The sequence below is a fragment of the Pinus tabuliformis genome, chromosome 8, assembly GCF_031772625.1.
Source record: "Pinus tabuliformis cultivar Carrire ecotype Pingquan chromosome 8, CPIR1, whole genome shotgun sequence".
NCBI classification, from domain to species: domain Eukaryota; kingdom Viridiplantae; phylum Streptophyta; class Pinopsida; order Pinales; family Pinaceae; genus Pinus; species Pinus tabuliformis.
The window spans coordinates 499,090,204-499,162,292 of NC_142294.1; the positions used below are offsets into that span (position 1 = coordinate 499,090,204).

General features: G+C 39.4%; 1 protein-coding gene and 1 pseudogene across 1 annotated transcript; both read left to right on the top strand.

The window, feature by feature from the left end:
* Positions 1–20,571: 20,571 nt before the first annotated feature.
* Positions 20,572–43,758, top strand: LOC149236268 (phospholipase D delta-like; annotated as a pseudogene).
* A 1,694-nt stretch (positions 43,759–45,452) lies between these two features.
* Positions 45,453–49,148, top strand: LOC149236269 (disease resistance protein RPV1-like). The gene is made up of 4 exons (XM_089368825.1): positions 45,453–46,167; positions 46,272–47,370; positions 47,506–47,847; positions 47,934–49,148. The coding sequence occupies exons 1-4, from the start codon at positions 45,602–45,604 to the stop codon at positions 49,146–49,148; spliced, it is 3,222 nt and encodes a 1,073-aa protein (XP_089224951.1). The 5' UTR covers positions 45,453–45,601.
* The last annotated feature ends 22,941 nt before the right edge of the window (positions 49,149–72,089 follow it).

A 72,089-nucleotide genomic window follows, 5' to 3' on the forward strand; every position in this document is an offset into this window, starting at 1 on the left:
TGATGTTACCAGCACCCATCCTGCAGTTGTTCCAGGTGTATCTACGGTTTTTTGGAGGGACATCCATAAGATCATGCTCCTGCATGATATTTTCCAACTGTATTCTATATGGATCAGGCGTAAAACTACCTCCCCTTTTCTCATTGGCATGGAGGATTAAATTAAAGTCACCTCCTAGAATAATGTTAGTGTTCTCTTCTGCGTCCAAACTATCTTTTAGATCATGCCAACAACTATCCTTATCTCTGCAGTGATTCGGCACATAGATGTTGTAGATGATAATGGCTTACTGATCTGCTTTATTTTCCAGAGTTGTTTTGATCCAGTGTTGATTTATTGTTTCCGAAATACAGTTCCATATACCTTGATTCCAAATTGTTGTTATTCCTCCTGAGGCTCCTCTTGCCTCACTAATGCTTCCTCTATACTGTCTCTACTGCTTAATGACTTTATTCATTTCCTTGTGGTTTTGTTTTGTTTCTTGTAACATAATAATTCCTGGCTTCTCAGAAATGATAAGATCCCTTAGGGCTGCTACCTTAGAGGGGTGCCCAACTCCCCTGATGTTCCAAGATAATGTTTTCATCATTGGATATGTGGTATGCGGGGAGGTTCTCGCCCCCCTTGGTCCTTGTTGATTGCTTTTTTGTCATGCTGCCCCAGGACATAAGTGTCTATGGGTGTCTGCGTTCCCATTGCTATGTCCTTTTCCGTGTTCTCATCCCTATGCTTCTTAGCAGATTTCCTGCCTGGGCCAGGTTTCTTGGAGGGTTCACTAGAACCCCCGTGATCTTTAGATGAGCTTCTGGTGATTATGTTGAGGGGAGGATCAAGAAGAGGCTGAGAGGAAGTAGTAAGAGGCAATGAGGATTCGATAGTGTCTTGGCATTGTCTTTCAGGGAGAGGGGGCTCCTGGGGATCAGGAGGAGAGTGGGGGGATGAGGGGTCTTCTTCCTCCAAAGATTCGAAGGGGTTTGAAGTAGAGGGTAATGGCTGAGTCAAGATGGGAGGGGGGGACAAGGATGCAGCTTGGATTTCTGGGGGAGGCTTTGGTTTTGGGCCAGACTGTTTGGGGTTTTCTTTCTTTTTTTCGACTTGTTCCCATGTGTCTTCACTAGGTTCAGCATTTTCTTTCATTTCATTTTCTTTTACTTTACTACACCTATTAGCAAAATGACCATATTCATGGCATACCTTACATTTGAACGGGATTTGTTCGTAGTCCAGCTGCTGAATATGGGTCCATTGGTCCACTTTGATCTTGATTGCTTCCGGAAGGCCCTTTCCTAAGTTGACTTCAACACAGATCCTTGCACATGCATGCATGTTGTCCTTTGGTTCGCATCTGTCGATGTATTTTCTGATAGCATTCCCAATGGCTTTGACCAATTCATATCCCCAGCAATGAAGAGGGAGATGGGGCAAGCGAACCAAAACCTGGACTGCAATAGGTATATCCATGTCTAGGTTGAAGTCAAGGGACTATCTGTTCAGATAGAGACCTCTCGAATCCATGAAGTAGGGACCATTTCTGAAGATGAGATTCCGGTATTCTTTGGTTTTAAAGAGGAATGTGTAGTAACCCCTTCCACAGAATCTTATCGCGCTTTTTCCTTGAATGTTCGTGTTCCTGTTGCGCTCCACCCATTTCTGTACAGCTCTGGGAGAGGGCCACAGGCCAGTAAATTGTCCAACCAGATCTCTCTCTGCTAGAGAGATCGATACCTTCCTTGGGAGACTAGGGGGAAGGGAGATTTCTGGGATGTTAGCCAGTTTCTTGATGAACTTTGAAGCTGTGGGTTTGTTTCGGATGGTAGCATTTTTAGAAATGAGAGAGGCGAAGATCCCAGCCTGGTCTTCATTGTCTTGCATCTAGGAGGGGTCGATACCAGCCATGGAAAGGCCAGAAGGGAACCAGTCGTAGCACTGGCTGGACGAGGAGGGCAGAGCCCGACTAGGGGGGTGCCGAGGAGGAAGACTGGAGGCCCAACAACAGGGGCTGCCAGGTGGGAGGCCTGCAGAGGGCCGCAGGAGGCGAGGTTGCAGGGGCGTGGGAGCTTCGGTTCAAAATCTCGCGCGTGATCAAAAGGTCAACATTGGAGCTTGTACATTTTTGCGCCTTTTGGTGGTGTGAAATTTCTCCATGTCTCTGTTATCAGGTTATGAAAATTGGGGTGATTCAGCCAAAAGGCTTCAAAGCGAAAGGGCCTGCGAACATTGTCTCCCAGTCTTTGCCAGTGAAGCCTAATAGGCCAATGGTCCGAGCCAGAGAGTGGCAATATAGAGGCCAAGAGATCCCCGCCAAGATGTATTGCATTATCAGAGATCAGGAATCTATCTAACTGAGATGCAATTTGGTGGGCATCTGCACGCTTGTTGTTCCAAGTATAAACTCCATTGTTGAATTCCATATCTATAAGCCTGTTGTTATGAATGTAGTTTTTGAAGTGCGTGCTTTCACAGTCCAGCTTGATCCGTCCTCCTCTTTTTTCCTCCAATATTGTAATCATGTTGAAGTCCCCTCCTGTGATCCAAAGTGGGTGGGATCTTTCTGAGTTGATCTGAGTTAGGGTGTTCAGTGTGTCTACTTTGTTTTTTGCCTCCTGGGGGAAGTAGACATTAGTTAAGTGTCCATGAACATTTGTCCCTATTAAATGAAACTTGGCCTGAATAAAGTGCTTACTGGCATGTATGTTGGTAAGTGTTATAGCTCTATCATCCCAAATGATGGCTAGCCCTCCTGAGGCTCCCATGGCTTCCACCGCCACTTCTTTGCTTCCTGGCCACGCTTTGGCAAGGATCTGATCCAACGTTGTGGAATTACACTTGGTCTCCTGCAAGAAGAGAATTTTAGGCTTTTCCTGTTGTAGCATGTTCTTTATTAATCGTCCCTTCCCCGGGCTGTTGAGCCCTCTGATGTTCCATGAGATGAGCTTCATGATTCACGATTGGGAAGGGGATTATAGTATTTGGTGAGCTTGGAGTATCTTCCAGATTCCACCAGCATCTCCCCTATGCGGATGGTTCTCTGAAGATCGGTTTTCCGTCCTCGTTCCTTGTTGTCTTTGAATATATTTCTTCCATCCCACTGACTACCAATTTGGACGCCTAATGATCTTTGCTTCTATGCTCTTGAGAGAATTACTTCTAAGTTCTCTAGCTGTCGCTCAGGAATTTTGTCATATTCCTTTTTCTTACAAGCTTGTTCAAGTCCCAGTATATCTAGATCTCCGATGTCGAAGCTCTCTGGTTCCTCTTCCATGTGCTGTACTATTTCCTGCTCTGCCTCTAAATCATCTACAATCGTGAGCTGCATCTGAGTGCTATCTACCTCCATACCTTGAGCAGTCCTTTTCTGCATGTTACTGGGAGAGGGCGTTTTGGTGTCCGCGGGTTGCTTAGAAGTGAGGGATTTCTTTGAGCTTGATGGAGCAGAATGGGCGGAAGTCTTAGGAATGGCTTCAGGTTGTTTCTGATTATCTAAAATATGAACCTTCGACTAGAGCAGAATTTCAAAGTTGTTGCTTGTTGAAGGCAAGGAGGTGCTGGTGACAGGTTTTTTGACTGAGGTAGAGGGATTTTTATGGGTCTTTTTGTGATTGGGAACTTTTGTGAACCCATGTGGGTCGGATTTGTCCATTGAAGGGTTGGTCATGGATTTCATATTGGAGGGACAATCTCGGAATAAAAGGCCCAGGGCATGGCATTTTTTACAGTGGAATGGTACATGCTCGTAATCTATTGTTTGTAACCATTCATAATCATCATGGTAGAGGCTTACCGCGTCCGGGAGAGCTTCTCTAAGGTGCATGTATACATAGATCCGCGCATAGGAGGTGTATCGCTTCAACTGTGTCTCCTCTGCCACTTTGATGAATTCGCCTAAACCATTCCCAATGCCTCGCAAAGAGTCTTCGTCCCAATACTCCAGAGGGAGAGAATAAAGGCGCAACCACACCGGGGCTCAACTCAGATCTTCTTTCTCTGGGTTAAAGCATTCGATCCATCCTCTTAGGTATAGCCCTGCTACGTTGAAGAAATATGGTCCTCCATCCAATACCCTGTTTCGGTCCTCCAGACAATTGAAAATGGCAGTAAAGAAGCCCTTAGGCCCTAACTGCAGTGTTATATGACCTTTTGGCTTCCATTTGGATGCGATCCAGCCATGCAAAGCTTTCTCCGTTGGCCAAAGGCCTATGAATTTTCCTATCAAAGAATGATCCCTCATAAACTGGATTTGAGTGTTGATGCGTTGACTTGGGAGCTTGATTTGGGTTTGTCAACTGCTACCGGCTTGCAGGTGTTTGACGTCACTCGTGGTTCTTCATTTGTGTTGTTATTCCTTGGTGTATTTTCATTCTTTGTTGTTGTATCTTCTAGATGGTTCATCTTGACATTTTCAGTCTGTCGCAGGTCGTTTTCTGTATCAGCGGGGGGAGGCATCATGTCCTCCCCCTGAGGGGATTCCATTACGCGATAACTGTTCCTTATTGTGTTGTAGCTGCCTTATGGCTGAAGGTTAATGGTAGAACGGCGCAGTCTGTGAAGTTCTGCGAGTTGTAGAGCAGCGTCAAACCCTAAGCGCTCCGCTCTCCATTTTTTTTTTTACATAAACAGTTATTTTTTATTTAAAATTCAACAAATCAGCTGCCGAGGACTTTAACACTGAAACCTTGTATTTCCTTGTTACAGTCGGCGGGGAAAGAAGATTTTGCTTTTGAATAGTTTGTTGAATGAGTTACACTATGAATGCAGATAGAGGCTTGAAAAAGAACTTGATTTGGTTTCAGAATGGTGCCTTGAAATTCCGCTGCTTTTTCTTTCCATGACGTAGCTCTGCTTCCTAGCTTGCAGAGAGGAGATCCAACGTGTCGGAGTGCCGGATCATCCCAAGAATCACTGCGTTTTCTTTTTGAAATGTCTGGCGGAGTGTTATATAGTGTTCAAGAATGCTAAGAGCGGTAAATTGGCCTTGAAGAGGCCCTCGTGAACTCCCCGACACCTACCCAGACGCAACAGTGAGTTCCAACGACAAACAGAGATCGAAAATGCCACGGTTGCATTCTGAATTTTCCCTTGTGGATGAGTCCGCATTTCCTAACAGCAGCCAGCTCAAAATGGTTCGGTCCCGAAGTCTAGAGAATCTGAATCAGCGAAATTTTCAAAGGAACAGAGGCCCAGACAACTCCAAAATTAAGGATGCTACAATCCGATTCAACATTATTTACTAACAGAGATCTCCTGCTCTTGAGAGAGCCTAGGTTGGCTGCCAAGTCCGCTTGTGAGTTTAACTTCCTCAAAACATGATAGAAGGAGATTTTGTGGAACTCGGGCAACAGTAGTTTGATTTTTTTGAGGATGGGGGCTAATTGCACCTGAGAAGGGATCTTTTGAAAGTTCATAGCCTGCATAATTAGTCTAGAGCCTCCAAAGACTGAGATGGAGAGGAGATTCCTCTTGATAGCCAGATTTAGACCCTGCCATAGAGCAAGAGCCTCTACTCTGTTGTTTGTTTCATGCCCCAGACCCCAAGCAAAGCACAGCTTAGTTGAGCCACCTGGGCTTAAGATAACTCCCCCACCACCCGCCTTTCCTGGGTTACCTTTAGAGGCCCCATCGAAGAATAGGCAGTGATCATCCAAAGCAGATCTCCATTTGATGAATTCCTGTTCTTCCAGACGAATTTCCCAATGAGAAGGGGCTTTAGCAGGAGGAATGGATCTATTCTGATGATTTGGAACAAGCTCTTTTAACCATTGATCTTCCTCGTTGTCCAGAATCATGCCATTTCTTATGGTGGGTTTGGTTTCTAAGGCCTCCCCCAACAGAGCTTTGATCTTAGTGATAATTCTGACCGGGTTACAACTCTCCTCCCTAAATATTCTGTTGTTCCTCTCCAACCACAGTTTCCAGCATGTGAATTTGGGGATCCACATTCAACCAGTCTTGAGAAGGCTTTTTTTTAAGAGATAGAATGGGGATAACTTGGCCCAATTTCTTAGTAGGTCCTGAATATTTCCTGGAAGCTCTATTTTGTCAGGTCCTAACATCAGGACACCCTTCCAAACTTCTTGAGCAAAGGGGCACAATAAGAACAGGTGGTTAGCCATTTCTTCATCCGATGCACAAAGAGGGCACCTGGAGGTGTAATATCCCTCCCCTTAATAATAAATAATAAATAATAAAAATAATACAAAAATAATAATTAATAATAAAAATAATGAATAATAATAAATAAATCACTTAATAATAAATAATAAAAATAATAAATCATAACTGTTAAATAATAAATGATATTAAAAATTATATAAAAAGAAATAAATAATAAAAATAATAAAAATAAAAATAGTAATAACCATATTAAAGCTCTAAATAAGAATAAATAGAAATAAAACAAGAAAACTATCAAAAAGAAGGAAATAAAACAAGAAAGCTAAAAATCAAAAGAAAAGTAAAGAAATAAAACAAGAAAAAAAGTTGCATGCAGACACATGGAGTGTGTGCATGTGGTTCCCCTTCCAATGTTTTGTTCTATTTAATAGATGGTGAGGAGGATGGGAGGTATTCTATCATTCCGAGATTCTATCTTTCATTCTCTTGGGAGAATGGTATACTAAGACTTAGGAGCACTGGCAGTAGTACGTTGATTGAGGCTCGGGGGTGGCCAGTTGTAGCAGAATCCTTGCACAATTGAGCCTACGATTTGGTGGAGAGTCGTCCCCACAACCTTCTTGTCATCTGGCAAACCTTGATCACAGGTAACATAGATATAAAATTATTTGTCAGCATATTTTTCTATTAAGAAATTAATTTTATTTTTTTTACTGTTACAGGAGGGACCTTCCGTTCCACGCTTCCTCAAGTTATCTCTAGTGAGATACTTTTATGCGCCAGAGTCCAGCAAAAGAAGTCAATTTTGGGGAGAGAAGGAAAAGACCAAATAAATTTCCATTGAGTTGGCTCTGGGGGGACGCTAGGGATAGCCATCATACTTTTGTAACCTTCTACTACTGAGTAAGAGCCTGAAAGAGAACTCCACCCTCTTTTGTTCCTAGAAGAGGCCTTTAAGGGAGATTTTCCTTGGAGCAAATCCAACAATAAATTGGCTTCACCATCTAGCCAATGAGGGGGCTCCCCCAAATTCCAACCATCCCATAGAATTTCTACATCATTTGTCCAATTGGAGATGTCCCAAAGAGTTTCCAGATTGCTGGCCGGAAGCCAAGCTCTGATATTTTCTAGTTCTGCCATCTGATTCAAGGGCTGATCTCCAAGAATCGAATCTTCCCAAATTTTTATTTTTTTCCCATTACCTGGGATCCAATAAAGCTTATGACTGAAAAGTTTCAAAGTTGTGAGACAGAGTTTGAAAATTGGTGATCCTTTGGAAATTCTAGGAGGCTGGTCCAAGCACCTCAAATGCTGCCCATGAAAATATTTTTTCCATAGAACTCTCTTGCTCCAACTAGGATTCCCAAAAACAATGTTCCAAAGGAGCTTAGAGCCCAGAGCAAGATTTTTGGCTGCCAGATCCCGCATTTGGAGACCTCCTTCCAAGAATGGCTTCTTAATAGTGTCCCAATTAACTAAATGGAGCCTTCTTTCATTATTTTTCCCTCCCTCCCACAGAAATCTTCTCAGGAGACCATCCACTTTACTAATAAAGGTTTTAGGGGCTAGTAGAATGGAGTTCTGATAAACTGGGAGACTTATGAGAACAGATTTCATAAGGATTACCTTCCCAGCATTATTCAACCATGAGGCTCCCCAAGCTTGTATTCTGAGTTTTAGCTTGTCTAGCAGAGGCATCTAGTGAGCTACCTTAAGATTTGATTTGAAGATTGGGATCCCAAGATACTTAAATGACTCCCAGGTCAGGGTTCTTTCCATTTCTAATAGCCTTGTTATGTCTGTCAAATCTTTGATCGAGTAATTCCAACCATAGATCGTGCTTTTTAGATAGTTAATCTTGCTGCCCGAAACCTCCCTATAAATGTCCAGCTCCTTCTTGAAGGTTCTAGCAGAATTTATGCTAGCTCCTCTAAGCAATAATGTATCATCAACAAACTGGGCATGATTTATGTCTTTAACATTGTGAGCCGTTCTCAGGCCTGGCAGAGTTTGGATCTGTTGACAATAGTCTAGCTGGAAGCTGAGCAACGAAGCTTGAATGGAATAAAGAAGCGGGGACAAAGGGAAACCTTGTCTTAGCCCCCTTGAGGCCTAGAAAAATTCCGTTGAAAGACCATTAACCAGAGGCACTATCCAAGGGGAGACAATGCAGGCTTTCACCCAAGTTATGAGAACTTTTGAGAAGCCAAATTTCTCCATCACAGAAAACAGGAAATCATGTCTCACCCTATCAAAGGCATTTTTCAAATCTAGCTTAATCACCATGCCTTTCTCTTTTCGATGACAGCTTGAATGAATTGCTTCTTGCACCAGCACAATATTGTCAAGAATCTTTCTCCCTTTTATGAATCCTCCTTGGTTTTCAGGGATGATGACTGGCAAAATTTTCTTAATACAGTTGGCTATTATTTTTGTAATCAACTTATAACTTGTATTACATAAAGAGATGGGCCTGAATCTACTGAAATCGGTGGCGCCTTTGTCTTTCGGAATCAAGGCAAGGAAGGCCGAGTTGGTACTGCCTCCAATCTTGGTGTAGGTCTGAGATTTACGGATCATTCTCAGAAGGTCTTTTTTAATTGTAGGCCAGCAAGTCAGGTAGAACCTTGCAGTGAACCCATCAGGGCCCGAGGGTTTATCTGGATCCATGTAATCCAAAGCTTCTTTAATCTCATTCATACTGATCGGAGCAGTCAGCATAATATTGTTAGAATCTTGAACGCGGTGAGGAATAAGATCAATCAGATAGGCTTAAGAATCGATAAGAGGGCCTTTCGGGGCAGAGTGAAGATCTTTGAAGAAGGAGTGGGCTGCTCGCTTTATGCCTTCAGAATCTTTAACCATAGTGTTTTGATAGTGAATTTCATTTATTGTTTTGAAGTGCTTGCGTGCTTCAGCTTGCTTATGGAAGTAGCTTGTATTTTTGTCTTCAGCCTGTAACCAAAGATTTATGAAATTCTGTCTCCAGCACTCTTATTCATCCCTACTTGCTCTATGGAGATCTTTTTGCAGCTCTACTTCTTTTCGAAGAAGGATTTGAGTTACATCGGAATTCTCCATTTTTAATTGATGGCCTGCTAAACTGTCATGCATCTCCTTTTTTTTTACGGTGGGCGTTTTCAACCTTTTAGCCCACTCCTTGAGCTCCCTTTTAAGTCTCCTCATTTTTTCTTCCCACACAAAGAAATGGGATCCTTCAGGAACTTGTTGGTTCCAGGCCTCGGAGACCACCTCCTGGAATCCTTCTTGATGAATCCATAGAGAACTGAATCTAAAGGGAATGGGGCCAAGATTTCCATCCAAGGAGAGCTCAAGCAGAATGGGTTTATGGTCAGAGGTGTAGTTCGGTAGAATTTTAGAGGTGGCCATTAGACCACAAGTCAAGAAGGAGGATTGGACTAGAAATCTGTCCAAATGAGCAGCAATGTGGACGGGGCCTATCCTTTTGTTTGACCAAGTGAATTTCCCAGATGTGGGCTTGATATCCTCCAATTCCCAATCTAAAATGAGGTCTTCAACCCATTCTCTTGTTGGGTCCCTGACCAGTGAGCCCCCCTTTTTCTCTTCTGCAGCTAGCGTAACATTCAGATCACTTGCAATAATAATATTTTCTGGGTTGTGCAAGAAAAGATAGGACTGGAGCGAGTCCCAACAAATTTTTTTCTCAGATGGTAAGACCAGAGCATAAAGATTGAACATACTTACTTGGTGGCCAGATTCTTTATGGAGGAGCTTAGTGAGTAGCCAATGGGGGCAACATTCTCCGTGAATCAGATCATATTTGGAGCTATCCCAAAAGGAGGCAATCCCTCCAGAGGCGCCTCTAGCGCTGACTGCTCTCCCTTGGCATTTATGCCTGTCAGGCGGAAAGAGTCGATTGTGCGGACACAACCAACCTCCCTAGGAGCCTAAGACTCTCTAGTGACAAACAAGACAAACAAGATCTATCCTTCTCTAAACATGCATTATAATATGAGATATCAAGTGTTTTGTTCTTACCTTTGTCCAAACGCTGTTGTAGAAGTCCAAGCTTTGTTGATTTGGATGAGCTCCTCCTTTTCTCCAAAACCTGCAATCACCAACAGTCAAACCATTAAATAGCACCTGATTATAACATAAAACAAAGCATATTCAACATGTAGACCAAGGAGTACATGAAATAACTCATAAACAACAAGTTATTGAGAAGAATGGACTCATTTGCATTAATAGGTAACAAAAGAACAAATACAACCTGAGCCTTGGTGTTGTGCAAGTCCTTCCCAGGGTCCGTCAAGAGTTCTCCTTTACTTTGACAAAGCACACCCACTTCCAAATAGAACAAGCAAAGATGGAAATCTCTCCTCACAAGCTTCTAAATGGGAGTCCTAATTCCTGCAGCATTTACCCTTAGAAAATGTATAGCTTCCACCTCTCCTCCTTCTGGCCCAATGCCTGTATTTATAGTGCTCAAGAGGAGGTTAATCAGGTCCACCATCAATGGGATAATCCCCTCTTTGGGTGGGATAGCTCCCTTATTGATGGGATAAGTTCCTCTTTGATAGGAGTGCATGAACCATCTGGAGGCGCTCAATACACGTCGAACAACCTTCTAGAATGCTCTAGAAATGACCACAAGTAACTTTTTAAAGATGAAACTTGCGCATTCTAACCTTTACAGGGGGACGCACCTGTCCCTTTACATACAGAGCGTCCAAAGACGCAGTTTTCATGAACATTGGGAGCGTCCCCGCAGGTAAGTTTGAGAGAACCTGCGTCCCCAGAGATAAATACATTTATACAAGACTTTCTCTCTTTTTTGGAGTTTGACATGGAGAGCAGAGGCATAAGACTTTCCTAAGAGGGTAGCATGACTGTTGATTGAGCCATACTAACTGTAAATAGTCATGGTGACATTTTTTAGTGTAACAGATTGCCCCCTAAAGTGCGAAGCCTGGAATAGATTAGGGTTTGTAATATCTAGGAAGGGTGAAGTGCTTTATCATTTCAAGGATTATCCCGTGGAGAGCCTGGTCAGAACCTGCAATTTTCAACACAAAATACATGTATAAGATTATATCATCACTGAGGTAGGCATTCCCATACTCAGATAAAAACTTTAACTAACAGACTAACTACTCTGATACAGGAATGATCTTGCAGTACATCATAATCATAGACTTTTGTAGACACAGTATGGGCGCAGCCATCTGTTTATGATTAGTCTACTTAGATAATGAATACAAAACTCCTCGCAGCCTGGATGGTGGAAACTAGATCCAGGGTCTTCATTTCTACTTCCCGAATTGGTACGATTCCAGCCATGCGAATAAATGAGTTGATGTCAAACATGGTAGAAACCACTTGATTACCAGTCGATGATGTAAACTGTTAACAAGCGTGAGAGAGACCACCAGTAATGTCAATGGTTCTCAAAGTACCCAGTACAATCCATGAGATGTGAATGAATGAGTTGATGTCGAACATTTCACGGAATCCTTCGATCGAAAGTCAATGATGTAAACTGACGTCAAAGGCGAGAAACCTACCATTGATGCATGCAGACTTCAAGGTACTGACGATTTCTAAGTCATCTCTCTAGATAATGTGTTGATGTCGATAGAAAGCGACCCGTTGCAGGCAAGCCCACAACACGAAATCATTGTTCAAGTTGAAGAAATGTTGCTATAAGGACTGACTCAGGGATGGTCAAATGGATGACAAGTATTTTGCAGATGAAAGTTTTACTTGTAGACCTCTTGAACACATAACGACACGACAGATGGCTTGGTGATAAACGACTCAAAGTTAATCCCCGGAACCCGGCTGAAGACTTTCAAAGTGGTTTGATCAACTGTGAGGTAAAGGATTTCCCAACCTAGGTGAATGAAAAGTGTCGTGTCCAAGAGTGGTAATAAAGTTTCTTCTGAGACAAAAGGTAACAAATAGGCTCATTCTTCTCTCTTTTCCCCCACCATTTCTGGCAAGTACCTCTTTATTTTTAACAAGCTTGAGGAGGATAACATATGCTTGATTATAAGCTCATCCTTCGGATGAGTCCAACCCAGTTTTGATTCGAACCCTAGGAAGGAGTGGTTCGTTCCTGTTTGTAATTGAACAGGTCCTTTACTGTGAAATGTTTAACGAGCCCAGTATAGGAGAAACTCGGCATTTTTCAATTTTAGAGAGTCTGAAAAACTTAAGAAGACTCCAAGTTGAACTTTTTCGTAGATTTGTGTCCCTCAAGCCCGAAAAAGTATAAAATAATACCTGGGGGAACTGCTTGATCTTGCGACCAAGGAGTACTTTCATAATTAGTGTCATTGACCTGAAAAGTAAAAAGTGATCAAGGACACGTCGTTTTATTTCCGTATCGAGTTTGAAACGACAAAAACCCGCCAATCTTTTCCTGATTTTACGGTCAGAAAAGAGCTATAAGGGGACCGTCTTTTAATTCCGTTTTAACGAGTGTAAAATAAACGCTCGGCGATCTTTTCATGTTTTAGGAGTCAGAAAAGGGCTTAAAAGATGACTCCAAGGTTTCACTTTTTCGTAAGTTTTAACGAGTTCGAAAAAATGATAAAAATGTACTCATATGTCCGACTTTCAATTTAATTTACGAGCAGGAAAAGATGGAAAGAACTCGGCATTTTCATTTATTTTACGAGAATGAAAGATAGCAAAATAATCTCGGGATTTTCATGAGTTTAACGAGTCTTGAAAATAACTGAAATTGACTCGAAATAGGTTTCATTTTTACAAAAGCTTGAAACAGAGAAAAACTATGCTTTCAAAGTAGTTTCATTTTTTCACAAGCTTGAAACAGAGAAAAAACTGTGCTTGATGCCCCCTAAGCGTAACTGCTAGAGCGCATGCCCCCCATGCTTCATTTCATTCAACCATTTGGATGAAATGAAGGTTGAGTTACGAGATCATTTGAAAGACTCGACCTAAAACTGTAAGAAAATTATGCAAAAACTAAAATAACTAACCTAAAAATATAACTTGACATTTATGAGATCTAGTCAAACTCGTGACTCAATTAGAGTAGGATTTGTTTCATTTTTTAACGAGCTTGACATAGGAAAAGAACTATGCTCGGATTTGGTTTCATGTTTACACAAGCTTGAAACGAAAAACTATGCTTGTTACAGTTCACATGCCCCCAGCATAATGACGCAAATCAAGGTACATGCCCCCCAAGCTTCATTGCATTCAATGAGGTGGATGGAATGAAGCTTTACTTTCAATATCTTGGAAAGACTTGTGGGAGTTGTTTCATTTTTTAGTGAGGTTGACACAGGAAAAGAACTATCCTCAAAACCCTTGTTTCATTTTTTAAACGAGCTTGACACAAGATAAGGAATTATGCTCATAACTACTCTCTACAATCTACCTAACAAAAACTCTACTCTAAAAACCTTGATTCATTTTTTAACGAGCTTGACACAAGACAAGGAACTATGCTCTAAAATCCTTGATTCATTTTTTAAAGAGCTTGACACAAGACGAGGAACTATGCTCCTGACCACTTTCTTTAATCTACCTACTTAACCAACCCTTGTTTCATTTTTTAACGAGCTTGACACAAGACAAGGAACTATGCTCAAGAAGTTCGCGTGCCCCCAGTATAATGATGCAAAGTGAGGTACATGCCCCCCAGGCTTCATTGCATTCAACCAGATGGATGAAAGGAATGAAGGTTTACTTTCAATATTTAACTTGAAAAGGGAGTTGTTTCATTTTTAAGGAGGTTGACACAAGAAAAGAACTATCCTCATACCTGATTCATTTTTTAACGAGGTTGACACAGTAACAGGAACTATCCTCATACCTGATTCATTTTTTAACGAGGTTGACTCAGTAACAGGAACTATCCTCAAAATCCTACTTTCTACCATTTACCTACATATCCTAAAATCTAGCTTATTCATTTTTTAATGAGGTTGATACAGGAAAAAACTATTCTCGTCAGCCTATTTCATTTTTTAACGAGGTTGATACAGGAAAAAACTATCCTCGCCTACACTGATTCATTTTTTAACGAGGTTGACACAGTAAAAGGAACTTTCCTCGTACTAGCCCGTTTCATTTTTTAACGAGGTTGATACAGGAAAAAACTATCCTCGCAGCACCCTGTTTCATTTTTTAACGAGGTTGGCACAGGAAAAGGAACTATCCTCGCGCACTGATCATGGCTTCCAACTGGAAGAAAGACATGTCAATGGGCACACCTTGATCATGGCTTCCAAAAGGTCTTCATCAGAAGGAAGAATAGTTCTTTGGGAGGAACACATGTCAAGGGACTCAAAAGGGATAAGAACATCGCGTTCAAATAATCCTATAGAGTTTTCCATGTCAATTACTGGACCTAAATCAACAGTGAGAGGCTCACTTACATCGGTAACTAAAAACATGGGACCAGTTGCCACATAATTAACCCGTGGCGGGGTAGATACCACTTCAGGATCAGGAACATTTAGGGGTGTCATATTATTGGTAGTTGAGACAAGACTAGGGAATGAAAGCTGGTCTACAGTCACAATACTGCCATTGTGAGGGAAAGACATCACGCGAAAGAGTGTCGATACGACAGCTTTCATTGCATAAACATAGTCTCGCCCAAGGAGTAAATTGAAATCCAAGGGACCTCGAACTACCATAAGATCAATACAAACAGTTTTACCTTCCATGGTAATGGAAAACTTAGGAAGGATCCCTAAAGGTTCACTAATGGTTCTGTTAAAAGCTTTCAGATTCTGCGTAATAGGCGCAAGCTGAGGGGAACCCAAAGCTTTCCAAACAGTTGAGGATAAAATACTAACAGAAGCACCCTCATCTACCTGAGTACGATGTATGTCCCTACCACCAGCCTTGACAATGATTTGGAAAGGGATGGAGGAAGGAAGACGAGGTTCTGTCAGTCTATTCCAATCAAAGGAAAAGACCTCAGTACTTGGAGGGGGTTCTGTAGAAACAGGTGAAATGCCCCCCGGCATAGAAGAATCTGATGTAACAAGAAGAACATCAGCGGTATGAAATTTACTCTCGAAAGGGAGAGTGTGATCGACCGAATGTGAAATTGAATCGACCACTTGATCAACTAATGGATCATCAACCTGAGTGACATGAGTTCCACTCTCCAATGGAAGAGTGTGATCGACCGTACTTGAATTGAGATCAATCACTCTGTCAGTTGACGGTAGGTTGGGAGAAAGTTTACGGTAACCAGTTGGAAATTCTTGCTGTGGAACAGTAAGTTTTTCCAACAATGTTGAGGCTTCATCCATGTGAGGGAAAATGTGAGTTTGATGACTCCCTTTACATAACTTACAAGGAAACCTAACTTTACCCTTTTTCCCAGGAACCTGACTATCACTGGTTGATGGATCAACGGAAAGTTGATGAGATTTTTCTGACCATACTTCCAAGACCTTTGGAATACTAGGACAATTGACAAGGAAGTGGTCACCCTTACAAAGCCTGCAAGGGTATTTGGGTTTACGATGCATGTCGGAATTTTCCTCAACACAACTAACACTTACAGGCATGGTTGGTTGGTTGACTTCTTTCTTATCTTGCTTCTTCTTCTTCTTCTTCTTCTTCCCTTTCTTCTTCTTCTTAGCCTCCTGGTTACTAGCATCAAGGCTTTTACCAGGCGAAGAAGAAGAAATGGAGGAAGAAAAATTAGGCGAAGAAGGTAAAGGGTCAACAGAAGGTTGGTGATGTTGAGATGGTGAACTCTGTTGAGGTGAAGCATCCGGTTGAGATGGAACAATGGGAGTACTTTGGGCCAACGAAGTTGAAAATAACCATATCGGTAATCCTATTGTAAATCGAGGTAATGACAAAGTAGCCATATAAGGAGGACCAACATTTCCAAAGTAAGGAAAAGTACTAGGATTCTCATTAGGAAGGGTTCCTAGGTTGATAAATTCCGGAACATTTGCCATTATATTCAACTTCAGTGAATTTTATTAACAATTTTTAAAACTAAAATTAACAATTCACAATTCACACCTAACAATTAAAATTCACAATTCACACCTATGGTCTCTAAAAGTAAAAACAAACGAATTAACATGCGCTATCAAATCTAGGAGTCAAACCATACACAAACAGTAGCCTTCCGGACCGAAAACACTAGTTGGTGATGAAGCCCAACATCGCCGAATTCTGTACAGAAGTGGTGGGTGGAACAGTTACCCCGGCAACCTGCTTAATGAATAGACTGGACCAAGTTCCTCCACTTTTAACCATCTCGAGTGAAGTGAACCCCCCAGAAAATCCAAGTGAGTCTAGCCGACGTCTGCTCCAGGTACAGTGGGAACTTCCCTCCACCGTCACCTTCGGTAGAACCCTAAAGATAATGGTCACTAAGGTTACCAACAGCAACAAATGCACCTGGGGGAACAGTCTACACTCCGACAGCACGCAAGGGCAGAGTATCAAGCTCAATCCCCTTGCCGGCTCCTTGACAATAATCCAAGGTTTACCGACAAGTGACCCCTGGCTCCTCGACAATGGTTAATCCGAGGTTTACCATTTGTAATACGTGCGTGTCTGGCGTCGTTCCCAACGAGGGAGGATTGATCCCCTCACTGGTTCGGACACGAACTCGTGCTTCTCCTTTAAGAGGAGCTTTCCCAGAGTACAAATGAGACAATTGGATTTATTCTATCACAAGGTGAGCTACTTGTTTGGTTTTTCTGTCTTGGAGAGTTAATTACTCTCCTACTCCAAGACACTAGCCTAAGCTATGTTGGTGTATCAGAGCCCTAGAAATGTAAAAATTACTAGATGAATTTTAATTAAGCGCTGTGTTATTAAGGCTGTTATTACTCAAATGGGTAAATGGAGATGAAACCAATGGTGTTATGACCCGACTCAACTGAATGCAATCGAATATGATAATGTAATCTTTTCAATTCGATGAATCCTACCTAAAGTAAGGAGAGAGTTTCCATTCACTTCCAACAATGCAAAAAATGATTACTAAGAGAAAATATAACAAATTCTCTAATGCACTAATTTTATCAAGAAAAACTAATGCAAATCAATTCCAAACCATTTTTTAGTTTTTATTTTTGTGTAAATTCAAATCAAAGAAAGCTGATCTAAATCTACGATTGATTTTTCAGAATGTAAACTATGCAATTGTAATCTAAGCACAATTCACTTGAAAAGTATGCAAATGTAATCTACGCACATTTTTCATTAATATTCTGAAAATGAGAATTCTAATTATGCAAATGTGATCTATGCAAGAGAATCCTCAAACACAAGATGATTCTAATGTAATCTAAGAACCAATCAAGTGCAAGTCGAGAAAATTGGGTGAGAGTTCCAAAGATAAAAAATAAAAACACTCAAAGGCGATTAACACTCATACACAATTTAGCCCCCCCCGGCGAATGAGGAGGAAATTTTTTTGCAAAAACAGAAGCAAAAAGATGCAAAATTGTGAAAAGACTGAGAGAAACCTCCAAGTAATGACCAAAGGAAAACAAATCAAGAATTTCTCAAAAAGAGACTCAAAACACCCAATTGATGAAAGCTTAGAGCAGGAATGCCAATGGAACAAGCTTAGGTGAAGATCTTTGACAAGAGACTAATGGATCTGGGCAGTAAAAACTAAGAAAAAGCAAAATCTAAGAGTAAAAAAGCAAAAAAATGGAGTTTTCTTCAAATTTTAGCAGGGGACGCAGGCAACCTGTTAGAACAGGTGCGTACCCGCTCTGTGCGCACAGCAACAGTGCATCCAGGGACGCACTGTGCAATACTAAGAGGGTGCGTCCGACTGTAAAAATCAAGAAAAACTAAATCTATTTTACTACTAAGCTAATCCACCCAAACACAAATTCACACAGTCAAAAACCAGAAAAATAAATCAATTTTCTCAGAGCAAAGTTCATTCAAAGGAAAAATCTTTTCACATTAATGGAATCCCCAGTGGAGTCGCCAATTTGTCAGGCGGAAAGAGTCGATTGTGCGGACACAACCAACCTCCCTAGGAGCCTAAGACTCTCTAGTGACAAACAAGACAAACAAGATCTATCCTTCTCTAAACATGCATTATAATATGAGATATCAAGTGTTTTGTTCTTACCTTTGTCCAAACGCTGTTGTAGAAGTCCAAGCTTTGTTGATCTGGATGAGCTCCTCCTTTTCTCCAAAACCTGCAATCACCAACAGTCAAACCATTAAATAGCACCTGATTATAACATAAAACAAAGCATATTCAACATGTAGACCAAGGAGTACATGAAATAACTCATAAACAACAAGTTATTGAGAAGAATGGACTCATTTGCATTAATAGGTAACAAAAGAACAAATACAACCTGAGCCTTGGTGTTGTGCAAGTCCTTCCCAGGGTCCGTCAAGAGTTCTCCTTTACTTTGACAAAGCACACCCACTTCCAAATAGAACAAGCAAAGATGGCAATCTCTCCTCACAAGCTTCTAAATGGGAGTCCTAATTCCTGCAGCATTTACCCTTAGAAAATGTATAGCTTCCACCTCTCCTCCTTCTGGCCCAATGCCTGTATTTATAGTGCTCAAGAGGAGGTTAATCAGGTCCACCATCAATGGGATAATCCCCTCTTTGGGTGGGATAGCTCCCCTATTGATGGGATAAGTTCCTCTTTGATAGGAGTGCATGAACCATCTGGAGGCGCTCAATACACGTCGAACAACCTTCTAGAATGCTCTAGAAATGACCACAAGTAACTTTTTAAAGATGAAACTTGCGCATTCTAACCTTTACAGGGGGACGCACCTGTCCCTTTACATACAGAGCGTCCAAAGACGCAGTTTTTATGAACATTGGGAGCGTCCCCGCAGGTAAGTTTGAGAGAACCTGCGTCCCCAGAGATAAATACATTTATACAAGACTTTCTCTCTTTTTTGGAGTTTGACATGGAGAGCAGAGGCATAAGACTTGCCTAAGAGGGTAGCATGACTGTTGATTGAGCCATACTAACTGTAAATAGTCATGGTGACATTTTTTAGTGTAACAATGCCAGAATGCTTTGCTTGCTTGGAGGAGTAGAAGGTCCTCCAGTTTTGTCTCCTGGATGAGAAGGATTTCAAGTGAGTACATCCTTACAATGTCTTTCAGAGCTTCTTCTTTCAACCTGCTACCTAACCCTCTGCAATTCCAGGAGACGTATTTCATTATTTACTGGCTTGGAAGGTTGTGGCTCCTTTTGGAGCCTAACCATGCTTGCGCCTAGATCTGGTATTCATCATTCCTTTGAGAGTTTTCTGAGAGCCTTGGAGAACATCCAGATAAGTTTGTTCCTCTCTCTGTTTCTTCTTGGACTTTCGACCCCTGGCCGACTTGATAGGAGTGACTTGTGAGCTGTCTGAATCTGAGACTCCATCTTCTGAATCTCCCTCAAAATTGGTGCCCAGACTGATGCGCTCCTCATTTTCTTATTTTTCCCCTTGTTCATCCTCTAATGGAGGAAGAGTTGACTTTGCCTCTGCTTCTTTCACTTTCTTCGATGGGTCTTCTAGTTCCTCTTGGGTTCCAATGGTATCTGTCTTTACCCCAGAGGAAGAACCCTCTTTTAGAACTTCTTTGGCTTTTGGTTTAGGCCAGGGCTTCACCAATGGCCCTGAATTTTTCTTCTCAGTTGGTTTTGGGACTGCCTTTCCCTTTTTTATTTCTTTCCATCCTTCTTCGTCCACTTTGTCCCCAGTTGGAGCTTTTGGGAAATTTCGTTGGAAGTGTCCATGTTCATGACAGGTTCTGCATTTGAAAGGCAGTTTCTCGTAATCCAATTTTTTATAGTGATGCCATTCTCTGACTGTAAGTTTTACTGCTTCGGGCAGTCCAGCTTCCAGATCGACTTCCACACAGATTCTTGCGCAGGTATATTGGCCCTTGTTATCTACTTTGTCAATGAAACGGCCTAGGCCATTTCCAATCTTTTACAAGGTGTGATAGCTCCAGCAATGGATCAGAAGTTTGGAAAGCCAGACCCAGACTGGGACCTCTTTAGGGGTATCAATTGAGGGATTGAAGTCGGGGGTCCACTTATTAAGATACAGACCTTGATTTCCCATAAAATACGGACCATTTCTGAAAACCAAATCTCGATCTTCTTTGGAGGTGAACTAGAAAATGAAATACCCTCTTCCGACAACATAGCAGATCACATTTTTTTCTAGCTGGGGCCTCCAGTTGCGTTGGATCCAGTCATCTGTTGTTTTTATAGAGGGACAACATCCCATAAATTGTCCTACCAACCCTTTGTCAGCCAGGGCTAGGGTGATTTTTATCGGTTGGTATTTTGGCAAGGCGATCTCAGGAATTTCCTCCAGTTTTTTGATGAATTTCGGGACTTCTGGAATCAAATGTTTCTTCCCTTTCAGCGAAAGCAATCTTCTGAATGCTTCTTCTGAACAGATTGGTGGGGTGGGATAAGGCTCCCCACCCCCAGGCACACTCATGGCGGCGGCTACACTCCTCTGCGATCACAAAACCCAGACGCGGACGCTGTGCCAGCAGCAGCACTGGCCGGAGGAGGGAGGCAGAGCCCGATTGCGGGGATGCTGGGAAGGATTGAGAGCCCAGCAGCAGGGGCTGCCAGGCAGGGGGCCTGCGGAGGGCCGCAGGGGCCGAGGAAGCAGGGGCGCGAGAGCTCCAGTTCAGAATGTGCATGTAGATCACCCTGAAACTCAATGTTGCCCTCCATTTTCATTCGAAGTGAAATATCATATTAAAAATAGGTTTGATCTAAAGTGGTCATTGTATTAAATATAAAGTTTTGTCTTAAAATATTTTTGTCTCAAAATGCTTTTGTCTTAAATATAAAGTTTTGTCTTAAAATAATTTTGTCTTAAATTGTTTTTGTCTTAAAATAATTTTGTCTTAAACTATTTTTGTCTTAAATATAAAGTTGTCTTTAAATTTTTGTCTCAAACTACTTTTTTCTTAAATATAAAGTTTTGTCTCAATATTTTCGTCTTAAATTATTTTTGTCTTAAATATAAAGTTTTCTCTTAAAATATTTTTGGCTCAAACTACTTTTGTCTTAAAATATTTTTGTCTTAAACTATTTTTGTCTTAAATATAAATTTTTGTCTTAAAATATTTTTGTCTCAAACTATTTTTGTCTTAAAGTCTATATTTAAGATAAATCAATTGATATTAATTTTTAATATAAAATAACTAAAATAAAAAATGAGTTTTTGAGACAAAAGATTTCTTTTGTCTTAAAAAAATGTCTCAAAAGTGCCCTTGGTGTAGTAGTGATGGTAGAGTCTCATGTTGAGTAGGGAAAAATCATTCTTCCAGTTTTCTACAAAGTTCAACCTTTTGTGCTCCGTCATATGGTCAAAGGCGGAGCGTATGCTCATGCCTTGCGAGAGCTTGAACAGGAAACTGAACATGACCCCGAAACCGGTGAAGAGAAGCCACGCTACAACTCGGACAGTTTTCGGAAATGGAGAGGTGCACTTTCTTTTGTTTGTGATATAAGCGGTTTCGTGATTCTATGAGTTGCATCTCCTATTCTCCTTTACAATCCGTGTTAGTTTTCACTTTTAGATTGATATACGCTGTAGAATATGTTTTAGTAGGTGATTCACTTGCTTAGTTTACACTATTCAGGAATGAGAACGACGAAGGTGAGCTACTTGATAAGGTAGTGGAAAGCGTTCTAAAAAATGTTCCAAAGCCACTGTTGTATGTGGCAAAATACCCAACTGGATTGAACCAAAAATTAGAAGAATTTGAAACCACGGTCCTACAAAAGCAGGAGAGTCGGTGCGTGGAGGCCAAGGTTTTGGGCATTTTGGGTGTGGGTGGAGTTGCTAAAACCACTCTAGCCAAGGAATTCTTCAATCTTAGGAGATCATATTACAATAAATCCTCTTTTCTATCTGATGTAAGAGAAACCATAAATAGAAGACCTGTAAATTATTTGTAGAGTAAGCTTTTAGAGGACTTAACAGGTATTAAAAAACAAATTTAGAGTCGTGATGAAGGAGTAGGGATATTTCAAAATTATCTCTCATCTTGTCACACTCTTATACTTGTAGATGATGTAGATGATGTCTCTCAAATGGAAGCGCTTTTGCCAATTAGCTTGATAGCTATCCTTAACCCCGATAGCTTGATTTTGGCTACCTCCAGGGATAAACATGTCCTCATAAGCTCAGGAGTATTAGAGTCTTCAATTTATAGTCTGAAGGGGTTGGGTCAATTCAAGATCACTGCTATTCCAAGAATGCGTAATGCAGTTTCCAATGCTTTAGCAAATGCAACTTCTAGGATGTCACCACTTAGGGATAGATTTATTGTTGAAATTTTGTACAAGCCCTTAGCCTTCTATCCCTGATAACATAACTAATCTACGTATTTTTTATGATGATCAATAGATACTGCACTTCAAGGCCAATGTTGATGTCTTTAAAGATGCATCGATTGACAAACATAAGCACGAGCAGTCTCTGCAAGCTAGGGTTGATGAAAAGAAAGATAACCTCATCCCTAAGGGTGTGGTATCTCTAGAAAATCTCTATGACTTGCAGAACCACTTTCAGGGGCCAAGGAACAATAAAACCCATAGCTCCACCATGATGCATGAACAGATAAACTTGGGAACAAAACAAGATCTGAAGTTCGTCAATCTCGGTACATGCTACACACAACATGAGTGGCAAGCCTTTGTCTGTTTGTTCAAACAATACTGGGATGTGTTCGCATGGACATATGATGATCTAAAAACGTACGACACACGAATAATCCAACATGTGATTCCAATCAAAGAAGGGGTCAAGCCATTTCAGCAGAAGTTGAGGAAAGTAATTCCGTCGCTTGAATCCCTCATACAGAGAGAGATGACCAAGCCATTAGATGTAAGGATCATATACAAAGTTCGTCATTCCACATGGGTTTCCAACCTCGTTCTTGTACGTAAGAATTCCAGGGAGATCTGTTTATGCGTTGATTTTCGAAACTTAAACTGCGCCTCAGACAAAGACAATTACCCTATGCCTTCTATGGAGCATATTTTACAGATAGTATATGGGGCATATATGTTTTCCTTACTTGATGGGTTTTTAGGATATAACCATGTTCTGGTAACGGAACCTGATTGACTCAAAACTACCTTCCGTACCAAGTGGAGTACGTTCACTTATAGACGAATGCCATTTGGGATCGTGAAAGAAGGCACAACCTTTCAGCGTGCCATAGACATCAACTTCCATGGACTCAGCAAACAGAGCGTAGTAGTGTACCTTGATGGCATGACTGTGTTTTCCAGAAAATGGTGAGACCACATACACCATCTGAGAAGATATTCGAGCGATGTCGGAAATACGGGATTTCCTTTAATCCCAAAAAGAGGATATTTGTAGTGTCTGAGGGGAATCTCCTTGGGCACATCATTGCTAGAAGTGGGATCAAGTTTTATCTGGACCGAGTCTGGACCATTACATAGATTCCTCACCCAGCCAACAATAAATCAATGTAGGCCTTCTTGGGAAAGATAAACTTCCTACGAAATTTCATCTCAAACTATGCATAGATAGTAAAAACAAATGCAAGACGTGATCAAGAAGGATGCAGTCTACAGCTAGGGTATGAGGGAAAATAATCCATTCACCGGTATTAAGTAGGCTACAGCAGAAGTTCTTGCACTTTACATCCTGGATTTCAACAAATATTTCTTGCTATACACCTTCACCTCCGACGACGCGCTTCTTGCAGTACTCACTCAGAAGGATGAGATGAACAATGAACATCCCATTTCCTTCATGAGCGCAAGCATGCAGGGAACTCAACTCAACTACCCTGCCATTGATAAACAATAATACGTAGTATACAAGGTGGTGAAACACTTCAGACCCTACTTGCTGAAGAATCATTTCATATTCTATGCGTCTCACCCATAAGTCCGCTCATTGCTTGTACAACAAGAGCTGGGTGAACGATGTGCGAACTAGATGACAAACTTGCAAGAGTATGATATTGACATCAAGCTATTTCGCACTATCAAGGGTCATGGTCTCTATAGACTCACAGCAGAGGCAGTCCACGCACAGAAGGAAGAAGAATAGCTCGTTGGTTGGGAGCAAGAAATCGAGATGTATGATGTAGAGTGAGCACCACCGACTTAATGCGGAAACTCTTGGTATGAAGATGTGCACCAGTACCTTGAGCAAGGAACCATACCCTCTCACTTTGCTACAGATCTATTTGGGCATCACTCCCTCAAAATTAGATTAGTACAAATAGGGCTCATTAAATCCTAATTTAGTTGCTACATAACCTAGACAAGTCATCATATTGAGTGCTTTAATCCATGAAATTTTCCTAGTTTGAAACCCTGCTGAAATGCCTCCTTGGGACACCAACGCACCCTTGGTCAGGGGAAATTGCACTGCATAGTAGGTAGGCCCATTTAGACCTGCATTGCGTAGCACTTAGGCCCACTTAAGCCTGTGCTAGGCGAGGATGAGAGAAATTGGCATAGGATTATGGGAATATTCCTTGATTCTAGAATATTCTAGAGGATGCCCAGCTCTTCTCTCATCCTATGAGCTCGAATTTGGATAGGCTATGGATCATCTAATCATCTATCCTCTCATCCCTTTCTCCATGGATACTAACTATCCAATTATGGAAAACCATTCAATACCCTATTAATGACAAAAACACTTGCATTTCCCTATAAATTGACCACTCACCATAGTGATCAAGGGGTTGGAACTTAAATATTATAGAGAAATACTACTGGTTTGAGACTTGAAATCATTGTCAAGTAATGTTATGCTGCTGGATTGATGTTTCTATTGGTGTGATGAAGGTTTGGACTAAGCTGGATGAGTGACCTGGCATCGAACCACGTTGGGTGTAACTTCTCCTTCCATCAATCAATAAAGTTGTTTGTTCCTTTTCCCATACTTTTGTCTATATCTATGATGAATGAATGTTCAAATGTTGTCGACTCCATTTGTTTACGATAAATAAATCATATTATTTGATTGTTGTCGTCTTCTGTTTATGTTGGCACGTACCAATTAAGCGAATTCAGTGTGAACGGGAGCGGCGGGAGCAATTCAAACGAGATCAAAGGAAGCGAAGGATCACAAGTAGGTTCCTTTATCTTATCTGTTTATTGTAAGAAAAGGTTAAACATCTTTACTTCAGTTGTTCTAAGTGTAACTACCCATTTAGGGAAGATGTACTTATCCGTAGGTATAAATTCCATATAACAAATTGGCGACTCCACTAGGGAACGACCATTGTTCCTGGTAGTTTAACCTTATTATATTACATCCTAGTAGACTTCGCTTGACTTCATTGATCTCTTTTAAGTCATTTTGAAATTTTTTTGGTAAAAAAAATGTGCTTAAATGTGTGCTGATAGTGCTCTCTTGCATAAGCATAGTGTTGTTCTTGACGCAATGCGCTGCAGAGCATGCTTAGCTTAGAGATAGTGCTCTGCAACACACTTTCTCCCACTCAAGGCTGCGTTGATCCTTGTCAAGCTAAAAAACCCATCTTTTGCTTGATTTTTCCAAAGTTGCTTCCGATGTTGTTTGTTGAAGATCAATGTTTTTCTTTGTCTTTGAAATCAGATTCCATTTCCTTTCCTGGCCCTACTTTGACCTTGATTTTTTAGTGTTTTTTAAGAGATTTCTTTATCATTATCAATTCATTTTCAAAGTTAGATTATATTGATTAGTCTTTACTTTTCTGAAAAAGAATTGTTGTAAAGTTTTCATTTCTTTGAAAAAGAAATTGTCATAAAGTCTTCATTTCTTGTGAAAAGCATTGGTTGATCGTTTATGCATTTAGTTTCTTTATGTTCATCTAAACATTAAAGTAATGAAAAGAAAAACATGCATAATTCATTTAGAAGTTTGTGTGTGATTGTAGGAATGGTATAGGGAAAGTTGCATTAGATGTGCTCTATGCTATTTGTTTAAAGATTATGATTGCTCTATCCCTTTTAGTTACAGTTTTCATTGTTTAAATCAAATGAAAAGAATGTTTCTCATCTTAGTTGCATTCTAGGAGTTTCAGAAACATCACGTGATGAACCTGGAAGGCAAACTTTTAAACAAGATCAACTAAAAGTTATCTCAATTAACCTAATGGAGCATTGTAACTTAACACATAACATTTAGAGGTCTAGCCTAGAGACGTGTTCCGACAATGTTAAACATAGCAGTTGTCACTAACGATCTGCGATACATTCCGAGTGTGATACCTCATTCCACGTACGTAATTATATCATAGCTCTTCCACGTACTTTCAGGTATATCAAGCAGTGTTATACTACGAAAAGTATAAGGGAATGCTCTCACTGTGCGGTTTCGCATTAGACAGCGCTAACACGGATTGGGCCTCCATGTACTTCCGGGTATATTTGGTAGGACTACATTAGGTTTCTATCCATCCATAGATCACTGAGTCGGCTTCCTTGTACACTGTGATACACCAAAAATAACATTCAAGGAGATTTCGTGCATGTATGTTAAGTCCTTGGTTTACTGAGGCAGTGTATTGCAGTTCACAGTTACTTGGTAATCCTTTTGCCTAGATTATCCCTCTTTTGTTTTGTTTTGTTATGTTATTTTGATTAAAATAAAATTAACTGACCGCGGATAACATCCTCCACGTCACTCCTTAGTTGATCTTAGGTTGAGACATATGGAAACAACTCTGAAGTCCACCGATCAATAAATTCCTTTGGACAGGAATCCTGGTACTTTTCCTCCTTTTGGAAATATTGGTGCTCCATATATGACTACATTATCCCTTCCAGTATTTACCATTGGCTTGCCAGTATGTTTGTCTTCAACCTCCTTGGTTCAAAATGTCGTGATTTCTCCGCAATCGAGTACTCCTACACCTGGAAAAAATCAACCTCCATTTGATCTTAAAGTTGACCCTTTACCTTCTTCATCGGTTGTTTCTTCCTCCCCTTCTTCCTCTTTGCCTGGTGAAAGTAATGATGCTAGTAACCAAGTGGATAAGAAGAAGAAGAAGAAGAAGAAAATTTAGCAGGGGGGCAACCAAGCAACCATTGCTTCGAATGCAACTTCAGATGAGAAACTATCTGATAAGCCTCAAAAACTTCAATATCCTTGCAAACTTGGTATGGGAGACCATCTTCTTCGAAATGGTTCTGGTATTCCTTAGATCTCAGAAGAATGGTCTTCTCGTTCACATCATCCTATGTCATCAATTTCTCGAGATCATGCTAATGACACACCATCAACTAGTGGTAGTAAATTTCATGGAAAGAAGGGTAAAGTTAAGTTTCCCTGTAGGTTATGCGAAGGGAATTACCCCATTCACCTTTGTCCCTATCTGGATGAAGCCAAAAATGTGTTGGATAACCATCTTGCTTCTTCGCAACGACTTCCATCTGGTTACAGGAGACTCTCCCTTAATCCTTTACTAGTTGATGAAGTGACAGACCCAAATCAACCGTCAGTCAAACCCACTCTCTATGAATGTGAATCCCATGAGTCTATACCTGACCAATCACAGGTCGAGGAAACAGTTGGCCCGATTTCACCTTCATTTAATCGTTCCTTTCCCATAGAGAAAGTATGATACCACTCAAGTTATTTTCATTTCTTCATATTCCAATGAGCTTGAAGGCAAACCTCCTGTTCCATCAACCCAGGAGGAAAATACTCATGTTCTCATAACTCAAGGTGCTAATTCTCTCGTTCTTATAGTACCCCCTCAAAGTAGTTTGGTCACTTCCTTTGATTGGAATCAATTGACAAGATTTCGTCTTCCTTCTTATGTGCCTTTCAAGATCATTATACATGTTTATAATATGATTGTATCTAGAACTATTATAGATGAAGGTGCATCTATGAATATCCTTTCCTCCACTTCTTGGCAAGTGCTTGGTTTGCCGCCACTTGTGCCTGTTACACAGAATCTGTTGGCTTTTAACAGAGGAACCAGTCAACCATTAGGGATTCTTCCTTAGTTTCCTATTACTTTGGGAGGAAAATTTGTTTATCTCAATGTGATATAATCCTAGGCCCTTTAGATTACAATTTGCTTCTTGGGTGTGACTATGTTTATGACATGGGAGCTATTGTTTCAACACTCTTTCGAGTGATGTGTTTCTCGCATGAAGGCGAGATTGTCACCATTGACCAAATTTCATTTCCCGGTCCAAATATGGCTTCCAATCAACCATCTTCCCTAAATGGTCCTTTTGTCCCAATGGTATATTCCCCACCAGGGGTCAATTATGCGGCAACCCGTTCCATGCCTACATCAACTAACGATCAATTCCGTGATGTTGTGCATTATGTATTGGGGGCATTGGAACCAGATCTCTCTAATGGATTCCTTGATACATATCCTTTCCAGAGCATTTTTCTCCCATCTAACGAGAACCTCTTGGAATTCATTACCTCTTATGGTTTGTGATCAAGGAATCATGAGCATAGTTCATTGTCTTGTGTCAAGCTCATTAAAAAATGAAACAAGGAATATGAGCATAGTTCCTTGTCTTGTGTCAAGTTCATTAAAAAATGAAACAAGGAATATGAGGATAGTTATTTTACTGTGTCAACCTCATTAAAATATGAAACAAGCCCGAGAGCATAGTTCCTTGTCTTGCGTCAAGCTCATTAAAAAATGAAACAAGGAATCTGAGCAGAGTTCCTTGTCTTGTGTCAAGCTCATTAAAAATGAAACAAGGTCCCCTAAAGCAAAGTTCCAATTCAAGTCTTTGATTAGATCTTGTAAAATCTCAGTCGAGTCTTTCACTTGATCTCGTAAATGAACCTTCATTCCATCGACATGATAGCCACGAGTAGTCTACTTAGGTGAATGCAATGAAGCTTGGGGGGCATGCACCTAGAATCAATTCATCATATTGGGGGCATGTAAACCAATCTCAAGTATAGTTTTTTATTCTTTCAAGCTCGTGTAAAAATGAAACTGAATCCAAGCATAGTTTTTCGTTTCAAGCTTGTGTAAACATGACACTGAATCCAAGTATAGTTCCATATGGTTCAAGCTTGTGTAAAAATGAACCCATCTCCATTTTAATCGTCTTGATTGCCATTCTATCAACCTCTTCCATAAAATGAGCCTTGGTTTTTCTCCTTCCATCGTCACTATCTGCTTGGTCGATCATACGCTTTCACTTGCTTGTTTTACCATTTTTGAGGAACAGTTGCAATGAGTGGTCTTATTAACCAGCCTCTTCACATAAATCAATATGTTTTGAGAAGTTCCAACATCACTGGAACCAGTTTCTATCCTAGACACCACTCGTTCCTCTAAGTGGAGTCCTCTTTAAGTTCTTTTCAGACTCTCGAAACATGAAAAGATTGTCGAATGCTTGTCCTTTTCAACTCGTTAACAGATTGGAAATGGCATTTGCTCATTATAAGTTTAACCCTTTTCAGGACTGAGATAGATTACTTACGAAAAAGGAATACGTTGATCGAACATGGTCAATAGGTTCTCTCTTGTATTACTTTACACTATTTCAGACTTGAGAGAAAAATTTACGAAAAAGAACTTGTGGAATTTTCTTTTTTCCCCTTTTAAAACTCTTTAAACATGAAAAGGACCGAGTTCTAATTGTCGTTAAACTAGTTAAAGCATCAAATAGTGCCAAACTTGTCCATCACGACAAGATCGAGTTTCACCTCACTAGACTCATTAAAACATCACATAGTGATGGATTCACTCGAAGCGTAGAATTATACATCAAGCATATTTTATCCTCCTCAAGCTTGTTAAAAAATAAAGAAGTACTAGTCAGCAATGACTGGGGAAAATGGGAAAAGAGATAACTCACTTTATGGTAGCAAGTCGCTCTTGAACATGACACTTTCACTTCATTTTCGTGACTATTTGGGTTGGGTTATATGCTTTATGGTTATCATACCTATGGTCTATCACACCATCCATCACTTTGGTTTTGGGTCAATGCTTCCAATTCATTCAGTGTCGTCAACATGTTTAAGAGAAGTCAATCAATAAAATTCATCCTTTACAATACTCATAAACCTTCATTTTCATGACCGCCATTCCTGAACATTGTGTCATTAGTCACATTATGTCTTCAAAATCATTACATTTGTTTCGTGTCATTGATGGGGGGATACATCAAGGCCCTCCTGTGACGAGTCGCTTCTTGTCGACATCAGCACATTATCCAGGAAGTTGACTTAGAAACACTCTTCCAGTACCTTGAAGCTTGCATACATCAATGGAAAGTTTCTCGCTTCCAGCGATAGGTTTACATCACAGGCCTTTGACCGAAAGACTTTGTATGGTGTTCAACATCAAAACATCTATTCAGACCATGCATAATGTACTGTAGTACCTTGAGAATCATTATCATTATTCGTGATTTCTCTCGCATCTGTTAACAACTTACATCATTGGCTGGTAATCAAATAATGTCTTCCCATGTTCGACTTCAGACCACATTTTCACATGGTTAGACTCGTATTTGAGCGAACGATTGGACGAGATAGAAGACCCCTCATCTACTTTCATCCATTCGGGCTGCGATTTCAAGAGAGTACTAAATCGTCTATACAATGGCTTTACACAGATAGTCATCTTATCATGCGTCTATATCTGTACATGACGATCTGATTTATGTACATGTAATGAAAAGTTTATATGTTGAGCATGGGTATGCCTTCCCTCAACAATTCATGAAAAATTCAAAGATATCATGATATTATGTATTGTAATTGATGCAGGTCACCGACTACTTCAGATTCTCCTCATCACATCATAAAGCACATCACTCAACATTATCATTTATGACTTCATGCTTTAGGCGGAAGTTGTTACAGATCTATTTGGGCATCACTCACTCACAACCAAATCAGTACAAATAGGGCTCATAAAACCCTAATTGAGTTGCTACATGCCCTAGACAAGTCAGCATATTGAGTGTTTTCATCCATGAAAGTTTCCTAGTTTGAAACCCGGCTGAAATGCCTCATTGGGACACCAACCCACCCTTAGTCAGGGGAAACTGCTCTACATAGTAGGTAGGCCCATTCAGACCTGCGTTTCATAGCACTTGGGCCCACTTAAGCTTGCACTGGGCGAGGATGAGCGAAATTGGCGTAGGATTCTAGGAATATTCCTTGATTCTAGAACATTCTAGAGGATGCCCAACTCTTATCTCATCGTATGAGCTCAACTTTGGATAGGCTATGGATCATCTAATCCTCTATCCTCTCATCCCTTTCTCCATGGAAAATAACTATCCAATTATGGAAAACCATTCAATACCCTATTAATGACAAAACCACTTGCATTTCCCGATAAATTGACCACTCATCATAGTGATGAGGGGACTCGAACTTGGATATTATAGAGAAATATTGTTGGTTTGAGACTTGAAATCACTTTCAAGTAATGTTATGCTATTGGATTGATGTTGTTATTGGTGTGATGAGGGGTTGGACTAAGCTGGATGAGTGACACAACATCGAACCACACTGGGTGTAACTTCTCCTTCTATCAATCAATAAAGTTGTCTGTTCCTTTTCCCATAATTTTGTCTATATATGTGATGAATAAATGTTCAAATGTTGTTGATTCCATAAATAGATCATATGCTTTTATTTTTGTCGTCTTCTGTTTATTGTTGGTAAGTACCAATTAAGCGAATTCAGTTTGAACGGGAGCAACGAGAGCAATTCGAAGGATATCAAAGGAAGCAAAGGATCACAAGTAGGTTCCTTTATCTTATCTGTTTATTGTAGGAAAAGGTTAAACATCTTTACTTCAGTTGTTCTAAGTGTAACTACCCACTTAGGGAAGATGTACTTATCCGTAGGTATAAATTATGTATAACAAATTGGTGACTCCACTTGGGAAAGGCCATCATTCCTGGTAGTTTACCCTTATCATATTACATCCTAGTAGACTTTACTTGACTTCATTGATCTCTTTTCAGTCATTTTGAAGTTTTTTTGGTCAAAAAAGTGTGCTTAAATGTCTGTTGATTGTGCTCTCTGGCATCAGCGCAGTGTTGTTCTTGACACAGTGCGCTGCAGAGCAGCCTTAGCTTAGAGACAGTGCTCTGCAACGCACTATCTCCCACTCAGGGCTACGTTGATCCCTATCAAGCCAAAAAACCCATCTTTTGCTTGATTTTTTCCAAAGTTTCTTCTGATGTTGTTTGTTGAAGATCAATGTTTTTCTTTGTCTCTGAAATCAGTTTTCATTTCCTTTCCTAGCCCTACTTTGACCTTGATTGTTTAGTGTTTCTTAAGAGATTTCTTTATCATTATCAATTCATTGTCAAAGTTAGCTTATATTGATTAGTCTTTACTTTTTTGAAAAAGAATTGTCGTAAAGTCTTCATTTCTTTGAAAAACAAACTGTCGTAAAGTCTTTGTTTCTTGTGAAAAGCATTGATTGATCATTTGTGCATTTATTTTCTTTATGTTCATCTAAACATTAAAGAAATGAAAAGAAAAACATGCATAATTCATTTATAAGTTTGTGTGTGCTTGTAGGAATGGTATAAGGAAAGTTGCATTAAATGTGCTCTATGCTCTTTGTTTAAATATTCTGATTGCTCTATCCCTTTTAGTTACAGTTTTCATTGTTTAAATCAAATGAAAAGAATGATTCTCATCTTAGTTTCATTCTACGAGTTTCAGAAACATCATGCGGTGAACCTAGAAGGGAAACTTTTAAACAAGATCAACTAAAATTTATCTCAATTAACCTAATGGAGCATTGTAACTTAACGCATAACATTTAGAGGTCTAGGCTAGAGACGTGTTCCGGCGTCATTAAACATAGCATCTATCACTAACGATCTGCGATACATTCCGAGTGCGAATCACATTCCACGTACATAAGTATATCGTAGCTTGTCCATGTACTTTCGGGTATGTCGGGCGGTGTTATAGTACGAATTATAAGGGAAAGCTCTCACTCTATGGTTTCACATTACACAACGCTAACACGTATTGGGCCTCCACATACTTTCGGGTATATTTGGGAGGACTACATTAAGTTTCTATCCATCCATAGGTAACCGATTTGGTTGCCTTGTACACTGTGATACACCGAAAATAGCATTCAGGGATATTGCCTGCACGTATGTTAAGTCCTTGGTTTACTGAAGGAGTATATTGCAGTTCAAAGTTACATGGTAATCCTTTCGCCTAGATTATCCCTCTTTTGTTTTGTTATGTTATTTTGATTAAAATAAAATTAATTGACCGTGGATAACATCCTCCACATCACTGCTTAGTTGATCTTAGGCTGAGACATATGGCAACAACTCCGGAGTCCATCAATCAAGGAATTCCTTTGGACAGGAATCCTGGTACTTTTCCTCCTTTTGGAAATATTGGTGCTCCATATATGGCTACATTATCCCTTCCAGTATTTACCATTGGCTTGTCAGTATGGTTGTTTTCAACCTCCTTGTTTCAAAATGTCGTGATTTCTCCACAATTGATTACTCCTCCACGTGGACAAAATCAATCTCCAGTTGATCCTAAAGTTGACCTTTTACCTTCTTCGTCAGTTGTTTCTTCCTCCCCTTCTTCCTCTTCGCTTGGTGAAAGTAATGACACTAGTAACCAGGTGGATAAGAAGAAGAAGAAAGGGAAGAAGAAGAAGAAAATTCAGTAGGGGGGCAACCAAGCAACCATTGCTTCAAATGCAACTTCTGATGAGAAACAATCCGATAAGCCTCACAAACTTCGATATCATTGCAAACTTGGTATGGGAGACCACCTTCTTCGATATGGTTCTGGTATTCCTCAGATCTTAGAAGAATGGTCTTCTCATTCACATCATTCTGTGCCGTCAATTTCTGGAGATCATGCTAGTGACATGCCATCAACTAGTGGTAGTAAAGTTAAGTTTCCTTGTAGGTTATGCGAAGGGAATCACCCCATTCACCTTTGTCCCTATCTGGATGAAGCCCAAAAATTGTTGGATAACCGTCCTGCTTCTTCGCAACGACTTCCGTCTCGTTATAGGAGACTCTCCCTTAATCCTTCACTGGTTGATGAAGTGGCTGACCCATGTCAATCGTCGATCAAACCCACTCTATTTGAATGTGAATCCCATGAGTATATACTTGACCAATCACAAGTCGAGGAAATAGTTGACCTAATTTCACCTTCAGTTAATTGTACCTTTCGCATAGAGAGGGAGTATGATACCACTCACATTCTTTTTGTTTCTTCATATTCCAATGACCTTGGAGGAAACCCTCCTATTCCATCAAGACAGGAGGAAAATCCTCCCATTCTCGTAACTCAAGGGGGTAATTCTCTCGTTCTTAAGGTACCCCTCCAAGTAGTCTGGTCACTTCCTTTGATTGGAACCGACTAACAAGATGTCGTCTTCCTTCTTATGTGCCTTTCTAGATCATAGTACAAGTTTATAATATGATTGTATCTAGCAATATTATAGATGAAGGTGCATCTGTGAGTATTGTTTCCTCCACTGCTTGGAAAGCGCTCGATTTGCTGCCACTTGTGCTTGTTACCCAAAATCTGTTGGCTTTTAAGAGAGGAACGAGTCAACATTTAGGGATCCTTCCTCAGTTGCCTATTACTTTGGGAGGAAAAATTGTTTATCTCAATGTGATGGTAGTACCAGGCTATTTAGATTACAAGTTACTTCTTGGGGGCGACTATGTTTATGACACGGGAGCTATTTTTTCAACACTCTTTCGAGTGATGTGTTTCCCGCATGAAGGAAAAATTGTCACCATTGACCAGCTTTCATTTCCCGATCCAAATATGGCTTCCAGTCAACCATCTTCCCTAAATGGTCCTTTTGTCCCAATGGTATCTTCCCCGCCATGGGTCAATTATGTGGCAACCTGTTCCATGCCTACATCAACTGACGATCAATTCTATGATGTTGTGCATTATGTACTGGGGGCATTGGAACTAGATCTCTCTAATGGATTCCTTGCTACGTATCCCTTCCAGAGCATTGTTCTCCCATCTGATGAGAACCTCTTGGAAGTCATGACCTCTTATGGGTCATGATCAAGGAATCATGAGCATAGTTCCTTGTCTTGTGTCAAGCTCGTTAAAAAATGAAACAAGGAATATGAGCATAGTTCCTTGTCTTGTGTCAAGCTTGTTAAAAAATGAAACAAGGAATATGAGGATAGTTCTTTTACTGTGTCAACCTCATTAAAAAATGAAACAAGTCCTAGAGCATAGTTCCTTGTCTTGTGTCAAGCTCGTTAAAAAATGAAATAAGGAATCTGAGTAGAGTTCCTTGTCTTGTGTCAAGCTCATTAAAAAATGAAACAAGGTCCCCTAAAGAAAAGTTCCAATTCGAGTCTTTGATTATATCTTGTAAAATCCTAGTCGAGTCTTTCACTTGATCTCGTAAATGAACCTTCATTCCATCCACCTGATAGCCACGAGTAGTCTACTTAGGTGAATGCAATGAAGCTTAGGGGCATGCACCTAGAATCGATTCATCATGCTGGGGGCATGTAAACCAATCTCAAGCATAGTTTTTTCTTCTTTCAAGTTCGTGTAAAAATGAAACTGAATCCAAGCATAGTTTTTCGTTTCAAGCTTGTGTAAACATGAAACTAAATCCAAGCATAGTTCCCTATGGTTCAAGCTTGTTTAAAAATGAACCCATCTCCATTTTAACTCTCGTGATTGTTATTCTCTCAGCCTCTTCCGTCAAATGAGCCTTGATTTTTCTCCTTCCATCGTCACTATCTGCTTGGTCGATCCTATGCTTTCACTTGGTTGCTTTACCCTTTTTGAGGAACAGTTGCAATGAGTGGCCTTATTAGCCAGCCTCTTCACATAAATCAACATGTTTTGAGAAGTTCCAACATCACCGGAACCAGTTGCTATCCTAGACACCACTTGTTCCTCTAAGTGGAGTCCTCTTTAAGCTCTTTTCAGACTCTTGAAACATGAAAAGATTATCGAGCGCTTGTCCTTTTCAACTCGTAAACGGATTGGAAATGACATCTACTCAGTATAAGTTTAACCCTTTTCCAGACTGAGATAGATTACTTACGAAAAAGGAATACATTGATCGAACATGGTCAATAGGTTCTCTCTTGTATTATTTTATGCTTTTTCGGACTTGAGAGACAAATTTATGAAAAATAACTTGTGGAGTTTTCTTTTTGTCCCTTTTCAAACTCTCTAAACATGAAAAGGACCAAGTTCTCATTGTCGTTAAACTCGTTAAAGCATCAAATAGCGACAAACTTGTCCATCATGACAAAACCAAGTTTCACCTTCGCTAGACTCATTAAAACATCACATACTGATGGATTCACCCGAAGGGTAGAACTATACATCAAACATATGTTATCCTCCTCAAGCTTGCTAAAAAATAAAGAGGTATTGTCAGCAATGACTGGGGAAAATGGGAAAAGGGATAAATCACTTTATGGTAGCAAGTCACTCTTGAACATGACACTTTCACTTCATCTCTATGACTATTGGGATTGGGTTATCTACTTGATGGTTATCATACATATGGTCTATCACACCATCCATCACTTTGGTTTTGGGTCAATGTTGACAATTCATTCAGTGTCGCTGACATGTTCAAGAGAAGTCACTTAGTAAACTTCATCCTTTGCAATACTCATAAACCTTCATTTTCATGATCGCCATTCCTGAACATTGTGTCATTAGTCACATTTTGTCTTCAAAATCATTACACTCGTTTCGTGTTGTTGATGGGGGATACATCAAGGCCCTCCTGCGATGAGTCGCTTCTTGTCGACATCTGCACATTATCCAGGAAGTTGACTTGGAAACACCCTTCTAGTACCTTGAAGCTTGCATACATCAATGACAATTTTCTTGCTTCTGGAGACGGGATGACATCATAGGCCTTCAATAGAAAGACTTTGTATGGTGTTTGACATGAAAACATCTATTCACACCATGCAAAATGTACTGTAGTACCTTGAGAATCATTATCATTATTTGTGATTTCTCTCGCATGTGTTAACAACTTACATCACTGGCTGGTAATCAGATGGTGTCTTCCCATTTTCAACTTCAAATCACATTTTCACATGGTTAGACTTGTACTTGAGTGAACGATTGGACGAGATAGAAGACCCCTGATCTAGTTTCATCCATCCGGGCTAAGATTTCAGGAGAGTACTAAATCGTCTCTATGATGGCTTTATATAAATGATCATGTTATCATGGGTCTATATCTGCAAATGACTATCTGATTTATGTACATGTAATAAAAATTTTATATGTTAAGCATGGGTATGCCTTCCCTCAGCAATTCATGAAAAATTCAAAGATATCATGATATTATGTATTGTAATTGATGCAGGTCACCGTCTACTTCAGATCCTCCTCATCATATCATAAAGCATATCATCAACATTATCATTTATGACTTCATGCTTTAGGGGGAAGATGTTACAGATCTATTTGGAATCACTCCCTCACAATCAGATCAGTACAAATAGGGCTCACCAAACCCTAATTCAATTGCTACATGCCCTAGACAAGTCATCATATTGAGTGTTTTCATCCATGAAAGTTTCCTAGTTTGAAACCCTACTGAAATGCTTCCTTGGGACACCAATGCACCCTTGGTCAGTGGCAACTACTTTTCATAGCAGGTAGGCCCATTCAGACCTATGTTGCATAGCACTTAGGCCCACTTAAGCCTACGCTGGGTGACGATGAGCGAAATTGGCATAAGATTCTGGGAATATTCCTTGATTCTAGAACATTCTAGAGGATGCCTAACTCTTATCTCATCTTATGAGCTCGACTTTTGATAGGCTATGGATTATCTAATCCTCTATCCTCACATCCCTTTCTCCATGGAAACTAACTATCCAATTATGGAAAACCATTCAATACCCTATTAATGACAAAACCACTTGCATTTCCCTATAAATTGACCACTCATCATAGTGATGAGGGGGCTAGAACTTGGATATTATAGAGAAATATTGTTGGTTTGAGACTTGAAATCATTGTCAAGTAATGTCATGTTGCTGGATTGATGTTGCTATTGGTGTGATGAGGGTTTGGACTAAGCGGGATGAGTGACATGGCATCGAACCACATTGGGTGTAACTTCTCCTTCTATCAATCAATAGAGTTGTTTGTTTCTTTTCCCATACTTTTGTCTATATCTATGATGAATAAATGTTCAAATGTTGTCGATTCCATATGTTTACGATAAATAGATCATATGATTTGATTGTTGTCGTCTTCTGTTTATGTTGGCAGGTACCAATTGAGTGAATTCAGTTTGAACGAGAGCGATGAGAGCAATTCAAAGGAGATCAAAGGAAGCAAAGGATCACAAGTAGGTTCCTTTATCTTATCTGTTTATTGTAGGAAAAGGTTAAACATATTTACTTCAGTTGTTCTAAGTGTAACTACCCACTTAGGGAAGATGTACTTATCCATAGGTATAAATTCCGTATAACAAATTGGCGACTCCACTGGGGAATGACCATCATTCCTGGTAGTTTACCCTTATCATATTACATCCTAGTAGACTTTACTTGACTTCATTGATCTCTTTTCAGTCATTTTGAAGTTTTTTTGGTCAAAAAAGTGTGCTTAAATGTGTGTTGATTGTGCTCTCTGGCATCAACGCAGTGTTGTTCTTGACACAGTGTGCTGCAGAGCAGCCTTAGCTTAGAGACAGTGCTCTGCAACGCACTGTCTCCCACTCAGGGTTGCGCTGATCCCTGTCAAGCCAAAAAACCCATCTTTTGCTTGATTTTTTCCAAATTTGCTTCTGATGTTGTTTGCTGAAGATCAAGGTAACTGGCACTCTGCCTTGAGGAATGCCTTATGGGCTGATCACCTAATACCCAAACTCGCTCTGATCACTTCGCCATACTTCTTTGTTTATGGGAAGGAAGCCATCCTACCACCAAACATTTACTTGCCTATTCTCCAATTGTCCTAAGAATCCCAAAGAAAGCCTTGTCTGCTAGTGCAAAGTAGGCTGGATACACTTCACAAGTTGCAGGAAGAAAGGATGAAAGAAAAAGAAAAATTTACACTCCACCGGAATCGTATCAACAAATGGTTTGACAAGAAGTCTCCAGGGATTGCTAACTTCGATGCTGGTGACTTGGTATTGAAATGGGACAAACCCCATGAAGACAAAGGCAAACATATTAAGTTCCAGTCCTTGTGGATTTTTCTGTACACTGTACATGAGAAGCTTGGATCACACACATACCGTCTGCAATCACTTTACGGGACAATTGAAAACCTTCTTATTAATGGCCAGGATCTCAAGCACTATTTTTAGTAGGGCAGGTCCACGCCCTATGCCATGTACATAGTCTGTTTACTGCTTGTTGTTTTTTCACTTTTCTTACTATTTTTGTTTCGTTTTGTTTTGCTTGCTTAGTATCATGCTATTTTTGGTTTTGTAAATAAGTGTTTCTGTCTACTGAGTTTTGACTTTTAAATGAGTATGTGGCTGAGACCTAAAGAGTCTTGTGACACTGCAACACTTGGTCAGTCTTGTGTTTGTATTATCTATGCTTGGTAATAACCTTCAGCTGATGAAGTCTTGACGGAAAATATAAGTCATCTGCAAGGGAAGCTTGGGTCCAACCATGAACCTGTGTCCACACTGGGAAACCCCATAACTGTACTCAACCTTTTGCTCTGTGTGTTCAAGCTCATCCAACTAGTAGAAACAGAGAAGGGGAAAATCTAAACGAGAAAAATTATGTCAAAGGTCTTACATGCTTCATTGAAGGAACAACCTCATCTGCTCTCAATAAGTCGGGATCCCTTTTTTGCCCCAAAAATAAATTAGTGCCTATGCACAATCCTCTTTTAAAAATACAAAGGCAAAAGAAGAGAAAGGCTTCTTGTGCAGAGAGGTGAAGCATGCAACTCCACTAGGGTACTGACCAGGCTCGCTAGCAGTGGAGAAATGTGTTTGTTCCTGTGTGACTCCACCAGGTTACTATCTAGACCTGCTAGCAGCGGAGTAACACTAGAGATGAAAACTTATACTTTGAAATTTTTTAACTCACAAGCCAAACTACCCTTCCCGATTTCGGAACACTGTGATCAAGATGAAACTTGTTGTTGTGTTTGACTGAGTTGGCAAAAGGTGAACCATGTCTATCCATAGGGTAAGTGGGGAAGCCTAACTGCTACTCCTCTTGAAAATTGTGTAGTTTTCATGGGTTGCCTCCCAGCTACCCAAAATCACGCTCAACTCAGAAACTGTGCAGGGATGTCCTGCAAGCCAGCCTGCCATCTCTCTATAGTTTTGGCCAGCAAGCTCCCGCAACTCGTTGCCAGCCTCCCTAGAGAATCTGCGCAGTTTTCACTACCAGTGTCCTCCCTGCTGCCTGCACTGCCTCCCTAGAAAAAATGCGCAGATCTTCCCTTCAGCCGAGCCATATCCCATAGATAGTCACTGCTAATCCAGACCACCCATCGCAGCCTCTTAGTGACCTCTGCTCAATTTTCTTTGACAGTGCCTAGAGCCCGCATCCCAACCTGAAATGTGCTCTGCGTAGTTTCAAAGCCTTGTCCTCTCTCCCAGTCACCTGCACCCGAAAGAGAAAGATAATGCATCATGGTAGACTATGAGATTTCTGGATTTTATGTCGTTTCGTCATGAGTGATGCAGATACAAGTAAATGGACGAGACATGGCACGACAATGAAAGGGATGAACAAGGAGCGCATGCTAGGAGACTTGTTCGTGAACCGATGAACACATGGAGCATGCCAAGTACAAGAAAAGGAGATACATGCACACGCAACATCAAGCAAATACCAAGACCATTGAAGACTCTGCAAACCTTGCCATGCAAAGGTGAAGCTATGATACACCAAGAGTACATTCATCACTCAACAACACTGCAACTCGACATGGACACCAGCAGTAGCATGAACATATCAGCTATATCGTGTTGAGTCATGTCATGAGTCATCTCGACCACATCACTACTGTGGGCCATACTGTTGTAATCAATATAATGTAACGTAGAAGTCCAAGAGACCCACATGTAAAGTTGAAGAGTCATGTAAGTCAAACAATGATGAGGGAAGTCGAATAGTCATAAGGGTCAGTTTCATCGTTGGCTATATATACCCCTCATTTGTACATGCAAAATACTTTTCACCTTGGCTCCTCCCATATAGCCTTGAGAGTCTGTAGTATTTTCTTTGAGGAGTCAGCAGTGGCTCCAATGCCCCGTATCGGTGTTAGTGATGTAATGGTGTACCGATGTGTCTTGGAACTTTCTCTTAATTCAGAAGCCTGATAACAGGCCAACCCATTTTGCACACATGTATTGTATTTGTTTGTAAGAATATTCTTTAGACACTTATAATGCATGTTGCTTTAACCTATATTAAGACAATTGAACTATTTCAGTTGTTGTAATACATATGCTTTCGAAAATGTGTTGTATAAGTTGTTAACGTTGTCTCGCTCATGCATGCTATTCCACTGAACACTCGACAAAACCACTCTCATAAACTTGTTATAATGATCGTCGCACTCGCGTGGACTATTCCGTTGGGTGTTTTATGTGCTATATGTTCACTGTGTGTTTGTGACTCTCGCATCCATGTGGACCACTTCGCCCGAAGTTGCGCATGTCCTGTTGTGTTGTGTGTCTCTAATAGAGTTGGGACTATTCCCTTTCGACTTGAGACTCACTTCCACCCTCTCCCTCTGAGGTGAAAGAACCTTGATTAAGTAACACTAAGCACTCACTAGGCACGCGAAGCTCATTGTTTGAAGACAAAGCAAACCAATCTCATGTGCTGTTAAGCAAGAGCTAAGACAAACCTTTAAGACAATGGCAACCGAGCCATCATACCAGATGGGACGCCTACACCAAACGGTGTGAGGTCTAGTTTGGACTTCATACTAGGGAGATCTGCTGAATGTTGGTGGGTCCAGCACTGTCAACACATTCTAAGATGTTGAAGGTGATGTGGGAAAATACTTAGTTTACATGGTCATTTTCTCTTGTTTCTTAAATATTCCCTCTTTAACCTTGTATGTTGAATCCAAGCTAGAATGAAATTCGATCGTTGTTTAGTACACGATACTGTTGTTATTGGGGTTATGTTGCGTTCTTTGTTCATGCATTGTTGCTTGTTGAAATCCTTTGCCTTGTTCTATCATGGAATTAGGCCATTTTGTGCATTCAAATGGTTTATTTTACAACATTTGAGATAGGTCCAGAGGAGTATTTGTTGGTGTTGTGGAATATGTAGTATTTTAGGGAAGAAAACAAAACATGCTTTGATTTTAGTTGGAGGGTAAACTATTGCACAAACCCATGTCATAAACAACAACCAAGATCCTCACTGGAATGAGCATTTTCATGTTGGTGTGGCTCATTTTGCATCGAAAGTGGAGTTCATTGTTAAGGATAATGATGTTTTTGGAGATGATCTCATAAGAACTTTGGTGATCCCTGTCGAGAAGGTTTTGATTGGTGACAAGATTGACGACCAATTTTCAGTGCTTAATTCCTATGGTAAGCCTCCTAAGCCTCATTCTGTGTTGAGGTTGTCAATTCAGTTCTGTCCAACATAAATTGAAGCATTGTGCAAAGGTGGTGGTTGGGTTCTCAATACTTATATTCCTCTTTGTAAAGGTGGGATGGTTTGTGCTTATCAGGATGTTCATGTCGTTGATGCCTTACTTCCTAAGATTCAATTGGAAGGAAGAAAAGTGTTTGAACATGGAAAATGCTAGAAAGATATATGGCACTCTATAGTTGAAGCCCATCATTTGGTCTACATTACTAGATGGTCCATATATCATAAAGTAAAGCAAAGCTTGTGAGAGAACCCATAAGGCCACTTGCAAAAGAAGGAGATCTGAAATTGGGGGACCTTCTAAAATTTAAATCCCAAAAAGGTATTTGTCTTCTTCTATTAGTATGCGATGAAAAAACTTCAAACCACAATATGATTTTTAAAACGGAAAGAGTGATGCAAACACATGATGAGGAAACAAAAAAAAATTCAAACACTTATTGGTTCAATATGTGCTAGCTCCGTGTTATGCAAGTAGTGAATTGAGTTGCTTCAAACAACAGGTTGTGGCTACCTTATATACTCATCATCAGAAAAATGTGATTGTAGAAACTACAGAAAAATAACTACATTTATTGGTAGGCTTGATCTTTGTGATGGTCGTTATGATACTCTCGATGTTTGTTCAAGGATCTTGAGACTCGCTACAAAGAAGATTATCACAATCCTACTTTTTAGACCAATGCTGATGCTCATGGGCCAAAGCAAACATGGCATGATTTACAACATACATGGCATGATTTACACTCTAAAATAGAAGGTCCATGATTTACACTCTAAAATAGAAGGTACTCACAAATTTTGAGCAACGTTGGCATAAAGAAACACAACTACATAAGTTTGGTAAACGTTTAAGGAAGGTTGCTCATAGATACTTTGATGATTCACTCATCAAAATTAAACGTTTTCATGGATTCTTAATAAAATTTTAGAGGTAAGGACTTCTTTCCACTTACAAGAGTATATTTTTATAATATGATTATATTTTTTAATTATAAAATAATATTTCATGGATTCTTAATAAAATTTTAGAGGTAACCACTTCTTTCCACTTATAAGAGCATATTTTTATATTTTTATAATATGGTTATATTTTTTAATTATAAAATAATGTGTTATATTATTTTATTGAAAAATAATTTATTAATTTACATTTATTTATGAAAATTTAAATGATTGAAAATATATTATAAAGTAATTTATGAATTTTCATTTATATATCTATTTCAAGTATTAAAGAGCCGATTTATTAACACATTTGGATCCATCTAATTGTTCAAAATAATTACTTTATCAATTTACTTATAATTTATTTATTCAAGAAATTAAATTCATTTTTAACCAGCCTAGATCCATCTTAATTTCGGATCCACCAAGTGACGAGAGAGATCAAATCTCTTGAGATACAAACTTCGTGAAAACATATTAGGACTTATGAGATCAAATAAACACTTGACAATAACCCACATGAATTATTAAAAAGGAAAAGTCAGAATCAAAAACCATATTTATGTAAAAGAAATATCTAGGTGGAAATGAGACTTTTTTGCAATACAATTATAAAGTTATTTGACATTTTTTTTTGTGTAATTAAGTTGAGTAAAATTGATAATTAATTATATAATTTTAATAAATTACAAAATATATATTTTGTTATTTTTTTATTGTAAAAATATAAAACTATTAAATTTTCATTATAATAATTTAATGGATGATTTTAATCTTTCTATATAAAAAATGATATTTATAAATTAATTATAATTTAAATGGTTGAAAATTAATATAATAATGTTTATTGTAATTAATTTTATTTTAATCTAAAAAATAATCACAATAATGTACAATAATGTATATGATTTTTAATAAATAATAATTTATATTTTAATTACTGATTTTATTGAAGAATTTGACCACCCTTATAAGAAAATCTTCCCAAATCTTCTATTAAACTTTACACAAATCTTCCCAAATCTTCTATTAAACGTTACACCTATAAAAATAATTGTTAATACAAATAATTTATTATTATTAATTTTTTAATATACTCGTTAAATACAACCTACCTAACACATGCTTATCAAAATCAAAAAATCTTCCCAAATCTTCATATATTTATTATTGTTAGGTACAAATAATTCATAAAGTAAATGTTAGTTTATTATTGTTAATTTACACCCATACGAATAATTGCTGGCACATATATTTATTATTGTTAGGTACAAATAATTCATAAAGTAAGTGTTAGTTTATTATGCAGTAGTCTTTAACGCGACTTTTTGAAAGCTTTTCCGGCGATTTTTTCCGGTGAAAATCCGGCAGTAATTTATTGGAATCTAAGTTTGATAGCTAATTTCTGCACAATGAAACCGTCCCAGGGGTTTTTCAGGGTGCTGAATCCGAATATGCAGTTAAAAAACCATTTTAACTGCAACAAATCATGATTTCATCTCAATTTCTTCCGCCGGATTCCGTCAACAGAATCTCAAAAAGTCGCATTATAGACAACTCCGTTTATTATTGTTAGTTTTTTTAATATACTAAATACGACCCGCAGTGGCAAATGCTTATCAAAATCCATGGCTGCGCATACTCTCCTTCCTTCACGTGTTGGTGGACCACAAAGTAAATGTAGTAATTCCATGCAATGTAGACCACAAAGTAAAAGCAGTGATGATATTTGGGAAACTGGTACCTCTTCACGTGTTGGTGGGAAGTATTCCATGCAATGCAGTTAATGGCATTTGGAATCACGCGTCTTTGAAATCCAAAGCACCCACATCACATCAATTCAAGGCATATGCGTGCTCACACGAATTCATACATAGAATTTGTCTTTCCCTTGAAGTTTCATCTCCTTGTTATTCAGTTTATCAGTCCACACCTTTCCAAATTTCAGTATCAATGGCGAGCCTAACTATCTCCCCTCAGGCTTCTGCTGCTTCCTCCTCCATGGCCTCATCATCTTCTGCCTCCACTTCTTACTCTCCTCCTCCTTGGGATGTTTTTATTAATCACAGAGGCCCCGATGTTAAAAGGACTTTCGCCAGCTATCTGTATCGATCTCTTGTTTCCAGGGGATTGAGAGTCTTTTTGGACAAAGAGGAGTTGGAGGCGGGACAAAATATCTCTTCTCAAATTGAACAGGCTATCCGTGGTGCGTCTGTCCACATTGCAATCTTTTCACCAACGTATGCTGAATCTACTTGGTGCTTGGACGAGCTTGTCCTCATGGTAGAGTCTGTACAGTCGGGGAAAATCATTCTTCCAGTATTCTACAAAGTTGAACCTTCTGTGCTCCGTCATACGGTCAAAGACGGAGCGTACGCTCATGCCTTGCGAAAGCTTGAAGGGAAAACTGCACATGACCCTGAAACTGGTGAAAAGAAGCCACGCTACAACTCAGACAGTTTTCGGAAATGGAGAGATGCACTTTCTTTTGTTGCTGATATAAGCGGTTTTGTGATTCTGTAAGTTGTATCTCCTACTGTCCTTTAAAATCCGTGTTAGTTTTCATTTGTTAGATTGATATACGCTGTATTTTATTTTCATTTGCTTCATTTACACTATTCAGGGACGACGACGACGAAGGTGAGCTACTGGATAAGGTAGTGGAAAGCGTTGTAAAAAGTGTTCCAAAGCCACTGTTGAATGTGGCAAAATACCCAACTGGATTGACCCAAAAATTGGAAGAATTTGAAACCACGGTCCTACAGAAGCAGGAGACTGAGTGCGTGGAGGCCAAGGTTGTGGGCATTTTGGGTGTGGGTGGAGTTGGTAAAACCACTCTGGCCAAGGAATTCTTCAATCTTCGGAGATCACATTACAGTAAATCCTCTTTTCTATTTAATGTAAGAGAAACCATAAAGAGAGAACCTGTACATTATTTGCAGAGAAAGCTTTTACAAGACTTAACAGATAGTAAACAAGAAATTGAGAGTGCTGATGAAGGAGTAGAGATACTTAGAAAATCTGTGTCATCCTGTCACGCTCTTATAGTTGTAGATGATGTAGATGATGCCTCTCAAATGGACGCGCTTTTGCCATTTAGGGCTTTCCTTGACCCTGATAGCTTGATTTTGGCTACCACCAGGGACAAACATGTCCTCATAAGCTCAGGAGTGTTAGAGTCCTCAATTTATAATATGAAGGGGTTGAGTCAATTACTCTCCAAAGAGCTCTTCTGTTGCTATGCCTTGAATCAGCGATTCCCATCACAAGAATTTGCAGATCTGACAGATCGATTTGTGGAAGCCTGCGATGGGTTGCCGTTGTTGCTGAAAGTATTAGGGGCACTTGTTTGTGGGCGATGTGAACGTTACTGGGAAGATACACTGCTTGAACTTGACAAGAGATACACTTCTAACACTGAGATACAGAAAAGCCTGAAAATAAGTTACGACTCGCTCAGTTCAGATGACAAGCAAATATTTTTAGATATTGCATCATTTTTCATAGGAGAAGAAAGAGATGTTGCTATAAGAATATGGGGTTTGCCGGGGTTCCAAAATCTACAGGACAAGTGTTTGTTGGAAGTAGACGCAGAAAATAGTATAAGAATGCATGATCACATTCGTGACCTGGCAAGAAATATTGCGCAGGGATTAGGGACCCGTCGTCTTTGGCAGCAATCCACAGAAGACATTGATGATTTGCTGGAGCAATCCTCACATGTAAGTACTTCAATCATTGAAACCTTTGTATTCAGGTTAAATTTCAATATTTAATGTTCACAATAAATATGCTTATTTATTCGAAAGAAAGATTTAATCTGTCATATGTATACTTTTCATTTCATATGCGAGCAGATAATGACCCAAGTTCGCGGGATTACCATGCTTGGTTGTCATCTTGATAAATGGGGGCAACCAAAAATGTCAATCCCATGGCGTCCAAGATGGCTGTATGTCCATGGAAAACATCTCTTCAATGATTCTCCTTCTTGTGGCATTTCGGATTTGGAATTTGTTGCAACTGAAGATCGTTATTTGAAACGCATATTGAAGAAAGCGCGGTCACCAAATCTCAGATGGCTCCGCTGGTATAAGTGTCCATACCCTTGCCTGCCTTCTTGGATACCAATGGAGAACCTAAGAGTTTTAGAAGTGGCCGGGTACAGCTTGGAAACACTGTGGCAGAAGGAATCTGGGGTATGCGTATTTTTCTTTTGTAATTTCATTTCATTTTGTACGCCAAAATCCATGTACCTCTTTCTGATAGATGCCAAACATTGCAGCCTCCTCTTCAGTTGCGAGAGCTACGTATCTGGGCTGGCTCCTCATTTTCAAAGTTTCCCAAGTCCATAGGACAATTGAAGCGCCTTGAAAAGATTACCATATCAGTACTTAATGCAAACATGCTCAAAAGTTTGCCAGAAGAATTTTGTGAACTGCCCTGCTTGAAATACTTAGACTTACAGAACTGCAAGCAAATAACATCGCTGCCTGATTCTTTTGGAAGGCTAACACGCCTCCAGCACATTAAATTAGCTGGTGCTGAAAGGTTGAGGACGCTTCCAGAATCTTTTGGGAATTTAAATCAACTCAAAAGTCTAGATTTGAAAGGATGCCGTGAATTGGCCTTCTCCGGCACCACGCTTGGAAATATTACGACCTTGGAATACTTAGATATCTCAGGCTGTAATAATTGGACAGAATTGCCCACCCAGCTTGAGCATCAACTGTCCTTGAAAGAATTACACATGGGCGGATATGGGTTACAAGAATTGCCCAGCTGGATTGGGAACCTATGCAATTTAGAAAGATTGCACCTCACCTACAGTAAGATAGAACACTTACCACAGGAACTTATGAAGATGAACAATCTTCTATATTTAGAGGTGGAGAGTTGTCCGTTGCTGGAACTACCATTTAAAAGGATTGAAGAAGAAAGAGAGTTGAATAAGTTGGAGTCCTTCCATGACGATGACAAATGCTTGTTTGCGCTCAAGGAGATATCTCTGTATTATACGGAAATATCGGAGGTATTCTTTTCTGGCTGTGTTTGCCCAAACCTTCAGAGCCTGTCCTTGACGTGTTGTTACGAATTGACACAAATAGGAGGGCTTTGTGGTCTTTCAAAACTTCAACGTCTGGTCATCATCTGGTGTACGGAATTGACACAAATAGGAGGGCTTTGTGGTCTTTCAAAACTTCAAGCACTGCACATCCATGCGTGTGAAAGACTAGAGGAGCTGCCAAATCTTGAGATGTTGATATCTTTGGAGACATTAGATGTTTCTGAATGCAAAAAGCTGCGGAGCATTCCAGGGTTGGGGCAGCTGAAGAAGCTGAGGAGGCTACCTGTTACTGAATGCGATGAGATGCTAGAGTTGTCCGGCGCAAAACATTTAATGTTGCTAAAGTCTCTTTCGGCTTATTTATGTCCGAAACTAAGGTGGGGTGAGGGTGAGCTGGAACAACTGCGCCAACGAGGCGTGTATGTAGTGTAATGTTTATATAATTTCAATTTCAGGTTGACTTAACACATATAAAAGTAAGAATATGAAATGCAAAGAAGGTTTAGTTTAAGCATATGACGTGATCACAATGAAGAGTTATTTTCAAAATAAAGAATAATTTAAAATTAAATTTTTAAATTTCATTTTAAATATTTAAATTACTCATCATAATATTTTGCGAGGAGAGTACCGAATTATATATATATGTTTTTCTTAGACCTAAATTATTATTTATTTTATATTAATATTAAATTTAAATTTTTAATAATATTTCATTAATAATTATAAAATAAAAATTTAAAATCATTAAAATATTCTTGACACGTTTATAATAATTTTAAACTAAGTTCATAATAAATAATTGTAAACCTTAATAAAAACTGAAAAATCCTATAAATAATTATAAATGGTTTATTAAAATAAAAATTATATAAATAAGAAACAATAAAGGTATTTATTTCTATCTAAATTATGAAAAATAATTTTAATTTGGAAAAAATTTATTTTAAAATGTTTCATGAAATTTCTAAGTTTATTAATGCTTTAGACAATATTTAAATGTTTATAGAAAGTAAGAATTTTTTACTTTAAAAAAAATAGAACTACGTTAGAAGTTTTGTATCTATGTGTTAATATCTACGTGTTATTCCTAGTTCGATTATTTTTTTGATTTCAATCATTGAATGTTATAACTGAGTGTGTGCAGATTAAGATCGAGGCGTATTTAACCTCTTGCTTAGATCAAATTTGGAGTGTTTACATGCTAGTCTTGTTCTTTAGTCTACCACAATCAAATGTATAATTTTTTTGTCTAAGAACACATGCCTTGTATGATTTATTGTAAATATAGGGCTAGGAATTATTGTTGTGAGGTGTCTTTGGTGAATGCGAGACTATGTTTCCTTTGGCATGCAATAATAAAGCAGGTGGCATGATACATCTCATTCAAGATCACCATTTATGGTTTGCAAAGATTCATTAACAATATAAGGTTTTGTTTCAAGGAGATATGTGCACTATGAACTATTTATAATTGTTATGTAGCATAGTTCGAACTCCTCTATTTTTATATAGATCTCGATGGATGCATGGATTGTGTATGCAAAGACCGCATATAACTCTAAGAAGTTTATGTGAATCAAATCTTTATATGTGTTGATACACGGGAATGGTTAAAGTGTTGTGTGTAGTCTTCACATAATATAATTGTTTATATTTGTTATAATTTCATATTTAATAGCAAGAATTTGTATCATACTTATCAATGTTGAGCGAAGCTTTGAATTTGAACTTCAAACATCATTTATATTATGTTTCTTTCTTGTGAGAAAATAAATCTATGTGTACTACTATATGAATGATAACCTATGGATTTGACTTGTCTTTTGATGATCTGGAGTAGGGTGTGTTACAAACTATATACATTTAACATTGTTCATTTTGTATCTAAATCACCAATGAGTGCTTAGTAGTGGTATGACCCCAAGGGAAACTTAGGATTAGTCACCCTTTCCTTTTGTGTGGTTTCAATCCATGTATAAATTATGTGGTGACTCTAAGTCTACAACCCTAGATTGATAAGTAATTGTTGAGTAGGTTTTTTATCAATTATTCCACCCAACATTTTTGCATCATTATGGGGGAGGCAATTGAGGGATAAAACCTTGATGATCAAAGGTTTTTTGACTGAATTCCACAATATTTAAGACTCAAAGGAGAAGAGGAGGCAAGACCCTGCACTACCACCTTCAATGTGTCGCCCTTGTCATGTTGGTTCACACAATGTGGTTTGATTCAAGCAAACAAAGTTTTGTTGAAGCTAATTGAGTTATAATTGTCAGGAGCCAATAGTTTGGTTCACTTCTTTTACTTTTCCTACAACTGAGATTTCTTTTTATGGCCTAGTGTTATTTTTATCAGCGAATGCAATTCTGTTGAAGCTAACTGAGTTAGAATTGTCAAGGACCAATGGTCTAGTTTGCTTCTTTACCTTGGTTTTGTTGTGATTAATTTTTTTATTTTAAATATGTATGACTAGGGGAAAAGATCTGAAATCGAAAACTAGGGGTAAAGGTGAATATGATATCCTTGAAAGCCCTTTTTCTAATGTTGGATCAATTGCAAGTAAAATGTCTAAGCAGAATCAGACAAATGAGGCTATAAGCTTGCAATTGGATTCTAAAGAAAGCAACTCTAGAGTACCTACAAGAGACAAGAAGACAACTCCCACTATTGGCTCCTCTATTGTATCGAAGCTGGCAGGGAGGTGAGATCCAACTGTAGGAATTAATCAAACTCAATTACCACTTCCAGAGATTGAATATAGTATATTTGGAAATAATATAATAGAAGACGAGGAATAAGTGATTGATGGAGGAAATGGTGAAGTTTAGGGAGAAAATAATGCAGAGGAGGAAATCACTTTTGGGTTCCTTAGTGTGGATCCTGCTCCCATAGTGCAAATGAAGAACATTCCCCCATCTATTCTAACACACTTTTATGGCATGACTCATGAGGACCCTATTGCAATTATTTTTTACTTTGATATTTTATGAAAGAGTTATGATTATTCATATGATGCCTAGAAGTTTAAATCATTCCCTACCACCCTTGGGGATGAAATTTTATGGTGGTTCATGGGGTTGGAAGGGAATACTATCCAAACATGGGAGGAGATGCAAAGAGTATTCCTGTAAAAATACTAAGAGGATTGCAAAGCCCATGACTTTAGGGAAGAAATTTTTAAAATGACACAAAGATAAGATGAGTGTCTTGAGGATTATATCGAAATGTTTTTGTACAATATTCAACAATCCAAGCGACATAAAATAGATCCTGAGACTATTAGAAATATCTTTTTAAGAGGTATTTTGGATGAATCTATTAATGTGGTAAATGTATAAGACATGGAGATCTATTAGGACATGGAGATTTGTGATTTGTGCAAGAGGTACTCTCATAGTCAAGCAAGGTCTGGGAAAGGATTTATGGATATTATCCCTAAGAATTACAGACCTATGGATGGTGGTGTTACTAAAAACGAACTAGGACATTTACTACAAAGCTTTAAAAGTGACTTTTTTGAAAATTTGAATTTACAAGTAGATTTTTTGCAATTTGAAAAGAATCAAGAGGAAGAGAGAGAAGCACTTTCTATTTTATGTCCTAGATGTAGACAAAAACTGATGCTTATGATAGTGTCTTGTAGACGTCACTAATTTATGTGTCATTTATGTAGAGAATCACATGATTTCCCATCATTACCTAGCTTGAAAGAAATCAACCAAGGAGGAAGTCAAGCGCCAAAGAAACTGCATGAAATAGGAGAAAAGAAGCCTTGGCAGCTTGGAAGCTCAGGTATACCACGGGGGCTTCACTAGGGGAGAAATACCATACCACGTGGGTTCATATTGGGGAATATATATTGAGGAAAATTTGACTTAATATATTGGGGGATATATAGTGGGTAAAGGGTTTTTATATTGGCACGTATAAAAAATGGAGCTCAAAGTTAATGTAAAAATATAAAGGGGTATAAAAAATGTTAATGAAAAAATGGATACATACAATATCTACTGAAAGTAGGGGTTTTTTAAATTAGGGAGGTGTATTGGGTTCATATTGGTAGGGGGTTAAATAATGTGATTTTTAGAGGTATTTCCAATATGTAGTCAAATTAGGGGTATTGTTTAGTATGCCATGAATGCACGCGATATGTCAGAGGTTCATTGAATGAAGCCCCCGCGAGGTATACAATCTGATCCTGCACCACATTCTTCTAATTTTCTTGGTCAACTGAATTATTTTCAGTATTGTAATTACTCTATGCCTTGGCAGGGATATCCTTAACAACATGGTAAAAGTCACCTTTGGAAATAAGGTCGGTGAGGGCCTCATTATGGAAATATGCCAACGTTTCCCTAAAAGTCACCTTTGGAAATAAGGTCGGTGAGGGCCTCATTATGGAAATATGCCAACGTTTCCCTACCATATGCCACCATAGTGACAATGCCCCATGCCATACCCATTGTATCCATAAACTCAACCACCCCAACCTATTGCTTTTCCTCAACAAATGCAGCCCTCACCACCTCAATTACCACCTTCTCAGCATCTGAGACCTACATAGTTTCCTTCCCAACTAATACCCAACCCTAATAATAAGTAACTCAACATATTTTTAATGTTGAGCTAGCACCATTTCTTACGTGTCATATCACACCAGTTTAGGCGTGAGACATCCAGCTAAGATTGGGAAGGGTTTTGAAAAAACAAAAAATCCCCTTGTCATAATTGAGAAGAAAATTAAGTAAAAAACTCCTCACCACACACACAGTGATGCTACAATAAAACCTACTTCCCAAAATTCAAAGCCCTTACTATCTTCTAGTTCACCTCCCTATCCTGAGTAAATTTGGAGTAATCTAACCCGTGCTCTAAATATGACCTGGTTTCTGAGCTTAGGAATATCTGTATTAAATTTCCCTTGTTGTAGGCCATAAAGGAAATTCTTATTTACCCCAAAAATATTACGAAACTTTGTATAAAGAAACCATGGAGGAAGAGAATAAAACCACAAACTATTCAATTCATTGCTAAGACAACTGACTTGATGTCAGGATAAGCCTTAGTAAAAAAATATGCAAACACTGGTAATCTAGTTTTTTTGTCCATATTAATGGTATTCTTGTCCCTAATGTTCTAATTGATCATGGAGCCATGACCAATGTTATGACCAGACAGACTATGGACCAACTATGGTTGTTTCACTTCCGCCCTATGCCCATTGTTTTAGAGCTTGCAAACATATCTAAAATTAGACCAGAGGGTGTGTTGGATGATGTGATTGTTTCACTAGACTCTTTGGAATACCCTACATGTTTCATATTTTTACAACCTAAGAATCCCATAGGAGGGAATCCCTTGATTCTAGGACAACCATGGTTTTCCATAACAAATGCTTATATTGGTTGTCACTCCAATGACATGCTTATTTCACATGGGGAGGCAAAAAAGAAGGTAACCTTATATCCCCCTACCAGATCCACTCAATAATATCAGAATAATAGATGGCTTGAAGAATGTAATAGTGATGAATATACTCAGTCCATTTCTATCATCAATCAAATCCTTCAATTTACAGAATGTACTGAAGATAGTTAAACCCATGACTTTCTTGTTAATCTTGATTCCTTGTATAATTCTGGTTTATTTGATCATATTTTTAGTTTTGATTTTCAAGAGAATTGTAGCTTTAACACTTCATCATTTTGCATAATTTAGGCACAACCATAGATACCCCTAAATCCGATTTTGTCTTTGCTGATATTAGTCCAGGAAAATCCTTATACATAAACTCTTAACTCAAATAGTATCAGCAAGATCAACTAATCAAAATGCTGCAAAACAACACTAGTGCCTTCACCTGGAGTTATTAGGATATGAAAGGCATTCCTCCTAAAACATGTACTCATCGTGTATATATTCAGGAGGGATCCTGACCTGTCTGACAACCCCAAAGGTGAATGAACCTTGTGCTCAAGAATATTATTGATGAAATTCAGAATCTCCTTGATGCCAAATTCATCTACCCCATATTTAATAGCCGATTGGTCTTTCCTCTTGTAGTAGTCTTGAAAAAGGATGGTAGGTGGTGTATTTGAATAAACTATAAAGAGCTTAACAAATCCACCCTCAAGGACTACTTTACCCTCCCATTTATAGATTTGGTGTTGGACACCTTGGTTAGTAAAAAGTGCTTTTCCTTTCTTGATGGCTTCAACAAATACAACCAAATACAGATTGCACCTAAAGATCAAGACAAAACTACCTTTACACACCCCTTGGGAACATACACTTATAGGGTGCTTCCCTTTGGTTTTTGTAATGACCCTGCTACTTTTCAGTGAGTGATTATAGTTATTTATCTAATCTTGGGAGTGTTGAGATATGCATGGATGATTTTCTATTTATGGTAACTCTTTTCATGAAGCCTTAGAGAATTTCGAATAATTATTAACAATATGTCATGAGGCTAATATTTCTTTAAGTAATATTAAATGTCCTATGATGTTTAATGCAAGAATAATTCTTGGACATCTTATTTTTAGTGTAGGTATACAAGTTGATCTTGCTAAGGTCGAGGTTATTGTGCATTTTCCAGTGGAAAAATCACAAAAGGAGGTGAGAAGTTTCTTAGGCCATGTTAGCTATTATAGGAGATTTATTGAGTATTTTTTTGGGATAGTTGTTCCTTTATTTCAGTTTCTTTCTAAAGATACTTACTTTTCATAGAATAATGATTGCCAAAATGTTTTTGAGGAGCTTAAGAAAAACTTACTCAGACACCTATTTTGAGGGGACATGATTGGTCACTTCCATTTCACATTTCTATGGATTCCTTGGAGATGGAAGTTGGCACAACTTTGGGACAATAGGAAGGACAATATTTCTACGCCATTGATTTTGCTAGTAAAAATATTACACCCGTTCAGTTAAATTACATAATAATAAAGAAGGAGTTTTTAGTTGTAATATATGTCATTAAAAAGTTTAAACACTATATTAGTGGATATAGATAATTATGCTATTATGTACTTGATGAAAAAAGCAATAAATAACGGATGAATAAGTAGGCGGTTGTTGTTGTTACAAGAATTTAATATTGTGTTAGATAGGCTTGGTAAAACTAACCTTGTAGCCAATTTTCTTTCTTGAGTGAATAATGCAGGTCAAATAGTCCCTGTAGGTGATACCTTTCTTGATGAGCATATATTTGTTGTTTCTACTAACTCTATGTTTTCTAGACATAACTAATTATGTGATCACAGGAAAAACACTATCACATCTTTAGACAAAAGTAGAAAATCATCATGTCTAGTGCCTCTTATTCCCGGGTTCAGGGAGAACTATTCCGCGCTAGCCCTAATTTGGTTATCCAAAGATGCATGTGATAAGAATATGTGTTTGACATATTGAAGGATGCCCATAATGAACCATGTTGAGGCCACTCCGCTGAAAAAAGAGCTTCTTATAAGGTCTTTCATTTGAGCTACTATTGGCCTACCCTCTTTCGGAATTCCAAGGAATATGTTCGTAGATGCGACAATTATCAGCGGATGGGTCATCTAGTGCAAGATGATGAAATTCCTTTACATCCCTAGGTATGTATTGAGCCATTTGAAAATGGGCCCTTGACTTTGTGGGACCAGTTACTCTATCATCACAAAAGATAAGGTATATTCTAGTTTATATTGATTACGTAGCTAAGTGGGTAGAAGCTAAAACACTTTCTTATGCTACTAAAAAATAAGTTGTATATTTTTTATTTGAGGAAATATTTATGTGTTTTGGTGTCCTTAGAGAAATTGTTACATATCAAGGGGTGAAATTTACCTCAAGGCTTGTGAAGGCCATCATTGACCAATACAAGATCACGAACTTGTTGTAGCGGTTATAACCAGCCCCCAAGATTTTTCATATGCTTTGATTTTGGAGCCTTCCTCCCTATCCACAAGAGCTTATCTTATACTATTTTCAAGTGCTCGTGATTTCACTGAGACTTATCTTTTTCATTTTTTCTTGTGTTTTCTCATTTTTACACTTACTTGATCTTTTTAAGTGACAAGCTAACCTCCTGACTTGGTCACACAGCAGTTCTAGGCTTCCCTCCAGAAACTGTGCAATCCTTGAGGGCAGTCAACCTTGATGATTGGAATTGCGCAGTTCAGACTAGAAATCAGCTTTGAGCTCAGAAATTGTGCAGTCATGGAAGGAAACTCAACACTGAGCCTTGTAGAAATTTTGAATAATTTAACACATATTCAATGGAGATTATCCTGATCATGTACTAATGCGGAAAACATACACAATACATAAGCTCCTCTACGTTGATCAAGAATATAGCAGCATCAATAACAATAAAACATCAAGAGCATTCACACATTAACACAGTATGTATCACGGGGAAAGCATCTCGCTAAAAACCCCACACTATCTGTATATTAATGATTGAGTCATGTAACATTACACAGCATAATACTTCTCACAAGTATCTCCACCTCTGTTACACACAATACAGCTCAGATTTGATCTCCAAATCTCTTCCACTGCTTGCCTGCCTCCACTGCTCAAGAACTGATGAGAATTGCTTCCCAAACTCGATTTTCACCTGCAAAATAGTCACTCACTCTTTGTTGGACGTGAGCAAAGGCTAAAATGCGGGCCAAATACGTGAGCAAACTCATTGGCATACTCAATCCTTTGATTGTGCAAGATCTGGTGCACAACTATAGTCACAACTGATAGCAATCTGATTCTCTACCACCTGTCCCTGTTGAACTGAACATGCACTGACATGCAACTGAGTTAACTGATGTATTCTTTAGTTGTATTATGAGTTAATAATTAGTTTAACAACTCATCATTAGTCTATCTGCAGTTAGACTAACTACAACCAGTTTAACTAAGTTAAACTGAACACAACTCCATCAACTGTACCTCCAGTCCACTAAACTCAACTCACTTGAGTTCTAACTGAAGTCATGCATGCAACAACTCAACTGACTCATAAGAAAAACGAATTTCCTTCTGACAGCTGCATGTGCCACTTCCGTAGCTCAAACTGAAGTGCTCCAAGAGAATAAGATTAAGTTTATAGTCCAAATATTATTGTGAGATAATAATATTTGACTTTTCTATTTTTGACAGCCAGTCTAAAAATAGACTTGATCACTCACACTGTGATCACTCACACTTTCATCAAAAATAGAAGTCCATCTATTTTTCCCAACTTGATCAATCATCCATAAACATAGACATGATCCATATGTCTAAAAATAGACTTGCGCCAAAAATAGCCTGCGGGCCCACTTAGTGAAGGCGACTCTTTTCACTAAGCTCCATCATCTTGTTGCAATCTCAACACTCCCTCTCGACAAGATATGGATTATCAGCAACCCCTATCCTGCCTCGGTGGTACTCGAATTTGCTCCTGGTGAGAGCCTTCGTCAGAATATCAGCATCCTGATCCTCCGTTGGAATGTACGAAAGCAACATGATCCTCCGCTGCACACAATCTCTGATATGATGGTACCTGATGTCAATATGTTTAGATCTATCATGAAATACAGGATTAGCCGAGAGTTTAATGCAACTCTGGTTATCACAGTAAATCACAGTAGGATCCAAATGAGAACCGAACAAACCAACCAGGATCTTCCTCATCCATATAGCCTCGCATGCAGCCAAACTTGCTGCCATATACTCGGCCTCCGCTGAACTGAGTGCCACGGATCTCTGCTTCCTGCTGTACCAAGAAACTGTTGTCGATCCGATACTGAAGACCCCTCCTGATGTGCTCTTTCTGTCATTTGGGCTCCCTGCCCAATCTGCATCCGTGAAGCCACATAGCTTCACCTCATCCTCCTGTCTGTACCACAAACCATATCCCGATGTGCCTCTCAAGTAGCGCAATACATGCTTGCCCGCCTTCCAGAAGAGCTTGGTAGGCTTAACCATAGCTTGTGAAAGCTGGTTAACTGCATAGCATATATCAGGTCGTGTATTGACCAAATACATCAGCGACCCCACCAACTGTCGATAAACAGTGGCATCCACTTCTTCTCCCGAAGTGGCATCCTCCTTCTTCCAACCTCCAGGAAGAGGAGTATCAACAGGCTTGCAGCCATGCATGTTGAACTTCTCCAGTATCTCCCGAGCATACTTGCCCTGAGAAACAAACAGTCCACCAATGCGCTGCCATATTTCCAATCCTAGGAAATAGTGAAGGAGGCCCAAGTCCTTCATCTCAAACTCTGTAGCAAGATCCTTCTTGCATGACAGTATCAACAGCTCATCACCCGTTAGAATCAAATCATTAACATACAGTACAATGATAAGCAACTTACCCTCCACCACAATCTGGTATAGGTTCGGATCCGCCTCGCTCTTGGAGAATCCAAGTCCTGTGAAATAGCTGTCTATCCGTGTGTACCAAGCACGTGGTGCTTGCTTCAACCCATACAGCGCTCTCTTGAGCCTGCACACATGCGACTCGCTGTTGAAGACTTCAAAGCCTTCGGGTTGCTTAATGTACACCTCCTCCTCAATGACTCCATTGAGGAACGCAGTCTTCACATCCATCTGATGAATGTGCCATCCCATCTGCGCTGAGAGAGCAAGAATCGTCCGTATGGAAGAATACCTTGCGACAGGTGCAAAGGTCTCCTCATAATCGATCCCCTCAATCTGTGAAAAGCCTCGGGCAACAAATCTTGCCTTGTACTTCTCCACACTCCCGTCAGCTGCCTGCTTAACTTTGTAGATCCATCTCGAACCCACCACTGATTTCCCTTCCGGTCTAGGAACAATCTCCCATGCACTGTTTCTGACAATAGAATCATACTCTTCCACCATGGCGTCTACCCATGCGGGATCCTCCACAGCTTCCTCGAAAGAGGATGGCTCAGTCACAACACACTTGCTCATAAGAGCCATGTATCCAGTGTACCGATCAGGTGACTGTCTCTGCCTGCGTTGGGCTGTAGGTGGTCCTACAACTTTCTCTGCATCTTGAGCCAGTCGCTCAGCTTCTGTCAAGCGCTTTCGCCCTCTGATGGTTGGCGCTACATGAGTGGTCTCTTCCACTCCATGAACCTCGTCCTGTGGCTGATCCACGTCCTGAAGCTCATCCTTAGGAACTAATAGCTCCTCATCTGCATGCAAGTGTAGCTCCCTCTCAAGCGAACACTTCATGGCTTTCTCCTCCTGAAATTTTATATCCCGTCGCACAACAGTTTTACCACTGTCTGGCAAATACACACGATAGTTGTGGGGCGTATCAGTGTACCCCACAAATATCCCAACCTCTGCAGTCGGCTCCAACTTCTTTATGGCATCCTTCGTCACATGCATGTAAACGTTAGCACCAAAAATCCTCAAATGAGAAAGATCAGGCTTCTTACCAGAATAAGCCTCCTCGGGTGTACTCATGCCAAGTATCCTATGAGGACAACGGTTCTGCACATAAACTGCTGTATTGCATGCTTCCGCCCACAAGTGAAGGGGTAGGCCCTGATCATGCAACATTGCCCGTGCAGCACCCACAATCGTTCTGTTCTTCCGCTCAGCTACCCCGTTCTGCTGTGGGTTATGGGGAGCTATGAGCTCTCTACGAATCCCTTCTGCCTTGCAGAAATCCTTGAACTCGTCCGAGATGTATTCACCACCATTATCGCTCCTAAGAGCCTTCACCTTCTTCCCCGACTCCTTCTCGACCAGTGCTTTTAATTCACAGAACTTTGAATATGTCTCGCTCTTCTTCTGCATGAAGAAGATCCAGCACTTACGAGAGAAATCATCAACAAAAATCACATAATACCTGTGTTTTGCTGTCGAAGCAACTGAGAAAGGTCCACACACGTCTGTGTGAATTCTCTCAAGGATCGTCGTGGCGCGACTATCCTTCTCGTGAAAGGTGGCTTTCACAAACTTCCCCAAAGTACACCCCTTGCACTGATCTGACTGCGCAAGTGTGCCTTTAGGAAGCCCTGTAGTGATCTGCTGCAGTATCTTCAAGGCTCCATGGTGAAGGTGACCCAATCTCCTGTGCCACAACTCGCCATCATCCTGGCTCACCAATCCTTCTGCCTTGCCTACCATTGCTGCGCATCCATCTACATGCAACTGATAAAGGTTCCTCACTCGAACCCCTATCTTCCGGGTCTCACCAGTTGTCTTGCTACGCAGGAAGGCCTTTCCCTCGCTGAAAACAACATCATACCCCTTGTCTTCTAACATCGCCACTGAGATGAGATTCTTCTTCAATCCTGGAACATGCATGACTTCCTTCAATACAAAGGGTTTACCAGACTCCCTCTCAAAGGAAATGGTACCGATACCGGTCGCATTGTATCTACCATCATCGCCCATCTCGATGTGCACTCCAAGATCTTTGTCCTCCAGATCAGAGAACAAATCTCTATCTCCCGTCATGTGAAAAGATGCACCACTGTCCAGGAACCACACTGATCCCATCACACTTGAAACCAAGCATGCGATCAATGAAAAATCAAGCTCAAACTAAGAAGCTAAAGCCTCTCCCCCTGCAGATCCAGCAGCTTGCTTGTTCTTCTTCTTCTGCGGACAATTTGTGGCATAGTGTCCATGCTGGTGACAGTAAAAACACTTCACCTTGGACATATCCTGCTTCTTGCCTTTCGCACCAGACTGAGAAGATTTCTTGCTCTTCCCTTTCTTTGCTTTGGCAGCCAAAGCACAATTCTCTTCATCAGCTCCCTTTGACGAAGATCCGTCCCTGGTACTCCGCCTGATCTCCTCCTGCACAAGATCTGACCATAGTCTTTCCCATCCTGGCAACTTCTCCCGACCATTGACAGAGTCCTGATAGGAATGCCAACTCTTCGGAAGACCAAGGAGAGCCAAGCTCACCAAGTCCTCATCATCGACAGTAACCCCCACACTTCCCAGCTCATCTCGACACTGAGTGAACTTCGTGAGATACTTGGGAATACTGTCTCCCTTCTCGTATTTGATGTTTCTGAGTTTATCTTTGAGCGCCAGCTTCCTCTGATCGCTCTTGCTTTGGAATAATTCTGTTAATGATTTCCACATCAAATATGGAGTAGCCTTTCCATGGAGGCTGGACACAATGTGATCCTTCACGCCCTCCAACAGAATTCTTCGACATTTTGCGATCTTCTTTTGCCAAGCATCAGCTTGAGTAGCATCAGTAGGCTTTGGGATATCCGTATCTATGAATTCCTTCAGCCCGTTATCATCCAATACTGCCTCCATCCTGTCCTTCCATGCAATATAGTTTGAGCTGCCCTCAAGAGCATACTCCAATCGCAATCCGTTGAAAGACATTGCTGCGTTGTCACCAAGAAAACACTGCTGCAAATTCGAATTCCACCAGCAACCAACTCAACTGCTTCCGATCAACCCTCGCTTGATATCCTGTAAAAATCTCTTCTACAAATCAAGCTGCTCCGATACGATGTAGAAACTTTTTCTACAATTATCTAGCTCTGATACCATGTAGAAATTTTGAATAATTTAACACATATTCAATGGAGATTATCCTGATCATGTACTAATGCGGAAAACATACACAATACATAAGCTCCTCTACGTTGATCAAGAATATAGCAGCATCAATAACAATAAAACATCAAGAGCATTCACACATTAACACAGTATGTATAACGGGGAAAGCATCTCGCTAAAAACCCCACACTATCTGTATATTAATGATTGAGTCATGTAACATTACACAGCATAATACTTCTCACAAGTATCTCCACCTCTGTTACACACAATACAGCTCAGATTTGATCTCCAAATCTCTTCCACTGCTTGCCTACCTCCACTGCTCAATACCTGCTCAAGAACTGATGAGAATTGCTTCCCAAACTCGATTTTCACCTGCAAAATAGTCACTCACTCTTTGTTGGACGTGAGCAAAGGCTAAAATGCGGGCCAAATACGTGAGCAAACTCATTGGCATACTCAATCCTTTGATTGTGCAAGATCTGGTGCACAACTATAGTCACAACTGATAGCAATCTGATTCTCTACCACCTGTCCCTGTTGAACTGAACATGCACTGACATGCAACTGAGTTAACTGATGTATTCTTTAGTTGTATTATGAGTTAATAATTAGTTTAACAACTCATCATTAGTCTATCTGCAGTTAGACTAACTACAACCAGTTTAACTAAGTTAAACTGAACACAACTCCATCAACTGTACCTCCAGTCCACTAAACTCAACTCACTTGAGTTCTAACTGAAGTCATGCATGCAACAACTCAACTGACTCATAAGAAAAACGAATTTCCTTCTGACAGCTGCATGTGCCACTTCCGTAGCTCAAACTGAAGTGCTCCAAGAGAATAAGATTAAGTTTATAGTCCAAATATTATTGTGAGATAATAATATTTGACTTTTCTATTTTTGACAGCCAGTCTAAAAATAGACTTGATCACTCACACTGTGATCACTCACACTTTCATCAAAAATAGAAGTCCATCTATTTTTCCCAACTTGATCAATCATCCATAAACATAGACATGATCCATATGTCTAAAAATAGACTTGCGCCAAAAATAGCCTGCGAGCCCACTTAGTGAAGGCGACTCTTTTCACTAAGCTCCATCATCTTGTTGCAATCTCAACAAGCCTAGAATTTTCACAATCCCTCACTAAGATTAGAAACTACACAGTGCACTGAGCCGGAAAGTTACCTAGTTCCCCATAATTGTGTAATATTTCCTAGCAGCATGCATGGAAAGTTTCCTTGAAAAAGAAAAAAGAAAATAAAGCTAAAAAGAAAAAAAATGTCCCTATAAAATAGGGATCCATTATTAGTATCCTGAAGGAGGAACACTCACTACTTTAGAAACTTCTGCCAAGTGTCACTTTTTCCTTAATTTTAGGCATACTCGTCATAAATCCAAATTAACTCAAATATATTTAATTGATGCCTCTAGAGCTCATTTGGACATTCTATCTTAGAGCTCTATAATTCCTGAGGAGATCAAGGAACCTTCAATGCAGTCATCGTCGCTTTTCAGGTGAGTTTCACTTTTATCATGTTTTGTTGTTTTTTCTATCACTTTTTTGTCGTTTCGCTTGTGTGAGTGTTGTTTTACTTATCTTGCTTCATGGTTGTTGGCGTTTCAACTTATTTTAGCTTGTAGAAATTTTGTTCTAAGTTTTTGTTTTCCTTTCACAAGTGTGACATCAGTTTTCTTGTTTTTGCACTGATGGTCACCGTTGCAGTGACTTCCTCACATACTTGATTTTCCTTTTGTTTGTTATATTTTTGCACTTGATCTACATTGATTCATTCATACTTAGTCAGTTTTTCACTCAAGCTCAAATCATCACTAAGTTCTGCTCATTTTTCACACTTCCACTAGGTAGATATAAACTTTCCTTGGCCATATTTTTCCTTGCCCAACTCGCCACTGTGCAATCCTAAGGCTCAAGTTGAGAGCTTGGCCTATGGAACTATGCAGTGTGTAGTACTGGCTGGCCAAACTATGTATTGTGCAGTTCCAGGACTCAACAGTTAAGAAAACGCCAGAGGACTTGCCAGTGTGTGCGGACACTCAACTATTTGTAAAAAATAATTTAGATCTAACATGGCACAAGGTTAAGGAATATTTTTAGCAAGGAGCTTCAAAGAATATCTAGAGGGCTGGAAATTTTACATCAGTATTCAGCAGTCGAGATTACACAGGATTGCATGCAGGTATCCAACCTTCCCATGTGCAGATGTCATCATCTTACATTCCAAGGAAGGAAAGAAGTCGCAAGATGAAAGTGGATCATGTTGTTATGAAAGCGGCTTTAGCAAGTGAGGCAAAGAGGAAAAACAAGGTTGTAAAGAGTAGAACAAAGGAAGAGAGAAGCACATCGGAGCATAATGGAGGAATAGAAGCAGAAGTGGGAAGAAGAAAAAAGGCAATGCGAAATAGTAGTATAAATAACGCAGAAGCAAGCTAAAGAGCAAGGAAAGAACTGGCCAATAGTAGAGGAGGAGGGTGAATAGATGTAAGATCAGGAGTTTTCTCAACATATTGAGAACTTGTTTGAATTTAAAGACGTGGAGTTAGAACAAGAGCTGCGGAATGAAGATATCGACCTAATGCTAAGCACATCACAGGTCACCACTCATTCTCCACATCCTCCATCAGCAGAGCTAGCTCTGAGCGAAGAAGGGGATGTTGTTCCTCTTACTGATGGTTTGGTAATAGACATGTACAATCTATCATTTGATGAGTTCCAAAAGAAGATTGTACAAGCGCAGAGAAATAATTTTCCGAGTGATCATGTATCACCTGCACTCGTTAGAGAAAGGGTGATAGTGGCGGACACCAGGAAGAATCCAAATTCCATTTTCGAAGCCAACTTGGAATTTTTAGGTGAAACAAGATCAAATATTCAGTATTTGATAGCCAAGAATGAGAAATTGGCACATAACTTATAGGTTGCTAGGGAAAAGGCAAAACAACTCCACGTAGCAGCACAAAACTCAGTTTTCGCACAAGTCTACTTGGAGGATATGACAACATTGACACTTGCTGAAGTATCAACATTTGGAGAAACCATGCAGAACCTCTATGAGGAGTTTGTGACTGTACATAAAGTAGTTTTCCATTTGCATGGCCTATAGAGCGGAGCCAATATTTTGTTAAAACTCTCAGGAATGTACAACCTGTCATTCCCTATGTGAAAGAATGGAAAATGTGATACAAAGGGGTACCACTTGACTTGGGAAAGAAAATGAAGCCACAGGAAGAGCTGGAGAAAGCGAGAGTTCATATGTTGATTCATAACAACAAGCATCTCGCCTCATTTATTCATAACATTCAGGCCTCGTATGTACGGTTATATAGTATTTTTGATGTCTTGGTGAAAGCACACAAGATCCCATCAGTTGGCTCGCTCACCAAATACAAACCCAGGAACCAGATCTGGTAAGAGATTGAAGAGTACTTGGAGTAGCTGAGACAAATTGCCACCAAGGAAGATTTGGAGTTGAATAGACTGAACATGCAAAAATACATCGGTGTTTCTCTGCAAATTAGAACAATGTTGCTCATGCTTCAAAAGGAGGTTGAAACTAGTTCGAAATCATCATACCTGGATGCCATGGAGGAAAGATTCTGCTTCCATCCAGACACCATTACACCATTTTTGTTGAGAAATGGAAACAATAAATTCCAGTTTAATTTTTCCTTGAATTAAACTGAGAATTAAAATCAAAACACAGTTTAATTTGTCCTTGAAACTTCATCTTGTTATTGAGCTTATCAGTCCACACCTTTCCAGATTTCAGTATCAATGGCGAGCCTAACTATATGCCCTCAGGATTCTATTTCTTCCTCCTCCATGGCCTCATCATCTTCTGCCTCCACTTCTTACTCTCCTCCTTGGGATGTATTTATTAATCATAGGGGCCCCGATGTTAAAACGACCTTTTCCAGCTATTTATACCGATGTCTTATTAATAGAAGCTTGAGAGTATTTTTGGACAAAGAGGAGTTTGAGGCAAGACAAAATATCCCTTCTCAAATAGAGCAGGCTATCCGTGGTGCGTCTGTCCACATTGAAATTTTTTCACCAACCTATGCTGAATCTACTTGGTGCTTGGATGAACTTGTCCTCATGGTAGAGTTTGTAAAGTCAGGAAAAATCATTCTTCTAATATTATACAAAGTTGAATCTTTTGTGCTTCGTCATATGGTCAAAAGAGGAGAGTATTCTCATGCCTTGTGAAATCTTGAACATAAAACTGCACATGACCTCGAAACTAGTGAAGAGAAGCCACGCTACAACTCAGACAATTTTCGAAAATGGAGAGGTGAACTTTACTTTGTTGCTAATATAAGAAGTTTCATGATTCTATAAGTTGCATCTCCTATTGTCCTTTAAAATCTGTGTTAGTTTTCATTTGTTAGATTGATATACGTTGTATGATATTCTCACTTGCTTAGTTTACACTATTTAGGGACAAGGACGACGAAGGTGAGCTACTGGATAAGGTAGTGGAAAGCGTTCTAAAAAGTGTTCCAAATCCACTGTTGAATGTGGCAAAATACCCAACTGGATTGAACAAAAAATTGGAAGAATTTGAAACCACGGTCCTACAGAAGCAGGACACTGAGTGCATGGAGGCCAAGGTTGTGGGCATTTTGGGTGTGGGTGGAGTTGGTAAAACTACTCTAGCCAAAGAATTCTTCAATCTTAGGAGATTATATTACAATCAATCCTCTTTTCTATTTTATGTAAGAAAACCATAAATAGAAAAGCTGTAAATTATTTTCCAAGTAAGCTTTTAGAAGACTTAACAGGTATTAAAAGAAAAATTGTGAGTCGTGATGAAGGAGTAGGGATACTTCAAAATTATCTCTCATCTTGTCACACTCTTATAGTTGTAGATGATATAGATGATGTCTCTCAAATGGAAGCGCTTTTGCCAATTATCTTGATAGCTATCCTTAACCCCGATAACTTTATTTTGGCTACCTCCAGGGACAAACATGTCCTCATAAGCTCAGGAGTGTTAGAGTCCTCAATTTATAATCTGAAGGGGGTGATTCAATCACACTCCAAAGAGCTCTTATGTTTCTATGCCTTGAATCGACGATTTCCATCACAAGAATTTGCAGATCTGACAGATCGATTTGTGAATGCTTGCCATGGGTTTCCATTGTCGCTGAAAGTATTCGGGGCACTTATTTGTGGACGAAGATCGGATTGAGTATGATGAGCCCAAGTCACTTGAAGATGTCATTGGGAAATGGAAGCACTATTATGAGCAATCAAAGCATAAGACAAAATCTCAACAAGGTTGGAAAGGGAAATACAAAGCTAAAGGTAAATGGCAGCCGAAAAGAACCAGACCCCAGAATGCAGGAAAGAAAGAAAATGTTGCACCTTATAAGAAGTTTAATGGGTCACAACCCAGAGGGAAGCAGAATAAAGGTGATGGTAAGGGGAAGTTGTAGTGTTGGATATGTGGCAAGGAGCATCTCAAGAGGGATTCCTAGTATAATTGTGGTGGTAGGCCTCATATTACAGTGCATAGGAAGAGCAAACATCTTGGGATGTTGGGAAAAGCATTCCACGAATCTATGCAACATTGGATAATAGGCAGGTGGATCACCAAACATCTATTATCGAGATGGACAATAAGCTTTGTGATCAAGTTGTTTTTAATTGATTGAACCTGAATCTAATTATAGTTATGTTAATCAGATCCTGGTGGATAAGTGTGGTTTGAATAAAGAAGTGCATGCAAAATTGTGGTTAGTGTAGTTAGCTACAATTACAAAGAAGAGAGTTCATCATTGGGTAAGAGCTTGTGCATTAGAGTTGAATGGTATGCCTACATCAAAAAATTTTAATGTAATTCCATTTGGATCATATAGTATGCTTTTGGTTGTGGATTGGCTATATATCAACAGGACCAAGGTGGATTGTTATGACAGGGCTATTGAGTGTTTGGATGACAATGGAGAACATAGAATCTTGCAGGGTAAGAAGAAGGCAACATCAGTTAGAATGGTGAAAAATATGTAGGCCAAGCGCAGTCGCAGAAAAGGGTGTGTGTTATTTGCAGTGAATATTTCTAATGATAAATGTAAGGATGTTGAGGATGAAAAAGTTATGAAAAGGTACTCGATCTTGCAGTAGTTTCAGGATGTATTCCCAACAGATATTTCAGAGTTGCTGCCTGTTATCAGGAAAACTAGTGTCCATTCAGAGCTGCTAGTCCCACTAAGACAGGTAGCTATCTTAGAAACAAACAAACTAAAGTCACTTGTGTTTTCCTTTATGAGAAATAGATGAGAGAGAAGCAGAGAGTACCAACCTCAGTCTTTCGCTTGGCTCCTTGCTTGTTTCCTCCCCCCTTTGACAGAACTTTGCCACTCTTTCCTCGCTTGTCCCACTTCAAAGAACACCTGTAGAGTCATAGCAACATAATACCATCAAAGCATAGAGATCTATAATCATAAACAATATAGGATCAGATATATATTAACAGTACAAATGCATATATCAATACAAGATTCAGAGATACACAAGAATATGGAGGAAAACTCAAATAGCTTTATTGATAGAAGTAGTAGAAGAGAGGATTACAACCCATTGGTCTGACCCAACGCCATCCTCCTAGCATGAAAGCCCTCTTCACCTCATGAAAAGCTTAGATCACCCAACAATACAATGTTGCACAGAGAAACCAACAACACTTCCTTACTAAATACAAAATTCTAGCCTCTGGATCTCTAGGATAAGGGATCCATATATAGATGTGTGCAGGTGGGTGAGTCAGCTTCTGGGATTTTGATTAGTGGCCTCTCTCTGATAGTTCTTGGTTCCACTTGGAGATTCATGATCTCTTACTCATCCTTGGGCGAGTTCAAAGAGGCAAGTGTCAAATGAGCAGTTTCTAGAAGATTCTCTGGGTTTCCACCTAGCCAACTGCCTCTGCCATTTGTTTGCTCTCTCTCATCGCACCCTACAGAAGGGCTTTTCAGTATGCATCACACTTTTTGCATGTGACAGGTGAGATGCATCGCACCCTTAGCACTGAGCAGTCTGTATGGTCCAATTTTGACCAGTTCTGAGTAGTTTTTCAGGGAGGACTTTTGGGAGATGATGTAATCAGCTGACCTTGCTCCTTTAGGGTATGAAACAACATTTTTAGGGACTTAGAAGCCCTTGGTTTATGGACATATGTGATTGGGGTTGCAGTGCCCAAATATGTCTATACACTGCCACACATAGAAGTGGACTTTTCTATTGAGATGGTACCAGGGGAAGCACTAACATCGAAGGTGCCTTATGAGATGAGCACTCTAGAGTTAGTAGAGTTGAAGTTGCAATTGAAGGAAATGCTTGACAAGGGATACATCAGGCCAATTGTATCACCTTGGGGTGCATCAGTATTGTTTGTGAAGAAGAAGGATCACACTCTCGGGTTATGCATTTATTACAGGCAGGTTAACAAAGTGATCATCAAGAACAAGTATCCATTGTTGAGGATTGATGATTGGTTTGATCAGTTAAAGGGGGTGAAAGTGTTCTCAAAGATTGATTTGAGATCCAGATATCATCAAGTACACAACAAAGAAGAGGACATACACAAGACTGCTTTCTGGACCAGGTATGGGAATTATGAGTTTGTTGTAGTTCCATTAGGTTTGAATAATGCTCCAACTAATTTTATGTGCTTGATGAATAGCATGTTGTGTCCTTATCTAGACAAGTTTTTCATTGTATTCATTGATAATATATTGATATATTCTAAGAATGAAGATGAACACATCGAACACTTGGCAATAGTATTGAGATTGATGATAGAGCATCAGTTGCATGATAAGCTTAGTAAATGCAGTTTATTCTATACATAGGTACATTACTTGGAGCTTGAGGTTTCCAAGGAGGGCATAACAGTGGACCCGGAAAATATAAGAGCTATCAAGGAATGGGCAGCTCCTAGAAATGTGGATGAGGTAAGATCATTTATGGGGTTAGCAGGTTATTATAGGAGGTTCATCAGTAACTTCTCTCGGATTCCCTATCCTATTACGCCATTGTATAGGAAATGTAAGAAATTTGAATGAATAAAGGAATGTGCAGCCAATTTTGAGAAATTGATGCAGGTGTTGACAGATGATCCAATTTTAAAGATTCCATATCCAGACAAAGAGTTTGTGGTGTGTATATATGTGTGCAAGAGAGAAACTAGTGGAGTCTTAATGCAGGAAGGACAAGTAGCATGCTATGAGTCACAAAAAATGAATGAGCATGAGAAAAATTATCCAACACATGATCTTGAGTTGGCAACAATCATTTGTGCATTGAAGATGTGGAGACACTAACTTCTTGGCAGGAGGTTTTTATTGATGAGCGATCACAATGGATTGAGGTATATATTTGACCAACCAAATCTGAATTCCAAGCAAGCTAGATGGTTAGACACGATCAACGAGTTTCATTTCGATATCAGATACATTAAGGGAAATGAAAACATGGTTGCAGATGATCTTAACAGAGGAGTAAAAGTGAATCATATAGAAACTATGAGTTCTTATGGGACATATCTAGAGGATCAGAGCTTACAGGAAGGACAACATGATGACATGTATAGGGATCTTATGCACAAGTTACAACAGGGTATAGGTGATCAGGATCTGGATTATTGTCTCACAGTGGATGGTTTGGTCAAATTTAGGGACAAGATATATGTGCCAGACAAGAGTGAGATCAAGAAGATTATCTTGAGATAATTTCATGCAAAGACATATTTAGGTCACCCAGGATACCAGAAGACATTCATGACAGTGAAGAAGTTCTACTATTGGACAAATTTGAAGAAGGATGTGGCAGAGTTTGTGGCTAGATGCTTGGACTTTCAATAGGTGAAAGCAGAGTGTAAACATCCAGGTGGATTACTACAACCGATTCTGATTCTAGAGTGGAAATGGGAGGTCATTTCCATGGATTTCATTACAATTTTCCCGTGGACATCTAGACAACATGATTCCATCATGGTTGTGGTGGACAGGTTAACCAAGGTAGCATACTTTACTCCAGTAATTTCTAAATATTCAGCTAATGATGTAGCACAAGTGTACATCAAAGATGTGGTGATATTTCATGGTGTTCCAAGGAAGATTGTGTCATACGAGGATTCTAAGTTCAATTCCAAGTTTTGAAAAGCGTTATTCACAGGTTTGGGTACAAATTTGGCCTTCAACACAACTTATCATTTGCAGACAGATGAATATATATTGAGGTTCAACAGGATACTGGAGGATATGATGAGGATGTATGTCATGCACCATTAGAGGAGATGGGAGGGGTACCTTCCATTGGTTTAGTTTTCTTAAAACAATGGTTATCAAGAATCATTAAGGATGAGTCTATTTGAGGCACTATATGGGCAGAGTTGTTATACCCCAATCAGCTAGAGTGATCCAATGAATACGGTGTTGATAAGACCAGATATGTTTCCAGAAATGGAACATGAAATGTAGGTTATCAAGAAGAATCTGAAGGCATCACATGACATGAAAAAGAGTTATGTAGATCAACACTGGTTGTTTAAGGAGTTTCAGGTTGGGGCACATGTGTACTTGAGCATTAAGGCCAATAAGAGCTCCTTGAGGATTGGATTATGTGCAAAGTTGGCACCTCGGTTTTGTGGGCCTTTCAAGATCCTTGAGAGGATTGGACCAGTGACCTATCGACTTGCACTACCTTCGACAATGAAATTCCATGATGTTTTCCATGCGTCATTACTTAAGAAGTATGTTAAAGATGTTGATCATGTTATTGGATTGTCTGTATTGTAGGGGGATCCAGAAGGAGAACTCCAGCTGGAA

Bases quoted from the DNA above. Each gene is read 5' to 3' on its own strand.
- LOC149236269 (XM_089368825.1), top strand. From the start codon at position 45,602: ATGGCGAGCCTAACTATCTCCCCTCAGGCTTCTGCTGCTTCCTCCTCC. The intron at 47,371-47,505 runs GTAAGTACTTCA...ATATGCGAGCAG, and splicing joins TGCTGGAGCAATCCTCACAT to ATAATGACCCAAGTTCGCGG. The intron at 47,848-47,933 runs GTATGCGTATTT...CAAACATTGCAG, and splicing joins TGTGGCAGAAGGAATCTGGG to CCTCCTCTTCAGTTGCGAGA.